This window comes from Mobula hypostoma, chromosome 11 (genome assembly GCF_963921235.1).
Source record: "Mobula hypostoma chromosome 11, sMobHyp1.1, whole genome shotgun sequence".
NCBI classification, from domain to species: Eukaryota; Metazoa; Chordata; class Chondrichthyes; order Myliobatiformes; family Myliobatidae; genus Mobula; species Mobula hypostoma.
Window position 1 is genome coordinate 54,824,706 of NC_086107.1, and position 72,089 is coordinate 54,896,794.

Here is a 72,089-nt window from a genome sequence, read left to right on the forward strand (position 1 = left end):
TTGGACAGGTTGGGTGAGTGGGCAGATGCATGGCAGATGCAGTTCAATGTGGATAAATGTGAAGTTATCCACTTTAGTGGCAAGAACAGGAAGGCAGATTACTATTTGAATGGTGTCAAGTTAGGAAAAGGGGAAGTACAATGAGATCTTGGTGTCCTTGTTCATCAGTCACTGAAAGTAAGCATGCAGGTACAGCAGGCAGTGAAGAAAGCTAATGTCATGTTGGCCTTCATAACAAGGGGAGTTGAGTATAGGAGCAAAGAGGTCCTTCTGCAGTTGTACAGGGCCCTGGTGAGACCACACCTGGAAAATTGTGTACAGTTTTGGTCTCCAAATTTGAGGAAGGACATTATTGCTATTGAGGGAGTGTAGCGGAGGTTCACGAGGTTAATTCTTGGGATGACGGGTCTGTCATATGTTGAAAGACTGGAGCAACTGGGCTTGTATACACTGGAATTTAGAAGGATGAGAGGGGATCTGATTGAAACATATAAGATTATTAAGGGATTGGACACGCTAGAGGCAGGAAACATGTTCCCGATGTTGGGGTAGTCCAGAACCAGAGGCCACAATTTGAGAATAAGGGGTAGGCCATTTAGAATGGAGTTGAGGAAAAACTTTTTCACCCAGAGAGTTGTGGATCTGTGGAATGCTCTGCCTCAGAAGACAGTGGAGGCCAGTTCTCTGGATTCTTTCAAGAAAGAGTTAGATAGAGCTCTTAATGATAGCGGAGTGAAGGGATATGGGGAGAAGGCAGGAACGGGGTACTGATTGTGGATGATCAGCCATGATCACAGTGAATGGTGGTGCTGGCTCGAAGGGCCAAATGGCCCACTCCGGCACCTATTGTCTATTGTCTATTGAATGGAGACAGGCAAGCCCTATTGACATCAATGGATCTGGGGTTGAGAGGGTGAACAGCTTTAAGTTACTCAGCATAAACATCACCGAGGATCTCACGTGGCCTGTAATGGCTCCGTAGTGAAAAAAGCACAACTGCACCTCTTTCACCCAGCCGGTTGAAGGAGTTTGGTGTGGGGCCCCCAAATCCTAAGAACTTTCTACAGGGGTACAATTGAGAGCATCCTGACTAGCTGCATGATTGCCTGGTATGGGAATTGTACTTCCCTCATCGCAGGACTCTGCAGAGAGTGGTGCCATCAGCCCAGCGCGTCTGTAGATGTGAACTTCCCACTATTCAGGGCGTTTGCACGGACAGGTGTGTAAAAAGGGCCTGAAGGATCATTGGGGACCTGAGTCACCCCAACCACAAACTGTTTCAGTTGCTACCAACTGGGAAACGGTACTGCAGCATAAAAGCCAGGACCAACAGGCTCCGGGACAGCTTCTTCCACTAGTCCATCAGACTACGTAACTCATGATGACACAACTGTATTTCTAGGTTATGCTGACTATCCTGTTGTGCGTACTATTTATTATAAGTTACTATAAATTGTACATTTAGATAGAGACGTAATGTAAAGATTTTTACTCCTTCTATATGAAGGATGTAAGTCATAAAGTCAATTCAATTCAATTGTCCTTCACCCAGTTTAATTTCTCCTACACCCGTTTCTATTTCAGTTAATCAGTTTAGTTCATTCAACTCATTATGTCATTGATCCTTAGCACCTGTTTGTTATCTTTGTTTAATCATGCACTGGGCTATGTATATACCTATAAAGTAATCAAGATTTTATTTGGAAAGTGGTCTATTACTTAATATGATACTTTATTTAAATAAATACAAAAAAGCATTTAATTTTTTGGGAAATGAATGTTTGGAAATCCAGAATTTGCTCTTTTCTACTGACACATTAATGCAGAAGACAAAAAATAAACATCTTAAACAAAATTTATATTTAAAAAAAATCGAGGGTGCCTAAGATTTTTGCACAATACTGTATTTAAAGTGGAGGTTGACAGGTTCTTGATTTGTCAGTGCATCAAAGGTTATGGGATGAAGGCAGGAAAATGGGGTTGAGAGGAATAATAAATTAGGCACGATGAAAAAGTGGAACAGACATGATGGGACTTGAATGGCCTAATTCTGCTCCTATGTCTTTTGGTCTGAATTTGTTTCTTTCTCCCTGAGCTGATGGCGTGTGACAAGGTAAATTGTCATTAGTTAGCAAGCGATGCTGAGAGTTGAATGTAAATTGGTGCCAGGATCTTGGCCTGACTGTTTACTTTATACTTTATACTTTATAGTCGCCAAACAATTGGTACTAGAACATACAATCATCACAGCGATATTTGATTCTGCGCTTCACACTCCCTGAATTACAAATATTAAATGTTAAAAATAATTATAATTAGTAAATATTAAAAATTTAAATTATAAATCATAAATAGGAAATAGAAAATTGGGAAGTAAGGTAGTGCAAAAAAACCGAGAGGCAGGTCCGGATATTTGGAGGGTACGGCCCAGATCCCGGTCAGGATCTGTTCAGCAGTTTTATCACAGCTGGAAAGAAGCTGTTCCCAAATCTGGCCGTACGAGTCTTCAAGCTCCTGAACCTTCTCCCAGAGGGAAGAGGGACGAAAAGTCCGTTGGCTGGGTGGGTCGTGTCCTTGATTATCCTGGCAGCACTGCTCCGACAGCGTGTGGTGTAAAGTGAGTCCACGGACGCATGGTTTATTCCCCATCATAGATGTTGTCTGACTTGCTGGGTTCCAGCAGTATTTTAAGTGGGTTGCTCAAGACTTCCAGTATCTGTAGAACCTCTTGGGTTTGTGAACATAGTGTAAACTTTTTACCAGCTTGGTCATATTGCTAACATTGTAAATTTAACTAAATTAGACTGATTTTGTTGACCATTCCCTTAGTGGTGAGTTCTGGGACACATCAGCCAACTTTCACCTCTGCCAGTTGGTGGGTGATAATGCGGCAGGTGGTGTTGAGGATGTCACATTTTTCATCTCTCATGTTGCTTAAATCTATCATCCCTTTCAAGGACTGTCTTGTGCTATCTGCAGTCTCCACAGAATCAGAATTGGGTTTATTGTCACTGACATGAGTACGTCATGAAATTTGTTGTTTTGTTACAGCAATACAGAGCAAGACATAAAAACTTCCATCAATAAATAAGTATTTTTAAAAGAGGAAGAATGAGATGTCAACATCTGAGGCTCTATCCTGGGCCCAATATACTGATGCAATTATAAAGAATGCACGGAAGTGTCTATATTACATTAGGACTTTGAGGAGACCTTGTACGTTACCAAAGGCTCTTAGTAATTTTCTACAGATGCACCATGGAGAGTATTTAACTGGTTGCATCACTGGCTGGTTCGGAGAAGACACTGCACAGGAGACTGGGAGAAGAAGCTGCAGAGAGTTACACCCTCAGCCAGGTCCATCATGGACACGAGCCTCCCCTGCACTGAGAACATCTTTAAAAGATGATACCTCAAAAAGACTGCAGCCATCATTAAGGACCTCCATCACCCAGAGCGTGCCCTCTTCTCATTGCTACCATGGTGGAAGAGATACAGGAGCCTGCAGACATAAATTGCTTTCTTTTTGCACTAATTTATTTTAATTTGTAGTTTATTATTATGATGTATTGCACTGTACTGCTACCACAAAACCATTCTCATCCTCAACAATTTTAATTTTTCCTCCATACTTTAATTAGCTTGGAGTAATGGAGCCAACTACAGGTTCATGCCTTACCGTCAGGCATCAATGCGGTATCCATCCCCAGCGATGGACGGCATGTCCATACCTGCACTCTCGAGAGTCCAGTTCGCCGAATCCCCAGGGGATTGCAAAAGTGCCACATCATTTGGTCAGCTCAAGAGTACATTCTTAAAAAGGGAAATTACTGACACCAGATTGCAGCGATCACAGCTCACAGGTATATCTAGAAGACAAAGCATATCTAGTAGTTTTGTGAGCTAGCTGCAATGTGTTGCTGTTGGTCGCTGGCACCATATGTACAACATATGCTCGTGATATTAAACCTGATTCTGATAGCGTTCATTTTGCATCGATTGACCGTTCAGAAATATTGCATTAATTATTGATGTAGAAAGTACCAGAAGCAGTGTAGCCTCATATAGTAATTTGTTTAGTCACAAAATGCCACAGGTAATTTAATGACCAAATAAGTCCTTTTTGTTGGTGGTGTGGGGAGGGAGGCAAACAAGGAGACACAACATGGTCTTTTTTTCCTCAGCGAGGGGTTACTAAAAACAGGAGGACATCGGTTTAAGATCATAAGTAAATGATTTAAAAGGGACATCAGGGGCAGCTTCTTTGCCTATTAAATGTGGTGTATTTGGGATGAACCGCCAGAAATAGTGGATGAGGCAGGCACATTATACCGTTTAATAAGCGCATGGACAGGAGAGACGTGGAGTGCTATGGGCTGATGGGCCTCGCTCACTGGGCAACACAGTCTATGGAAAGGCCCGTAACTGGAGGGAGGGTGCGGACTCCACGGCGATACCGAGGGGCGTCAATCAGGCGGAAAGCGCGGGAGGGGGAGGGTGCGGAGCGACGCCGATCCGGCAGGCGGCGCCGTGAGGGAAGGGTGCGGAGCGACGCCGGTCAGGCCAGGCGAGAGGGGCGTCCGGAGCGACGCCGATCCGGCAGGCGGCGCCGTGAGGGAAGGGTACGGAGCGACGCCGGTCAGGCCAGGCGGGAGGAGCGTGCGGAGCGACGCCGATCCGGCAGGCGGCGCCGTGAGGGAAGGGTACGGAGCGACGCCGGTCAGGCCAGGCGGGAGGAGCGTGCGGAGCGACGCCGATCCGGCAGGCGGCGCCGTGAGGGAAGGGTACGGAGCGACGCCGGTCAGGCCAGGCGGGAGGAGCGTGCGGAGCGACGCCGATCCGGCAGGCGGCGCCGCGGGGGGAGGGTGAGACAAATTGCTGCTGGGTATCCACCGGAGAGTGGACTGATTCCTTTTATGTATATATATTGCTTACGGTTAAAACGAAGATGAGAAGGATTTAGGACTCAGCCTGTGGTGAGTTTGATTCCACGCAGTCGGTGTGTGAGCGATCCTGTGCAATTGCCGCTCACCGTTGCCTCGCTCGACGGGAAGCCGACGGTGACAAGCTGGAGGACCAACAGGCGGCCGTCTCCGCAGCCACGGCTCTGAACCCTGTCCCTCTTCAGCCCGGCTGTGTGCAATGGGGCTGAGCCACGTGAAGTGTCAGCCCGCCGTGGCAAATTCGGTTGGTCTTTGAGCTGGACAACTCTGTACTTGGTCAAAGCTCGTCGGATTTGCCCCCGAAACCTGGAGGAGATGTGTAGAAGGACTGCGGTTCTTCCACCTGTCTCCGAATGACTGCATGTCAGGAATAACGTGGGTGCTGGTTGTTAGAAAGATGAGTTTAAATCGCGCAACTTTAAATTGTTGGAACCCAGTTAAGTTTTCACTTCCCACAGGCTATGTTAGAGACCGGTAGATCATAAACACAAGAGATCCCACAGATCCCACAGATGCTGGAAATCCAGAGTAACACTCAAAATGCTGGAGAAATTAGCCATTAAACATGGGGAGGAATAAAAAGTCGACGTTTCTGGGCAAGATTCTTCCTCTGGTTTTGGCCCGAAATATCGACTTTTTATTCCTTCGATGTCTGACGGCCCGAGTTCCTTCAGCATTTTGTGTTAGAAGACCGGTGATGGATTTCTTCACTCTGGAAACCCATGGTAACCGGTTAAAATTTGATTAGATCCTGATGAATTTTAAAAAGGCGGTTAATATTTCCTTCGACAGAGGCTTCTTCTGGTCAGGTGATCTGTATGCTTGCTATGTGGGGCTGTTGTTCTTTATGGCAGCCGAGGTTAGGCATGATGTTCAATATGTGTAGACTCTCTTCCTGCATATAATAACCACCTTATTAATACGCCTTCCCTATGCTTCCTTTGGCAGGATTGTTTGAGCGTTTAAAGTACTGAGATGGATCGCAATCCATCCCCACCACCGAGTGATGAAAGTGACAGTGAGACCACTGGAGCCGATGCAATTGGAAACACAGTTTATAGCAAACACTGGTTGTTTAGCACACTCATGCAACTAATCAAGGTAACATTCGCGTCATGCCCTTGAATGGGGTGCATAATAATGCAACAGATAATATGGCATCAGAATAGATTTCTCTAGTTGGTTCTTGTTTGGAGACTAGGGTGCCAAATTAATATAGTGTTGTTTTCCAAGCCAACCCACAGCCTAAATCCAGAGGACTTGTAATTTTTTTAAATGTATATCACCCCAACTTAAACCATGCATACACAAGTTGGGTCCTATTCTTTTAGTTCTCCAACTCATAATGCATTTAATAAGGCTAAGTATTTTATTAGTGAGGTGTTGGACCAGTCTTTTGGAACTCAATCTGAACCTAGCATGTGTTTTCACATGCTTGGGTCATTGCCATCTTCTAAGTGGGAAATGTTGAAAGTTCTGGGTTTTGAGAAAAAGCAATGTATGTTGTGTGGACACCAGAATAAGGTGATTATAATGTTCAGCATAATAGTGTCCTTTAGGAAGGAAACATATGAACAACTTAGTGAGGGAACAGAAGAGCTTTACAAATTTCTGTCAGGCCAGAGAAACTTCAATTATTTGGAGAGAATAAAGAAATTGGGATTGTTCTAAGGAACAATCAAATAAAACGGGAAGTTCACTCTAAGTAAGTTTGTTATCAAAGTACATCTGTGTCGCCATATACAACCCTGACATTCATTTTCTTGCGGGTGTACTCAATAAATCTAATAATCATAATAGAATCAGTGAAAGACCGCACTAACAGGGCAGACAACCTGTGTGAAATAGACAAAAAACTGCAAATACAAAAAGAAAGGGAAAAAAATATCGAGAGCATGAGATGAAGCGTCCTTGAAAGTGAGTCTACAGGTTGTGGGAACAGGCAGCGATGGGGTAAGTGACGTTATCCCCTTTGGTTCAAGAGCTGATGGTTGAGGAGTAATAACTGTTCCTGAACCTGGTGTAAGCCCTGAAACTTCTGTACCTTCCTCCTGATGGCAGCAGTGAGAAGAGAGCGGTGGTGGGGGTCCCTGATGATGGATGCTGCTTTCCTGTGATAACGCTCTGAGTAGATGCGCTCAATGATGGGGAGGGCTAGACCCATGATAAACTGGGCTAAATCTACTACTTTTTGTAAGATTTTCCGTTCAAGGGCATTGGTGTTCATATCAGGCTGTGATACGGCCAGGCCGTGTACTCTCCACCACACATCTATAGAAGTTTATCTGTGGAAATGCACATTAGTATCAGTAAAGCAGAGGTTAAGTGTGTAATCTGGGAAAAAGTCAACCGAATGTGGCAAGAAAGATGGGACAGGGAGGGGAAAGGGAGGCATTTATATCAAATACAAAAGAGTGTTGCAGTTACTAGGGTAGGTAATGGAAACAAGAAGAGAGGAAATGGTGTGGACTAGGTTAAGGCTGGGGCATTGTGCATTAAACAAAACATTGAAAATGATAGGGAAACACCAGACAGGATTGTGTGAGGAATGTCAGGAAGAGGAGTCAGTAGAACATGTAGTTCTGAGTTGCAGCAAGTATGGGATACAGAGAGAGATGATGAGAAATAAATTAAGGGAGTTGGGGATGCAGGAATTCACATTAAAAGGGTTGCTGGGCATGGGTGAGAGAGCACAAGTCCAGGTATTTTTAGCGTTTTTAAGGGGTACAGGGTTTTTTTTTATAGGATATGACGAATAAGCAGGAATAGGATACTAGGATGGTCAAAGATGGGAGGGTGAAGTGTAGGTTTGTATGTGTGTGTGTGTGTGTGTGTGTGTGTGTGAGATTGGGTGAAGGGATTTAGAATGTATGTCTCCGGAGCAGAGGGTGGCGGTAATGCACCATTAAGCTGGATGCCAACCGCCGTAAAACAAGATACAGACAGACAGAAGTTTATCTAAGTTTTAGTTGTCATGCTGAACTTTCACAAATTCCTAAGGAGGTGGAGGTGCTGCCGTGCTTTCTTCGTAATTGTACTTGTGCACTGGGCCCAGGACAGGTCCACTGAAATGATTACACGAGGGATTTAAAGTTGCTGACCCTCTCCACTTCTGATCCCCCGAAGAGGACTGGCTCATCGATCTCCCGTTTTCTTCTCCTGAAGTCAATAACCAAGCTCTTGGTCTTGCTGACATTGAGTGGGAGGTTCTTGTTGTGGCACCACTCAGCCAGAGTTTCAGTCTTCCTCCTGCATGCCCATTCGTCACCACCTTTGATTCGGCCCTCAAAAATGGTGCTGTCAGCAAACGTAGATAATGTATTGGAGCTGTGCTTAGCCATGTGTAAAGTGAGTAGAGTAGGCAGAACACACGGCTTGGTGGTGTATCTGTGCTGATGGAGATTGTGGAGGAGATGTTATTGCCAACTGACTGGGGTCTGCAAGTGAGGAAATTGAGGAGCCAATTGCACAAAGAGGTAATGAGGCCAAGGTCTTGAAGGTTTTTGATTAGTTATGCGGGATGATGGTATTGAATGCTGAACTGTAGTCGATAAAGAGCATCTTGATGTATACGCACTGGGATCTGTTCCAGGGTGGAGTGAAGAGTCAGTGAAATTGCATTTGCTGTGGACTTGTTGCTTTGATAGGGAAATTAGAACAGATCCAAGTTTCTTCTCAGGCAGGAGTTGATGTGTTTCATTACCGACCTCTCAGAACACTTCATCACTGTGCTACTGGACAGTAGTCATTGAGGAAGGTCACCACGTTCTTCTTGGGCACTGGTATGCTTGAAGCAGGTGGGTACCTTACACTGCGGAAGTGAAAGGTTAAAGATCTCAGTGAACACCCGGGCCAGTAGATCAGCACAGATCTTTAGTACTTGGCCAGGTACCCTGTCTGGGCCAGATGCTTTCTGTGAGTTTACCCTCTTGAAGAATGCTTGCACGTCAGCCTCAGAGACTGAAATCACAGGATCCTTGGGGGCTGTGGGAGTTTGTAATGGTTCCTCCCTGTTTCAGTGGTCAAAGCGAGCATAGAAGGCATTGAGCTCAGCAGGAAGTAAAGCCCCGTTATCACCTATGTTGCTTAAATTCATTTTGTAAGAGCTGATAGCATTGAAGCCCTGCCACAGCTGTCGAGCATCCTTATTGAGCAAGATCTGAATTCTGATCTGAAGTGCTATGAAAAGAGTCATAAATGATAAATGATACAGCACAGAAGTTAATCATTTGGCCCAGTGTGTCTGTGTCAACCCACCTCATTTCCTGCTTTCTTTACCTTGTGCACTACAAATTAGTTTTCCTTTGTGACAATTCATTTCCCCTCTTTAAAGCCCTGATTGATTTACGTACTATCCCGAAAGGGAGAGGTGTTAGATTATTCCACACTCAAAAAAAAAAGTGCCTTTCATTCCCTCTATATATTCATTATCACTTTATATATCCTATGATCAAATTTGTAGTATCTCCTTTTAAAAATAATTGTAAATCTGCATGGGGGATAAAAAAGAAAGGTCAAAGGAACATGCAAGGAAGGGACCTAATCACACTGCTTGTTCTATCAGAGAGATAATGCCAAATTTGCCATTTGGTGTTGTCAGCCGAAATTCATCAAACAAATCATTTTCCGAGCTTGATTGCAGTTTCCTGTGATGATCAAATGTTCATTGAGGCTGATTTGTCATTTTTATTGAGTGAAACTAAGTAAACTATTCTCTTGATTGGCATATGAGTTTGTACAAAAAGGGAACTGACCCACGAAGGTTTGATCTCTTTGTATTGAGATAATAGGTGCCAGTAAGGATAACATTTGAGGGGCAGTGTGTGCGCTGATTACTGAGTTGCCCTAAGTAAGGGGAGGAAAATCAGCCTAGCTTTATTTTCTCATTGACTGTTCACCTAATCTCTCTTTTGTACATCCCCTCTGGTTAAAATGAATTGGTTTAATTCTTACTAGCTTCTGCCTGATCTTGGTGAGCAAGTGCAGAGGATGCAGTTTTGCATAATTTTGCTGTTCTATTTTGATATAAACAGAAACCTAGAAAGTAGTAACAGGAATAGGCCTCTAACTCTGACTCCTCATCTTGTTTTCTCCAGTCCTGCTGAAGGGTCTCGGCCCAAAAAGTCATCTATACTCTTTTCCGTAGATGCTGTCTGGCCTGCTGGGTTCCTCCAGCATTTTCTGTGTGTTGCTTGGGCTTTCAGCGTCTGCAGATTTTCTCTTGTTTGTGGCAGGAATAGGCCATTTAGCATGGTCAGTGCATATTCTCTAATTCAGTACCATATTCCTCAGCTCTTCTCTTGAGCCATCAGTGTTTAAAAATATTTTTACCTCTTCCTTAAACGTATTTAGTGACTTGGCCTTCAGTGGGAGAGAAGCCATAGTTCAGTTCAACTGAACTGATTTCACCACCCATGGACTCGCTTTCAAAGACTCTACAACTCATGTTCTCAGTATTATTTATTATTTGTTGTTTTTCTATTTGCACAGTTTGTCGTCTTTCACATATTGGCTGTCAGTCTTTGTGTATGTGTAGTTTTTCATTGATTCTACTACTTTTTTTTTGTTTCTGTAAATGCCCGCAAGAAAACAAATCCCAGGGTTGTATATGGTGACATATAAGTAGTTTGATAATAAATTTACTTTCAACTTTGTTTTCAAGTAGCCATTCCAGAGGATGGAAATGTTAATGCTTTAATTAGAATCCATTACAAATATTAAATATTAAAGCTATTAAAAATAGTTAAAATCAGAAAATATTAAAAATGTAAATTATAAATCATAAATAGAAAATAGAAAAATGGAAAGTAAGGTAGTGCAAAAAAAACGAGAGGCAGGTCTGGATATTTGGAGGGTACGGCCCAGATCTGGGTCAGGATCCGTTCAGTAGTCTTATCACAGTTGGAAAGAAGCTGTTCCCAAATCTGGCCGTACGAGTCTTCAAGCTCCTGAACCTTCTCCCGGAGGGAAGAGGGACGAAAAGTGTGTTGGCTGGGTGGGTCATGTCCTTGATTATCCTGGCAGCACTGCTCCGATAGCGTGTGGTGTAAAGTGAGTCCACAGACGGAAGATTAATTTGTGTGATGTGCTGCGCCGTGTTCACGATCTTCTGCAGCTTCCTTCGGTCTTGGACAGGACAACTTCCATACCAGGTTGTGATGCACCCTAGAAGAATACTTTCTACGGTGCATCTATAAAAATTAGGGAGGGTTTTAGGGGACAGGACAAATTTCTTTAGTTTTCTCAGGAAGTAAAGGCGCTGGTGGGCCTTCTTGGCAGTGAACTCTGCTTGGTTGGACCAAGTCAGGTCATTTATAATATTGACCTCGAGGAACTTAAAGCTTTTGACCTGTTCCACTTGCGCGCCACCGATGCAAATTGGGTCGTGTGGTCCGCTACTCCTTCTGAGGTCAACAACCAATTCCTTCGTCTTGCTGACGTTGAGGGATAGGTTATTGTCTTTGCACCATGCCACCAGGTTCTTAATTTCCTCTCTGTACTCAAACTCATCATTACCCGAGATATGGCCTACAATTGTTGTGTCATCAGCAAACTTATATATTGAGTTTGATAATTTGGCTACACAATCATGGGTGTACAGTGAGTACAGCAGGGGGCTGAGTACACAGCCTTGTGGGGCACCGATGCTCAGAGTGATTGTGGAGGAGAGCAGGGTAACTTGTAAAAAAAAAAAAAAAAAAAAATGCATATATAAAGCCTAATGTCAAGTGCCACATAAATTAATTATCCCATTTTACTTTCTTAGTTTGTCTCTGCGGAGGATGAAAAGGCAGAACTTTTGAAAGCAGACACACAGCTGGATGAGGATCTGGAGAATGAGATCTGTAAAGTCTGGGACATGTCTATGGATGAGGTAACTAAAGAACAATGTGGAGCTTGAAGGCAATGTTGATTAACATCTGTTTGTTGATGGTTAGTGTTGGAGGCATTGTTCATCTAAAATGCAACCAGACCATCATCTGTGTGTGGTTGTCCACTTAGAATCACAAATGTTTTGCTACAGGTTGCTCCATCTCTACAACTTCCTTTCATGCTCCACATCACATCACTGAGAGAACCAGAATCTCATTTTGTATCAAGCAACACACATCAAAGTTGCTGGTGAACGCAGCAGGCCAGGCAGCATCCCTAGGAAGAGGTACAGTCGACATTTCAGGCCGAGACCCTTCGTCAGGACTAACTGAAGAAAGAGCTAGTAAGAGATTTAAAAGGGGGAGGGGGAGGGGGAGATCCAAAATGATAGGAGAAGACAAGAGGGGGAGGGATAGCGCCAAGAGCTCGACAGGTGATTGGCAAAAGGGGTATGAGAGGATCGTGGGACAGGAGGTCCTGGGAGAAGGAAAAGGGGGAGGGGGGTGAAAAGCCCAGAGGATGGGCAAGAGGAAGAGTCAGAGGGACAGAGGGAGAAAAGAGAGAGAGAGAGAATGTGTGTATATAAATAAATAACGGATGGGGTACGAGGGGGAGGTGGGGCATTAGCGGAAGTTAGAGAAGTCAATGTTCATGCCATCAGGTTGGAGGCTACCCAGACGGAATATAAGATAAAGATGAAGCCGCACTCCAACCTGAGTGTGGCTTCACCTTTACAGTAGAGGAGGCCGTGGATAGACATGTCAGAATGGGATGTGGAATTAAAATGTGTGGCCACTGGGAGATCCTGCTTTCTCTGGCGGACAGAGTGTAGGTGTTCAGCAAAACGATCTCCCAGTCTGCATCGGGTCTCGCCAATATATAGAAGGCCACATCAGATGCACCGGACGCAGTATATCACCCCAGCCGACTCACAGGTGAAGTGTCGCCTCACCTGGAAGGACTGTCTGGGGCCCTGAATGGTGGTAAGGGAGGAAGTGTAAGGGCATGTGTAGCACTTGTTCCACTTGCAAGGATAAGTGCCAGGAGGGAGATCAGTGGGGAGGGATGGGGGGGACGAATGGACAAGGGAGTCGCTAGGGAGCGATCCTTGTGGAAAGCAGAGAGACGGGGGGAGAGAAAGATGTGCTTAGTGGTGGGATCCCGTTGGAGGTGACAGAAGTTACGGAGAATAATATGTTGGACCCAGAGGCTGGTGGGGTGGTAGGTGAGGACCAGGGGAACACTATTCCTAGTGGGGTGGCGGGAGGATGGAGTGGGAGCAGATGTGCGTGAAATGGGGGAGATGCGTTTGAGAGCAGGGTTGATGGTGGAGGAAGGGAAGCCCCTTTCTTTAAAAAAGTAGGACATCTCCCTCGTCCTAGAATGAAAAGCCTCATCCTGAGAGCAGATGCGGCGGAGATGGAGGAATTGCGAGAAGGGGATGGCATTTTTGCAAGAGGCAGGGTGAGAAGAGGAATAGTCCAGATAGCTGTGAGAGTCAGTAGGCTTATAGTAGACATCAGTAGATAAGCTATCTCCCGAGATAGAGACAGAAAGATCTAGGAAGGGGAGAGAGGTGTCGGAAATGGACTAGGTAAACTTGAGGGCAGGGTGAAAGTTGGAGGCAAAGTTAATAAAGTCAACGAGCTCAGCATGCGTGCAGGAAGCAGCGCCAATGCAGTCGTCGATGTAGCGAAGGAAAAGTGGGGGACAGATACCAGAATAGGTACGGAACATAGATTATCTTGCTTCAGAGGTGAATAATAACATTACATACTTAAAACACCTGATTTGCACCTGATTTTTTAATTTTCATGTTTTTTAGATTCCCTGTGGAAAGGGGATCTCAAGAATTTGTATTTTTCTCTCAGTAATGTAGCACAATGAAATGTCAAGGAGTTTTATTCTGAATGCAGCAGTAATGTGGAAAGTTTATTCTGCTATTGCAGCACACTTTTCATTCAAGCAAAGTTTAATGGCCACTAAGTTGAGTTTTCCAATTGTATGTCTTCAGTGCCTCTGACTTTTTATGAAGTGTAATTAATGCTAGCAAAATGTGCTGCAAAATCTGCCTCAGCAAGGACCTGGACCCGCTGCAATTTGCCTGTTGCCACACTAGGTCAAAGGGAGACTTAATCTCAATGGCTCTTCACACGGCCTTAGACCACCTGGACAATACAAACACCTTTGTCAGAATGCTGTTCATCGACTATAGCTCAGTATTTAACACCAGCATTTCCACAATCCTGATTGATAAGTTACAGAACCTAGGCCTCTGTACTTCCCTCTGCAATTGGACTCTCAACTTCCTAACCGGAAGACCACAATCTGTGCGGATTGGTGACAACATCTTCTCCTAGCTGACGATCAACACTGGTGCACCTCGGGTGTGTGCTTAGCCCACTGCTCTACTCTCTTTATACCCGTGACTATGTGGTTAGGCATAGCTCAAATGCCATCTATAATTTACTGATAATACAACCATTGTTGGTGGAATCTCAGATGGTGACGAGAGGGTGTACAGGAGTGAAATATCCCAACTAACAGAATGGTGTCGCAGCATCAACCTTGCACTCAACGTCAGTAAGCCGAAAGAGCTGATTGTGGACTTCAGGAAGGGTAAGACGAAGGAACACATACCAATCCTCATAGAGGGATCAGGATTGGAGAGAGTGAGCAGTTTCAAGTTCCTGGGTGTCAAGATCTCTGAAGACTTAACCTGGTCTCAACTTATCGATGCAACTATAATGGAGGCAAGACAGCGACTGTACTTCATTATGAGTTTGAAGACATCTGGTATGTCAACACAAACACTCAAAAACTTCTATAGGTGTACCGTAGAGAGTGTTCTACAGGCTGCATCACTGTCTGGTATGGGGGTGGGGAAAACACTGCACAGGACCGAAAGAAGCTACAGAGGGTTGTAAATTTAGTCAGCTCCATCTTGGGTACTAGCCTACAAAGTACCCATAACATCTTCAAGGAACGGTGTCTCAGAAAGGCAGCATCCATTATCTAAGGACCCCAGCAACCAGGGCATGCCCTTTTCTTATTGTTACCACCAGGGAGGAGGTACAGAAGCCTGAAGGCACACACTCAGCAATTCAGGAACAGCTTCTTCCCCTCTGCCATCCGATTCCAAAAAAGACATTGAACCCATGAACACTACCTCACTTTTTAAATATATATTGTATCTGTTTTTGTACGATTTTTAATCTGTTCAATATACATATACTGTAATTGATTTACTTTATTTATTTTTCTATATTATGTATTGCATTCAACTGCTGTTGCTAAGTTAACATATTTCACAACACGTGCCTGTGATAATAAACCCAATTCTGATTCTGGCCTTTGTTATATTAGTCTGGCTATTTAGACAGAAAAGCATCAAGCGTAGTTGTCACACAGTTTCACGTTGTATAATTGCTTACTGATTTTTGAGTGTGTGGTCGTCTACATTTCAATGTTGGACACTCGAAGACTACTGACATGGATAGATAGTGGATTCTGGTTAATTGAGACTTTATCGGGACCAGTACATTTTTGCCCAATTAAGTGGCTGTTCAAATTAGCCAAAGTTTCATGCAAATAGTCAAAAACATATAAAAATGACAAGCTACTGTTTAACTGAGTAACTAATTGTGTATTTAAATGAAATGCAGAACAAATTGGAGTACTAACGTTATTACTACAGTACTATAAAACTGTTGTTCCTAATTGACAGAGAAATTCATCCAGTGTATGCTGCCATGTTCTTTTGATTAACTGCAAACGAACAAAATCAATTCAGACACCTAGTGGACTGATTACACAATGTTTTTAGAGTCATAGGGTTATAGAAAAGTACAGCACAGAAGCAGGCCCTTTGGCCTATCTAATCCATGCTGAACCATTTAAACTGCCTAGTTTAACTATACCCGGACCATAGCCGTCCATACCCCCACTATCCATGTACCTATCCAAACTGCTCTTAAACATTGAAATTGAGCTCACCTGCACCACCTACACTGGCAGCTTGTTCCATGCTCTCATAACCCTCTGAGTGAAGAGGTTTCCCCTCATGTTCCCCTTAAACTTTTCAGCTTTCACCCTTAACCCATGACCTCTAGTTGTACTCCCACTCAGCATTAGTGGAAAAAGCCTGCTTGCATTTACTCTATCTATACCCTTCATAATTTTGCATACCTCTGTCAAATTTCTCCTCAGTCTTCTGTGTTCCAAGGAATAAAGTCTTAACCTACTCAATTTTTCCTTATAACTCAGTCCTCCAGACCTGCAACATCATTGTAAATTTTCTCTGTACTTTGTCAACCTTACTTGCATCTTTCCAGTAGGTAGGTGACCAAAATTACACACAATACTTTAGTCGCAATCCACCATTCAGGGCCCCAAACAGTCCTTCCAGGTGAGGCATCACTTCACCTGTGAGTCGACTGGGGTGATATACTGCGTCCGGTGCTCCCGATGTGGCCTTTTATATATTGGTGAGACCCGACGCAGACTGGGAGACCGCTTTGCTGAACATCTACGCTCTGTCCGCCAGAGAAAGCAGGATCTCCCAGTGGCCACACATTTTAATTCCACATCCCATTCCCATTCTGACATGTCTATCCACGGCCTCCTCTACTGTAAAGATGAAGCCACACTCAGGTTGGAGGAACAACACCTTATATTCCGTCTGGGTAGCCTCCAACCTGATGGCATGAACATTGACTTCTCTAACTTCCGCTAGGCCCCACCTCCCCCTCGTACCCCAGCTGTTACTCATTTTTATGCACACATTCTTTCTCTCACTCTCCTTTTTCTCCCTCTGTCCCTCTGAATATACCTCTTGCCCATCCTCTGGGTCACCCCCCCCCCGTCTTTCTCCCTAGGCCTCCTGTCCCATGATCCTCTCGTACCCCCTTTGCCTATCACCTGTCCAGCTCTCGGCTCTATCCCTCCCCCTCCTGTCTTCTCCTATCATTTTGCATCTCCCCCTCCCCCTCCAGCTTTCAAATCCCTTACTCACTCTTCCTTCAGTTAGTCCTGACGAAGGGTCTCGGCCTGAAACGTCAACTGCACCTCTTCCTATAGATGCTGCCTGGCCTGCTGCGTTCACCAGCAACTTTGATGTATGTCACACAATACTTTAGGTTAGGCCTCACCAATGTCTTACACAACTTTAATATAACATCCCGTCTCCTGTTCTCAGTACTTTGAATTATGAAGCCCAATGTGCCAGAAGCATTTTTTATGACCCTATCTACCTGTGCTGCCACTTTCAGTGAATTATGGACCTGTACTCCCTGAACCCTTTGTTCTGCTGCACTCCATAGTACTCTACCTTTCACTGTGTAAGACCTACTTGTTGGTCCTACTGAAGTGCAACACCTTGCATTTGTCTGCATTTAATTTCATCCACTATTTTTCAGCTCACATTTCCGTCTGGTCCAGATCCTGCTGCAAGCTCTGACAGTCTTCCTTGTTGTCCACTGCACTGCCAATCTTGGTATCATTCACAAGTTTGCTGATCCAATTAACCACATTATCATCCAGATCATTGATCTAGATGACAAACAACAATGGACACAGCACCAATCCACATAGCACTCCACTAGTCACAGGCCTCCAGTCAGTGAGGCAACCGTCTATTACCACTTCTCCCACAAAGCCAATATCTAATTCATTTTACTACCTCATCTTGAATGGAAAATGACTGAACTTTCCTGACCAACCTCCCATGTAGGAACTTGTTAAATGCCTTGCTAGTGTCCACGTAGACAACATCCACTGCCTTGTTCCATCACTTTCCTGGTAACTTCCTTGAAAAAATCTACATGATTGGTTAGATATGATCTACCATTGCCAAAGACATGCTGACTATCCCTAATCAGTCCCTGTCTCTCCAAATACTTGTATATCCATTCCCTGAGAGTACCTTTCAGTAACTTTTCCACTACTGATGTCAGGCTTACTAGTTTATAATTTCTTAGCTTATTCTTAGAGCCCTTCTTAAACAGCGGAACAACATTAGCTATCCTCCAGTACTCTGTTGCTAAGGATGATTTAAATATTTCTGCAAGGACCGCTACGTTTCTGCACTTGCCTCCCTCAGGGTCGGAGAGAACACTTTGTCAGGCCTTCTGAATCTAACCACCCTAATTTACCTCAAGACAACAAACACCACCTCTGTAATCTGTATAGGGTCCATGACCTCACTGCTTCTGTACCTCACTTCTAAAGACTCTGTGTCCATCTCCCTAGTAAATAAAGGAGCAAAAAATCCATTTAAGATCTCCCCCGACCCATCTCTTTTCACTCCGTGCATAGGTTACCATTCTGATCTTCCAGAGGACTAATTTTGCTCTTTAATGTAATGGTAGAAGCCCTTCACCTTGTCTGCTAGAGCAACCTCATGGCGCCTTTTACCCCTACTGATTTCATTCTTAAGTGTTCTCTTGCATTTCTCATACTCAAGTACTTCATTTGCTCCTACCTGCCAATACCTGCTATGCACCTCCTTTTATTTCTTAACCAGGACCTCAATATCTCTTGAAAACCAAGGTTCCCTAAACCTCAAAGTTGCTGGTGAAAGCAACAGGCCAGGCAGCATCTCTAGGAAGAGGTACAGTCAACGTTTCAGGCCAAGACCCTTCGTCAGTCCTGACGAAGGGTCTCGGCCTGAAGCGTCGACTGTACCTCTTCCTAGAGATGCTGCCTGGCCTGCTGCGTTCACCAGCAACTTTGATGTGTGTTGCTTGAATTTCCAGCATCTGCAGAATTTCTGTTGTTTGCATTCCCTAAACCTATTATCTTTACCATTTATTCTGAAAGGCACATACAAGCTATGTACTCTGAAAATTTCACTTTTGAAGGCCTCCACTTACTAAGCATATCTGTGCCAGAAAACAGCCTGTCCCAATCCACACTTGCCAGATCCTTTCTGATATCATCAAAATTGCCCTTTCTCCAATTTAGAATCACAACCCGCAGACCAGACCTATCCTTTTCCATATTTACTTTGAAACTAAAGGCATTATGATGCAAAGTATTCCTCGACACAAACTTCTGTCACCTGCCCTTTCTCATTCCCTAATAGCAGATCAAGTATTGAGCACACTCTTGTTGGGATTTCTACGTACTGATTAAGGAGACTTTTCTGAACATATTGGACCAACTGTATCCCATCTAGTCCTTTTACAGTATGGGAGTCCCGGTCAATATGTGGAAAGTTAAATCATCTACTATAACAACCTTCAGTTTCTTGCAACAGTCTACGATCTCTCTACAGATTTGTTCTTCTAAATCCCGAGGGCTGTTAGGTGGTCCATAATATAGGCCCATTTTGATGATTGCACCCTCCAGTTCTTCATTTTCATTATAACATTCAAGATGATTGTCGATACCTTCAAATTCTTCATGGTCCCGAGCTTGTTTAAGTAGTGAAATTGTTTCATTTTCACTCATGGCCATTTCCAGCATCTCCCAAACCTGAATGCTTAAAACCGCAGTTAGCAAAGCAGTTCCAAGTTGACTTACTGCTTATTTCTCGCCAACTGTTGGTGAGAAAAATCACTGCTTTTTGAACACAAACACACACAACTGGTGCTAATTAAAAACTTTGCAGTAAGCACAGTATGGCTTTTAATGGCCACACAAGTGCACACAACTGACGCTAGTTAGAAACTTCTGCAGCAGTCTTCTGTCCCATTTAAATGCCATAGTGTCCCAAAGAAGCAAAAGGAATCTTGACTATTTTTTGATTGGATTTTAATTTCTAAGCGTTGTCCCAAATAAGTGGCTGCCCCGATTAACCGATGGCCCTATTAACCAGAATCCATTGTATTTCACTACAGCCTGCTAATGCAAAATTTGTTGTTGTGTTGCAGGAGGTTGCTCTATTTCTTCAGGAATTCAATGTTACAGGCATCTTATTAGGGATCATTGGTAAATCTAAGTGTCCTCGATTGACGGTAAGTGAATTGTATAGAAGGTTCACGGTTAATCCCAACGTTGTATCTTGCTCTATTACAACCTTACACTGAATTCTGTAGGCAATTGTGCACACTCACATTATTGGGTTTGTTATAGTTTTGTCAGTTTTGCTGTGGCTGAGTAGGTGACTTGGCAATTAAAATACAGTAATGAAGGTAGCTATTATACTATTACTCACAGCATTGCGATGTAGTTTATAATGATACTTACTCCAATCATGTTAGTAATAATTGTCATTTAAGGGTACAGGTTTCTACTTTATAATAAGATGTAATTCCCTTTTCACTGTTCCATGATTAGCTAATTGGCTGATGCAAAATGACAAATTGGTGTTCAGGGTCAGAAAGAAGTCTGGTTTGCCCTTATCATGGAAGCATTCAGAGGGCAATCTTGGCTGATGCATGATGAGCACCTCTTCAAGTTCTTTCAGTAAGCAGATAGTTATGGGCAGAATAATGTCCACTGTAACTATCTTACTGTCAAAGTATCTTCTCTCTGTAACAATCTTGTCCTTTAAAATATTGATAGGATTATATCCATAAGTGACTCATTAAAAGATCTGGATATAAACTGAATGCCTGTCAGTCTCATAGCATTTCAATGGAGTAGGGTCCCAGAAGAAAAAGCTGCTTAAAATGAGTCACACGTTTATCTCATTGGGAAAATAATTAATGACATTGGGCAAATATTGTATGGGTATTCTGTTTTTGGTGATACTGAAGGTAGATGGTATTGCCTGAATTTTGTACTATTGCCTAAATTTGACTTAAGGTGACCTGTGTCTCAGTTATGTCCCCTGTGGTAACACTTATCTTTTATAGTGAAACACCCAGTGTTTTTGGGGCTTTGCTATTAAAGCTGTCCTATGTATCAAAGTAGTTTGTGAGCAGTGTAGTGATGAAACCTGAGGCCTTGCCGTGGGCAGCCCTGAAGGCCCTCTGACAGTTCATGCTGATGAAGAATTTTTCAGTTGCCTCTAAATATGCCTGATATCAAAGGTGTTCTGAAACATTTGAAATACATATAATTGCAAGTAAATACTTTACAAATACATTAAACTGCTTTAAATTAAAATGAAAATAAAAGAAGTCCCAAATCACTTAACTTTTGAATGGGTTTGTGACTAGATAGGAATTCTGACCCTGACCCCTCAGCCCAGGATGATGCAAAATCAATTTTGAACTTGGTGGTGTGCTCAGTGTGTTCCATACCTCTGCAAAGTAATGCGCAACTATTGAAGTTACAAATGTGCTGATTTGCAGAAGGACATAGCTGACCTCTTGAAACAGCTAGCTAAGATAGGTAAGTATGACTTGCCCCATTGTCTTTACTGCATTTATACAGATTTTTTTCTTCAGAGATAAATGGTGGAAAAAGTTGTACGTATTCTGTAGAAAGAACGGCTATCAACTAAATGGCCATGTCATACTTATTTTTTATCAGTAGTACTGTGAAATTTGATAATATGACTTTTCTTTGAGATTAGGAGATCTGTGTTGGTATCCTGGGCAACATGGTTTGTTACAAGGAAACTTGTCAGTCAGTCACCAACAATGATAATCTTGTGTAAGTACTGGTAGGCTTACAGTGCTGCATTTTATTGCAACACATCACTAATATTATTAATCCTTGCTGTCATAATGGGGTTTTGGGGAAACTGGATAAACCCTCATTTTAGTGCATCCAATTCCTTTCCTGTGTTCCTGTCTCCTTGTATACAAAGTAGATCATAGGTATTTCTGATAAATGGAAGCCTTATGGAATGATTGATTGTACACCAAATAAATTGTTCTTTACTTTTCAGCAGTCATATACAAGTCACTTTATGAAGTAACATGAACTGCATGGAGTTGTATTCCACATATCCACCCAAAAAATGCCTTCTACATTATGGATAGATTGTTCATCAATAAATTCTGCTACTGTTGTCCAGTTGAAAAATGTCATTAAATTTGGTTGCGTTGTAAGGATTTTCTTCATAGTTAAGTTATTTAAAACAAAACTACTTTGTGAAAACAACATAACATGTAAATACTTTTTTAAAACTCAACTTGTCCACTTTTGGGACAAAACTTCATTTCCAGCCCAGATAGGATAAATTTTTTGTGGCATTCTTTGCCTTTAGAGATTGAGTTGTCTAAATCCATTTACTAGTAGGTATGTTGTGCAGAATAAAAAATGCACAAGCAATTTAGCATGGGCTTGGGAAGTTGCATAATGCAGTGCTTACCCATATTTGCGTGAATGTTGTGACACAATGTTGGGATGGAATAGGAGGATCTGTAGTCCTAATTTATTTCTTTTGTCACATCTGGGAGTTCCTGGTGGCTAGTGTATAGTGACAATTGCATCTAATTGGTTGATTTTGAAGAGTACAGAAGTATTAATAGTGACTATTTTAGTGTGTGGTATGACACTGAAATAGACTCGATGAGCTTAATGATTGAGCGTGTACTATATTAAATTCAATGAATCTACATAATCTTACCGGATTATGGCATATTAACCTAGTCAGGCTGGCGTTCTATAATAATTGCACTTCCAGTTTGAGAAATGATGCATAGAAGCACTGCATTTTGTATGTAGTTGATAAAACTTTGTGACTTGGCGTTTCAACTTGATGGGATGACTGTTCTGCACAGGCAGGAACTCCCTTTCGGAGAAATGCAAAGGAGATGAAATCTGTGTGTACTGTACATTAACAAAGGTTGATGCACAAACTCTTGAATGCTGGCCACATTATCTGCTCAGGGAGTTTACTGTTGTGTTCATCACCACTGTCTACGTACATACCCACCGAGCTCGAGTCCCAAGGATGCACTGGGAGTGCTTTACATTATCATCATCTTTTTACAAAACAAGCAACTAGACAGTCTCTTCATAATTGCAGGAGATTTCAATCATGTTAACCTGCAGGCCATTTTACCCAAATTCCACCAGTATGTTACCATGGCCACTAGGGGATCAGACTGGACCATGTTTATACAAACACACACGGTACTTACAAAGCCATCCCACACTCTTACCTTGGCCTCTCTGACCACATCTCCATAATGTTAATCCCAGCATACTGACTGCTGCTGAAAATGAAGAAACCAATCAACCAATCATTGTATGGCCTAATGAGGCAATCTCTATGCTTCAGGATCACTTTGAACGGATCATCTGGCAGATGTTTGAGGTATGCAAGACAGCGCCTGCCACGAAAGCTACCTCTCTCCCAGGTGAACAACCTCCATCTGTCACAGCTGCAGATGTGAAAAGGAATCCGCAGAGAGTAAACTCAAATAAGGCAGCTGGGCCAGACAACATCCCAGACAGAGTACTCAGGGAGTGTACACAGCAACTCACTGACACCTTCACAGACATCTTCAACACTTCACTCATTCAGGCTGCTTGAAATCAGCCACTATTATCCCTGTACCAAAGAACCCTACACATTCAGAACTAAATGACTTATGACCAATGACACTGATGTCAATCATCCTGAAGTACTTAAGATGGTTGATAATGGCACTTACCAAAACATCCGTTCCTGCCTCATTGGACACTCACCAATATGCTTATTGACAAGACCACTGTACTACAGATGGCATAGCATCGGTCATTCATCTGGTCCTGACACATCTAGGAAACAAGAAAACTTGTGTCAGAATGTTGTTTCTGGATTTTAATTTGGCATTCAACACTATTTTCCCACAGTCCCAGGTGAACAAACTCCTACTTGTCTGTCTATGTACACAAGTGGGTGTTGGGCTTCCTAACCAACAGATCTCAGATAGTCAGGATGTAGAACTGCTCCTCTCTCCCCATGATCCTCAACATGGGTGGCCCCCCCCCAGGACTGTGTACTGAGCCCATTGCTGTACACTTTCTTCACACTTGACTGCATGGCCAAACACCCAAGCAGTCACATCGTCATTGAGCATATCTATATGAAACATTGCTGTAGAAAAGCAGCATCCATTGTCGAAGGTTGTCACCACCCAGCCATGCTTGTTTCTCGTTGCTGCCATCAGATAGAAGGTATAAGTGCTTCAGGACTTGCACCACCAAGTTCAAGAACCATCAGGCTCTTGAACAAAATAGGATAACTACACTCATTCTACTTCTGGCGTTCCCACAACCAGTGATCACACTTTAAGGAGTCTTTATCTTGTTACTTCATGCTCGTTATATATTTATATTAGCATTTACCCAGTTTGATGGCCATTGATCCTGTTGACAGTTACTGTTCTATAGATTTGCTAAGAAAAAGAATCTCAGTGTTGTATGTGGTGACATGTATGGACTCTGATAATAAATTTTACTTTGAACTTTGAGCTTTGAAATTTACTGATGACATGACAGTAGCTCTTCACCAACAATGAGGAAGGAGCCTACAGAGAGGAGGTGGAAGAACTTGAGGCCTGGGGCCAGGCAAATAATCACTTCCTTATTGTCAACAAGACAAAGGAGATGGTTATTGACTTCAGGAGGACTGGCACCCCTCTTTACCTTGGAGACGTAGCAATAGAAACTGCAAGCACTTTCAAACTCCTGGGAATTAACACCACATTCAACCTTGCATGGTCCCAGAACACATCCTATGCAGTCAGGACAGCTCACCAACACCTCTACTTTCTGAGGGGGCTGAGAGAGCTGGACTTTGCACATCCATACTTGTGTCATTTACAGATGCACAGTGGAGAGCATCCTAACAAGCTGCGTCACTGTTTGGTAATGGAAACTGAACTGTGGAGGACAGGAAGGCTCTGCAGTGGTTAGTCAAACCTGCACAATACATCACTGGCACCAGCCTACCTGCCATCAAAGATGCTGGGAAAGGGCCAGTAACATTATGAAGGATCCGGCACACCCTGCTCATGACTGTTTGTCCCACTCTCATCTGGGGGGAGGCTATGTAGCATCCATGCCAGGACCACCAGACTTAAAAACAGTTATTTTCCCCAAGCCATAAGACATCAACACCTCCACTCAATAACTCGACCACTACTTTATTATTTCCTATCAGTCACCTTATGTACAGTCTAGTGTCACTTTATAGACATAGAACTGTATATAATCTATCTTATGTATTTATATTTATTGTGTTTTTTTTAATATTATTGTGTTCTTTATCTTTTTTTTTGTGCTGCATTGGATCAGGAGTAATAATTATTTCGTTCTCCTTACACTTGTGGACAGGAAATTACATTAAACAATCTTGAATCTTGTTTATTTTGAAGCTGCCTCTTTGCTGCTTTGGATCTGAATTGGTTTTTGCAATCATGAAGCCAAGGTAGCAAAATAAGCCTAGCATTGCCTTTGATGTTAAATTCATTTATGGAAAATTATATGCTCCTTTGATTTGAGGTTAAGGGGTCTGAACTGGTGGTCTGTTTCTTACATGTTCCACAGAGAGGTACTACTGTTGCTACTGGGAGATTCTGACCCACCAACTCTCTTGGAAACCAGCAGGTAAATAGCTGTATGTTGCTGTATTATTCTGAGTATTAGAGTTGCAGAAATTGTATGTTGCTTAATTACTTCATAGCTGAATAATTTTTTACAAACAAGAGAAAATCTGCCTCTCCCCCCATCCCCCACTTTCTGCTTTCCACAGGGATCGCTTCCTACATGACTCCCTTGTCCATTCATCCCTCCCCACTGATCTCCCTCCTGGCACTTATCCTGGTAAGTAGAACAAGTACTACACCTGCCCGTACACTACCTCCCTACACACCATGCAGGGCTCCAAACAGTCCTTCCAGGTGAGGCGACACTTCACCTGTGAGTCTGTTGCAGTGGTATACTGTGTCTGGTGCTCCTGGTGTGGCCTCCTGTATATCGGTGAGACTCAAGGTAGATTGGGAGACAGCTTCGCCAAGCATCTATGTTGGACATATTGGTCAATGGCCACCCTTCCCAGCTCTTTACTTCACCCCTTCTCCTTCAGATTTCACCTATCACCTTGTGTTTCTTCTTCCCCTCCCTCCACCTCCTGACTCTGACTCCTCAGCTCTTTTTTTCCAGTCCTAATGAAAGGTCTTGTTCTTTTCCATAGATGCTGCCTAGCGTGCTGCGTTCCTCCAGCATTTTGTGTGTGTGTTACTTGAATCATTTCTTAAGTTACTTTTGCACATTGGATCCAGTGTCTGACTGTTCTGAACCTGTTTGCCAGTTGTTTTATACGTTCAGTTTCAGGATCTGGGTATTGCAGGCAAGACCAGAATTTATTCCCCACCGCTAATTGCTTTTGGTAGTTGGTAGTGAGCGCTGATCTTGAATCACTGCAGTCCTCCTGGCAAAGGTACTTCCACAATGCTGTAGGTAGGGAGTTCCAGGTGACAATGAAGGGCTGGGGGTATTTCCAAATCAGGAGGTGTGTGTCTTAGAGAGAACTTGGAGGAAGTGGTGTTTTCATGTGCCTCCAACCTTTGTCCTTAATCGGATTCAGATTTAATCACCACATGTACATCAAAACAAATGACAGTGAAATGTGTCGCTTGTGTGCTAACAGCACACAGGATGTGCTGGTATGGGTAGCCCGCACATTCTGGCACCAACATAGCATGACGTTGACGTCCAGCAGAACAACGCAACCAACACGTTTGTGGGTTGGGAGGTACTGTTGAAGTACCCCGGGCATTTTGTAAGTGATAAACTCTGCAGCCACTTTTGACCAGAGGTGAAGGGAATAAATGTTTAGAGTTGATGGGATACCATTCACAGGCTGCTTTGCCCTGAATGTCAAATTACTTGAGAGTAGCATACTCATTTTACCAAGTGGAGGATATTCTGTCACACTTCTGAATTGTTCCTTGTTGATCATGGAAAGGCCTTTGGGTGTTAGGAGGTTAGTCACTCAACGCAGGTCTCTGACCTGTTCTTAAGCCTTTGAATTTATGTGACTGGTGCAGCTGAATATCTGATTAATGGGTCCAGCCCCCTCGCCCTCCCCAGGATATTAAAGATAGGGTATTTGGCAATGCCATTGCCATTGCCACTATGCTTTTCAACTTGTGGAAGCAGCCGTGATTTATTCATTGCAAGTGGTTGAAGGTTTTTATTGATAGTGGTTCACACAAAAATTCTATGAAATGTAAAAGTGACTGCACTGTTAATTGTTATACACAAAAACAGTGAAATTAAATTCCTTCCTTTCAATAGATGGTCCGCACCTTTGAGCTTTGCAGAGAGTGGTGATATTTACACATTTACCGTTAATTACAGTAGGCTGAAATAGTAGGGTGCATTGACAGAAAAAGTGGCTTTTCCACGATGGTAAATAGTAAGGTAACCATTTCTCTTTGGCAGGTTAATACTAACCTGTCTTTCTCAGCCAGATGTTGCCACCATCTGGGTTGACCGAATCCGTAAGCAACCTGCTGTTCGGGACAATGTATGCTTCATAATGCAGAGCTCCACAAATGGTAAGTGGTTGTTATTACTTGCACACAAACTAGCAAGAAAGAATGCAAAGGAAGAATTTGTTATCATTAGTCTTGTTTTTAGTTTCTCACAGCTTAAGAAAGAATATACACCCTTGGCTGACATTTTCAGAGTGGGGTGGTAAAATAGTTGTTCAGTAGGAGAATATGATGCATTATTTGGATGCATCTGAAATTGTAAAATGGAGAAGGATGGTCTAATGCAACTTTTGCTTGAGAAATTTCCAGCATCAGTGAGCTGTAGTTCAATGATATTGCCCAATCACTATTATGTTTACATTTTAATCCACAGACCACAAAATCTAAGCTGACATTTTAGTGCAGTGCAATGTTAGAGTGATTTCTTTTGAAAGTTGTATTTAAATCCAAGCTGCCTCCTCACATGAAACACAGCGAGGGAATTCTGCCAGATGTCCCTCAGGCAGTACCTGGAGGTCATCATTGTATGTGAGACTTCTTATGGGCAATCAAATTGATGCAGTTCTTACATTACATCAGTTATGTGATTCTTGCACTTCATCATTGACTGAATTTCAGAAGTACTTCACTGGCAAAGTGTTTGGGATGTCCTATGAAAGATATTGTTTAGGTTCAAGTTTTTCCTGAGTGTTTGGGTAAAAGAATGATGAATGGAGTTTAATGTGGGGAAGCGTGAGGTTCTGCACATTGGTAACAGAATTCAAAAGGTACATTATTACATAGGTGGAGAGAAGCTGCAAGTGAGTGAAGTATAGAGGGTTTTAGTGCTTGAGTCACGAAAAGCTAACAGGCAGGTCCAAGTAGTTCAACCCATCTCAACCCCATTCTCCTGCTTTCTACCCGTAACTTTTGGCACCCTTAACCTTTGAGTTAAGCATTTTGACTTGTTTTATTGCTGATGTAAAGTATTGTTGAAGCATCTCCTGGCATGCTGCTTTCAGTTTGGGTACCCCCTTTTAAAAAAGATACAGTAACATTGGAGGCTGTACAAAATGGTTTCACCAGGCATAACATGGTTTTTTTTCCAAGAGAGACTATGTAGTTTGGACCTGGATTCCTTGGTGTTTAAAAGAATGAGGGACAACCCAGTTCAAACACGGAAGATCTTCAGGGGGCTTGACAAGATCAACGTTATGAATTTTTCAGTATTGGGATAGCTAGAACAAGAGGCCATTACTACTAGATAAGGGCCAGCTATTTAAAACTATGTAGAAATCTCTTCTTGCAGAGGATGGTGGATCTCTAGAATTCTCTGCTCAGCACTGGTGGAAGCTAGTTCTTTGAAAGTGTTTAAAGTGGAGGTGGATAAATACTTCTTGCATCAAAGGATGGAGGAGTGTGGGACAGAAGAGGAGCTGAGACCACTATCTACCAGTCACGATCATAGTAAATAGTGGAGCAGCTTTGAAGAGCCTAATAGTTTATTTCTGCTTCTATTTCTCTGAAGATGTAGAATCCTTATGGGTAGAGTTAAGAAACTGCAAGGGTTTAAAAAAAAACCTTGATGGGAGTTATATACAGGCCTCCTAGCAGTAGCCTAGATGTGGGATACAAATTACAACAGGAGATTGAAAAGACATGTAAAAAGGGCAATGTTACAATAGTCATGGGGGATTTCAATATGCAAGTAGTTGGAGAAGATCGAGAAGATCAAGAAACCTGAATCCCAAGAGAAGGAATTAGAGTTGACTTTTTCAAGCAGCTTGAGGTTGAGCCTACTAGGGGAAAGACAATTCTGGATTGGTTGTTGTATAATGAACCAGATTTGATTAGGGAGGTTAAGGTAAAGGAACCCTTAGAAGGCAGTGATCATAATACAATAGAATTCACCCTGCAGTTTAAGAGGGAGGAGATAAATTAATTTAGTAATACAGTGGAGTAAAGGGAATTACCATGGCGTGAGAAAGAATCTGGCCAAAGTTGATTGGAAGGCTACACTAACAGGGATGATGGCAGAGCTGCAATGCTGAAGTTCTAGAAGCAATTTGGAAGGCACATGATGATATATCCCAAAGACGAAGTATTATCCTAAAGGGAGGATGAGCAACTGGCTGACAAGCAAAGCCAAATGATAGTATAAAAGCAAAATACAGGGCATATCATTTTGCTAAAATTAGTGGGAAGTTGGAGGATTGTAAAGCTTTTCAAAACCAGCAGAAGGCAACCAAAAAAACATTAAGGAGAAAAAAGATGTAATATGAAGGTAAGCAAGCCAGTAATACAAAGGAAGATGCCAAAAGTTTTTTCGGATATATAAAGAGTAAAAGAGAGGCAAGAGTGGGTATTGGACCACTGGAAAAGGACACTGAAGGCAGGGGGAATTTTAGGCCAGTTAGCATGACTTCAATGGTTAAGAAGATGTTGGAGTCCGTTATTAAGGATGAGGTTTCAGGATACTTGAAGAAACATGAAATAGGCTGAAGTCGGAAGGGGAAATTTTGCCTTACGAATCTGTTGGAATTCTTTTGGAACTAACAGTCCGGAAAGACAAGGGAGAGTCAGTGGATGTTGCTTACTTGAATTTTCAGGCGGCCTTTGACAGGGTGGTGCACATGAGACTGCTAAACAAGATAAGAGCCAATGGTATAACAGGAAAGATACTAGTATGGATAGAAGATTGGCTGACTGGTAATGGGCAAAGAGTGTGAATAAGGGAGGCCTTTTCTGTTTGGATACCTGTGACTGGTGATGTTCTACAGAAGTCAGTGCTAGTACTGTTTCTATTCAAGTTATATGTCAGTGATCTGTCTGATGCAATTGATTACTATTGTGGCTAAGTTTGTAGACAATACAATAATCGGTGGAGGGGCAGGTGGTGTTGAAGCAGAGAGTCTGCAGAAGGACTAGGGCAGATTAGGAGAATGGGCAAAGAAGTGGGAGATGGAATAGAGTGCAGGAAGGTGTATGGTGATGCACTTCGTAGACAGAGTAAAGGTGTAGACTATTTTCTAAATGAAGCGAATTCAGAAATCAGGTGTACAAACAGACTTTGGAGTCCTTGTATCAGATTCCCTAAAGGTTAACTTGCAGCTGATTTTGTCATAAGGAAGGCAAAGACAATGTTGGCATTCATTTCAAGAGGACTAGAATATAGAAGCAAGGATGTAGTAATGAAGCTTTATAAGGCATTGGTCAGACTGCACTTGGAATATTGTGAGCATGTTTGGGCTCCTTATCTAAGAAAGAATGTGCTGGCACTGGAAAGAGTCCAGAGGAGGTTCACAAGAATGATCCCTGGCATGAAATGGTTAACGTATGAGGAGTATTTAATGGCTCTGGACCTGTACTTGCTGGAGTTTAGAAGAATGAGGGAGGGATCTCATTGAAACCTACTGAATATCGAAAGGCCTAGGTAAAGTAAATGTGGAGAGGTTATTTCCTATAGTGGGGAAATCTAGGACCTGAGGGCACAGCCTCAGAATTCAAGAACATCCCTTGTTATTGAGTATGTTCAGAGCAGAGATTTAAATGTATCTCTGATTGATAGGTTCTTGATTAGTAAGGATGTCAAAGGTAGAAGGCGAGAGAATGAGGTTGGGAGGAATAGTAAATCAGCTATGATGGAATAGTGGAGTGGGCTTGATGGACCAAATGGCATAATTCTGCTGCCACATTGTATGTTCTTATAGGCTTGTGTTCTTCTCTGTACAGTGGTGGTATCACACACGGTCTAGTGTGTGATACTCAGATCTTAACATTTCTAGGTTATCATTACCATATGTTGACCAAGACTGTGTTGAGTGTAGTTACAATGGAGTAATTTGACTCACAAAGTTTTGTAAAACTCATGTTTTTTGATTTTGTTTTGTGGTCAGCTGACTTATTGGGAAAGATCGGTGAGGTGGTTGATAAACTCTTTGACTTAGACAAGGAGCTCATGCTGAGCTGGATCACAGAGTCAAAGGAGTTGCCTGATGCACAAGCAACAGAGCAGGAAAAAACAGCTGAGATTTCATTGGTCCCTTGTTTACTGGAAGCAGCCAGACAAGTCAGGTAAGTCTTCAGAATATGAATTTATCCCCTATGTCTAGAGCATAGTTGGTTCATTTGCACACTTAGGGTAAGTACCCATTTAATTAAATGGAGAGTCCCAAATTGGAGACTTGCAAGGTGGAGACAAAAATTTGAAAAAGAAACAGACATTGTTGGAAACATTACAGGGTGACAACATTTGTTGACTGTTGCCAGGCATCGTTAGAGGTGAGGAAACAAAGTGAACACTTTGGGTTGATGACCTTTACCAGAACTGAGAAAAGTTTAAAAGAAAACCAAGAGAAATTTCAAGGTGCAAAGAAGGGGAACATGTGGAGAGAACAAAGGGAGTTTTGCAATAGGATGAAGACCAAGAAACATTGGACATTCTGTGTCTTTCAATGAGGGAAGTGTCTCGTAGGACATACCCAAGGCAACAAAATTTATTGACTGTTGCCAAGTCAGATATTGGGGAAGAAGCATTGCAATGCCCTTTGTCTACATTTTTTTTCTCACTTAGAGTGAGAAAATAATGTGCTACAGGCCTGAGAAAGAAGAGCATTGATCTTCTATCTGCATAAATAGTGCATTATCATCAGCATGAAGGATGTCTCTCGACAAGGTTTTCATTCTGAACACATTGATAAACTTTGCTTCATCTTATATGAAGATAGATCTGCCCATATCTGCAGAGAAATTCAGAACCAGAGGAAAAAAAAGCATGAGTCTGGACTGTGTTGTTGTTGTTCGTCCTTCATAGTCGAAGATGACCATGGCTTCAAAGTCAAATGGGAGATTGGTGGCTGTGGGTCCGGAGGTGGCTGATGAGGCCAATCCGGGCCTTGAAGGCTCGCCCACATGTGGGACACAAGTGGGTGGGTGCTGTCGTGGCAGTGGATGCTGCTCGGGCCTTGTGCACAGTACGCTTTCGTTGCGCCTCGATGATGCGCCTGACTTCAGCTGCACGGGCTCCTGTGGTGATCTTGCTGCGCCAAGCTGGACGGTCAAGGGCAAGCGTCTCCCACGTGTTGATGTCGACACTCAGGCCTTTGAGGGACACTTTGAGGCAGTCTTTGTAAGGTTTCTTCTGCCCCCTGACTGAGCGCTTGCCCTGACACAGTTCTCCGTACAGTAGCTGCTTAGGCAATCGGCTGTCTGGCATTCTGACCACATGTCCAGCCCACCTGGCTTGGGCTTTCAGCAGGAGGGTGTAGACCTTGCAGAGCCCAGCTCGTTCCAGGATTTCCGTATCGGGGACTTTGTCCTGCCACCTGATGTGGAGGAGTCTGTGGAGACAGCTCAGATGAAAGTGGTTGAGCTGTTTGGTGTGTCTGCTGTAGACAGTCCAGGTCTCACTGGCGTAAAGGAGGGTGGTAAGGACCACTGCACAGTAGACCTTCAGCTTGGTGGTAAGGCTGAGTCCTCTCCGCTCCCAGACGTTCTCACGGAGTCTCCCAAAGGCGGCGCTGGCTTTAGCAATCCTGTTGTTGACCTCAGTGTCGTATGTTCACTGCGCGAGAGAGTATGCTGCACAGGTAGGTGAAGTCGACTGCCTGGAGGTTCTGGCCCTTCACCGTGATGCGCGGCTCCTGGTATGGCTTTCCTGGGGCAGGCTGGTACATAACTTCGGTCTTTTTGGTGCTGATAGTGAGACCGAAGTTGTCACAGGCTTGTGAGAAGCAGTCCATTTCACGCTGTATCTCCTGCTCTGTGCTGGCGTTGAGTGCGCAGTCATCAGCAAACAAGAAGTCTCTGATGACAGTCTCTTGCACCTTTGTAACTGCCTGAAGGTGCCTAAGGTTGAACAACCTGCCGTCAGTCCTGTACCTGACGTGGATTCCTTCTTCGTAGTTACGGAAGGCATCTGTCAGCATGGCAGAGAATACCATACTGAACAGAGTCGGGGCAAGAACGCAGCCTTGTTTGACGCCATTTGTCACTGGGAAGGCCTCCGACTCGTAGCCATCATCCAGAACTTTCACCATCATACCGTCGTGGAACTGCCAGACGATTGTGATGAACTTGCTGGGGCAGCCAAACTTCTCCATGATCTTCCACAAGCCTTCTCTGCTGACCGTATCGAAAGCCTTGGTTAGATCGACAAAGGTCACGAAGAGGTCGCTGTGTTGCTCCTGGCATTTTTCCTGGAGTTGGTGCGCAGCAAAAATCATGTCCGCGGTCCCACGGTCAGCACGGAAGCCGCACTGGCTTTCTGGGAGCAGACCTTGCTCAAGATGTTGGAGAAGGCGGTTGAGCAGGACGCGGGCCAGAATCTTCCCCGCAATAGACAAGAGGGAGATGCCTCGGTGGTTGTCGCAAGACTGGTGGTTGCCTTTCCTCTTGTAGATGTGGACTATGCTGGCACCTTTCAGCTGTTGCGGGACCTGTCCCTTTTTCCACATGGACTGGAAGAGTACAGTCAGCTTTTGCATCATGACAGGGCCTCCTGCTTTGTATACCTCAGCAGGGATTCCATCGGGTCCTGGCGCTTTGCCACAGGAGAGTTGCTTCACTGCCTTCCTGACTTCATCTACTGTGGGGAGGGTGTCGAGGTTCTTGTTGATCTCTGCCTGGGGCAGGCGGGCAATGGCTTCATCGTTGATGTCGGCAGGGCGGTTAAGGACGTTGTTAAAGTGCTCAGCCCACCAATCCAGAATCTGCTTCTTCTCTGTCAGCAGCTGCGCCTCATCTGCGTTGAGGAGGGGTGAGGAGCCGGAGGACTGGGGTCCGTATACAGCCTTAAGTGCATCATAGAAGCACTTTATGTCGTGGCTGTCTGCATAGCCCTGGATTTCATCGGCCTTTTTGCTGAACCAGCTGTTCTGCATCTCGCGAAGTTTTTTCTGCACCTTTCTTCTTGCGTTGGTAAAGGCATCTTTCTTGGCTAGCAACGTGGGGTCGTTCTGATGCGCTCTGCAATGTTGATGTTTCTCCGTTAGTAGTGCCTGTATTTCTTCATCATTCTCATCGAACCAGTCTTGGTTTCTTCGGGTTGCTGGTCCGAGATGTTCAAGGGCGGTAGTGTAGACAGCGTCTCTGAAGACCGTCCACTGTTCCTCAACGCTGGTCCCGTCATCCTGTGGTGTGTCTGGCAGTCTGCCTTCAAGGTCATCGACGAATTCTTCTGCAACCCTGCTGCTTTTCAGCTTGGAGACATTCAGCCTCTTTGCAGTCTTCTGCCCTTGGGGTCTTCTCATGGGCAGAATGCGAAGCCTGAACTTGGACACAATGAGGCGGTGATCAGTCCAGCAGTCGGCACCATACATGGCTCTGGTCACTCTGACATCCATCTTGTCCCTCTTCCTGGTGATGATGTAGTCAATCAGATGCCAGTGCTTCGAGCGTGGGTGCATCAATGACGTCTTCTTATGGGTGGGTAGGCGGAACAGGGTGTTGGTGGTGACAAGGTCGTGTGTGGCACATGTCTTGAGGAGCAGAAGGCTGTTGTTGTTACACTTGCCAGTGCTGTGTCTTCCAATGATCCCTTCCCAGGTCTGGTAGTCTGTCCCTACTCTGGCATTGAAGTCCCCGAGAACAGTGAGCTTCTCTAACTGTGGGATTGCTGAGATGAGGGCATCGAGTTCTTCATAGAACTTGTCTTTAATGTCATCTGGGTTGGTCATGGTGGGAGCATAGGCACTAATCAGCGTAGCACTCTTGTTTGCGAGAAAAAAACATAGCTCGATTTCACTCCATTCTTTATCGCAAAACTCTATGAAGCTGTGCATTTTGCCATGGGTATACTACATGAGATTTCTGTGGATTTTTGCCATTGTTACCCAATACAATTTAACCCTTAATTCTAAAAGAAATGTAAGATGTAAAGCTGGCAAAGGCAATTGAATGTGATCTAGTAATTCATTAGATTATTCCTGTAACTTCAGATTACTTGTTACAATAGAACAGGGGTCCCCAACCTTTATTGCACCACGGACTGGTTTAATATTGACAATATTCTTGCAGACCAGCTGGTTGGCGGGGGGGGGGGGAGCGGTGTTCAAGTAGGGTTGCCAACTTTCTCACTCCCAAATAAGGGACAAAAGTAGCAGTCAAATACGGGACACTTGTGTTTGCCCCGAGAAAGACTACCATGACCATGAAGCTTTGCGTGGGCACCTGTGTGCGCATGCGTGACGTGTGTATGCGTGTACGTGCAGATTTTTTTTTCTACAAATCGGTTTTGGCTTAATCTTCCCGATTCTGTTAAGTGAAACTACACTGTACGTACATTATTTCTACTTTATATAGGCTGTGTATTTATCATATCATTCCTGCTTTTACTATATGTTAGTGTTATTTTAGGTTTTATGTGTTATTTGGTATGAGTTGGTAGGTTATTTCAAGTTCAACAGTGCGTGACAGGGAATGAGTAAAGGTGCAGCTAACTCATATCGTTTCATATCGCCAAATCATATCGTTTCCTCACGGCCTGGTACCACATGCTTTGCGGCCCGGTGGTTGGGGACCACTGCAATAGTAATCACTGCATGATCCTAAGATAACACTTGGTCCTGCCATTACTAAAATTACACCTCAGCAATCTGCAGATGGTGAAGTACCTACTGGACAGAGCAATCAAATGATTTACTGGTTAAAACACTTTTCTAAGCTATACGTGCATGTGATGTATCTCTCACAGTTTGTGCTTGATGCTTTTCTGCAATTATGTGTCATGGATGAACTTGTCTCACCTTCTGCCCTTGAGCTTGGAACTACTATGGATTTGTTTGCTGATATGAAGGTACTTACCAAAGATAAAATCTTAACTGATGCTTTTTAAGATAGAGAAAATCTTCACTGGAGAGTGTTCCAGAACATCTTCAATCTCTCATTGTTGTAATTACTTCTAAAGAAGAGCAGGGTGAGCTGCCTCATCAACTATCACCTGATAGCATTCACATTTACTGTGATGAAATACTTTGAAAGTTGGTCATAGTTAGAATTAACTCTTCCCTGAGCAAGGACTTGGTCATAGTTAGAATTAACTCTTCCCTGAGCAAGGACTTGGTCATAGTTAGAATTAACTCTTCCCTGAGCAAGGACTTGGACCCACTGCAGTTTGCCTCTACGGTGGACACAATTTCACTGGCTCTCTGTTTGGTTTTGGAGCACCAAGACAACAGAAATACGTATGTCAGATTGTTGTTTATCAATTACAGCTCAGCATTCGACACCCATCATATCATTATTCCCTCAAAGCCTGGGCTTGTGTACCTCTCTCTTAACAGGATCACTGACTTAACCATTGGGAGACTGCAGTCAGTGCGTATTGGTAATAACTTCACCTCCTCACTGACATTCAGCACAGGCACATCTCTAAGGATGCATGCTCAGCCCACTGTTCTATCCTGTCTATGCTCAAAACTTTGTGGCTAGGCACAACTCAAACAGTATCTATAAATTCACTGATGATACGGTTGTTAGCAGAATCTCAGAAGGTGTCAAGGAGGCATATACGAGCAAGATAGATCGGTTGCTTGAGTAGTCTCGCAACAACAATCTCTCACTCAACATCAGATTGACTAATAAAGGCGAAGTCAAGTGAACATCTAGTCTCATGAGGGGTCAGCAGTGGAAAGCATGAGCAGCTTCAACTTCAACAGGTCAGAGTATCACATTAATGTAATTACAAAGAAGGCATGCCAGCGGCTCCACTTCATTAGGAGTTTGAGGAGATTTGGTATGTCTAGACTTGGAATTTTTCACAGATGTACTGTATGGTGGAGAGCATTCTGACTGGTTGCATCACTGTCTGCTTTAAAGGCACCAATTCACAGGATCAGAAGAGGCTGTGGAGGGATGCAGACTCAGCCATTCCATCATGGGCATGAGTTTCCTCAACATCGAGGAACCTTCACTATTCTGATCATGCCCTCTTTGTATTACTACCATCATGGAGGAGGTGCAGAAGCCTGAAGACCTATTATTTTAAGAACAGCTTCTCTCTGCCATCAGATTTCTGAAAGATCCGTGAACCTATGAGCACTACCATCTTTTGAATGATTTTTATTGTAAATTTTATAAATTTTAAGTCCTGCATTGCACTGCTGCTGCAAAACAACACGTTTCACCATATATGTCAGTTATAATAAATTTGATTCGGATTGCTACTTTCCACAGGAAGAAATTGAAGGAAACTCTTTTAAGTTGGGGTCTTTTAAGAGACTTTTGGATAGGTACATGGAACTTAGAAAAATAGAGGGCTATGGGTAACCCTAGTAATTTCTAAGGCAGGGACATGTTTGGCACAACTTCGTGGGCCGAAGAGCTTGTATTGTGCTGTAGGTTTTCTATGTTTCTATGTTTTCAAACATCATGTTGTATAAAACCAAGGTTACTTAGGAAGATTCACATCAATTACTCCTTGATGTCACCGTGAAAAGAATTTAAAAAGTCTCCTAATAGAATACTTAATTGACATTGTTACCATTGAAAATGGTTAAGTATATTTTGTGAAATTGGCCTCAGGTTGGACTGTTGCAATTTTACACTGAATCTATCCTGTGTGAGATCTGGGAGTTTTGTGATAATGCTTGAAATGGAAAGCATTCCATTTCCCAGGACCAACATTATAGATTTTTTTTTCTTGGTATCCATCAAGATGAGTAAAGAGCTGAAAGTTGCAGTTGGTAGGAGAACAAAATTTCACAGGGCTTATGGCAGTCCATTTATCAGTTCTGAGAGATCTTGGAAGATCAGTAGCTGGTAAGTTTGGAAAACTGCAAGTTGGGAAGCTGCATGTTGAATGTGAAATTTGGTTGGGTGTGTAATGAATGTTTTGGGTAATAGAATAATAATGTTTCAATCCATTTACAAACTTTGTAGTTTCTGCAAAATGTATCAGGTACAGGCCAGCATTGTTTGACCTCATTGCATTTTCCTTTTGTTTAGGTCAGACAGTCTTGAGGGGTTTGAGGTTTACATTCATATTTTGCAGCTTCTCACTACAGTGGATGAAGGAATTCAGGCAATAGGTAAATAGCTTATTTTGTACATACTTAACTGTAATTCTTCTGCAGTCCAATATTTAGAATTTTGAAAAAAGCAATGAAATTTCACTTTATATTGAAGGTGCATCATGAACTTCCCTTTGACACTAAATGGATGTGCATACTTCCTATTCAGCCTGTTATGGTATACAAGTTTGTCCAGTCTCTTGTTATAGCTACGCCTTTCACTTGAGATTACAAGAATGAGAAGGAATCTCAGAAACTCATAGAGGTTGCCTTCTACAATTTGAGACCATAAGACATAGGAGCAGAATTAGACCATTTGGTTCTTTGAATCTGCTCCGCCATTCCATCATGGCTGATTTATTATTCCCCTCAGCCCCTTTCACTTGCCTTCTCACTGTAACCACTGACACCCTTATTAATCGAGAAACTATCAACCTGAGTTTAAATATACCCAATGACTTGGCCTCCACAGAAGTCTATGCCAATGAATTCCACAGATTCAACACACTGTGGCTAAAGAAATTCCTCATCTCTGTTCTAAAGAGACATCCTTGTATTCTGAGTTTGTGGCCTCTAGTCCTAAACTCCCCCACTACAAGATATATTCTCTCCATGTTCAGCAGGTCTAGGCCTTTCTCTATTAAATAGGTTTCAGTGGGATCTCCCATTGTTCTTCTAACCTCCAGCATGTATAGGCCCAGAGCAGAGCCATCAGTCTCTTCTCATATGTTAACTTCTATTCCTGGGATTATTCTCATGAACCTCTTCTGGACCATCTCCAATGCCAGCACATCCTTTCTCAGATAAAGAGAACCAGAACTACTCACTATATTCCATGCATTTTGACCAATGCTTTATAAAGGCTCAGAATTTCATCTTGATTTTGATGGAAGATAGAACTTAGTTATTTTTTAAAGAGGACACTTCAAGCAAGATGTTTGTTTAAAAAAAAATGGGTATTTGGAAAAATTACTGGACAGATTTTACTTTCCAAATTATGTCTGAAGCAGAATTTTATTTGCTAATTGCATTATTATGAATCTTTCTTGTAGTTAAACCTCCAGACAAGGGAGAAGCTACCTGGACTCTACTGAATGATATAATTTGCACTGACCTTTGCCAGGATGATGACCCATCGATTTTCATAGAGGAGCAGGCAAGTGTGCTGTCCTCTGCTCTGGCTATCCTATCAGCGTTATTTGCTTCACACGTAGAGAAATACAGCGAGATTGAGCAAAGTGAGTACAACAACTTCTGGGAATGATTGAGGTTGGGATCCAACCCTTGTATCTTGTGAGCATTTATGATATTGTTCATTGAGATTGCCAAGCATTAATTAAAGTGAAAATGTAGGCTTATTATTTCAGAACAAACCAATATTACTTCGTTCACTTAAATACAGTTTCCTCCTGAATCCTTATAAACTCTTGCAGCTACCTGAAATTCTAATTGGTATGGGCTTAACAACCACATGCGGGGCATCCAAAAGTGAGTTAATTGCTCTAATGTAACTATATCATTTTGATAAATTTAGATCGATTGAGACAAGTCCAATTAGTTGTGAATGCTTATTTCAACAGGCTAAAGAGACTTTGCCTGAAGTATGATACCAACGTATGAATAGACAACAGTGAGCAATTTGTCTATAGAATATTGTTATCAAATTACATTTAATATATTACCTGGGTTGGTAGGTGGCTGAGCATAGATTAAAACATTTCATTTTAATTATTTCACTGTCATGCCACCTAATTAAAATCATTCAACGGGTTTGTTCAAATGTTCTCTGATATGAATGTTCTTTAAAAAAAAGCAATAAACATAGGAAATAACTTCACAGAGGGTTGTATATTAAGACCACATGCTTCATTGTGTTGGATTCTGATGTTTTTGATCAAGGTTTCTTTTGGAAGTCAAGAAAAAAAGCATGAAATGTGTTGCTTCACAATCGTTTATTATGTTCTAAGTGAAGAAAGCAATTGGTAATGTAGAATAGCAAGAGTCTAGTATCTAAGAACAAGGAAACGGAAAAACTAAAGATGGTGGGCCAACGTGCTCAGCCCTTCTTATACCATAGATGAGATTGTATACCATGATATCTATACCACAGCTAATTCCATTCAAATTTGTAGATTAAAGTTCATCAATCAAGTAGCCCATACTCATATAATGGGACTCCAAAGAAGCATTCAGGATGCAACAATTAATTGTAACCACTAGGGGGACACACTGAACAATTGCATGTATGTAGGTAATTATACAAGTAGGCATAAAAGTTAAACTGCAAAGAAAATAACATTTATGTGCTCTAATCCAACATCCCCCCTTGGATTCTAAATCAATTTGGAATCATTATTAAAAAATTCAGAGGAATAAAAACTTGTGTTATTGACATTAAGTATAAAATAATCAAACACTACCTAAGTTATGGAAATATCAAAAGGTATTCATGGGATTATATCATTGTTAGTTTGAACTACTCTAATAATGATCACCTTTAAGCAAGTAAAGAAGCTGTAAGTTTTGTTAAAGCGTATCAGGACAAATATTAGTACTCATTGTAAGTAGGGATAATTGGCAAAAATATAATAACAACAACAATAACTAATATTAGAGTAAACTTTATAATGTCCGGTAGCTGTCAACTCTGCTTGAAGTCTTCTGGCTGGTTAGTAATTTGCTCCCTGTAGCCCAGCAGCATAGGCAATGAGTCAGAGGTTACCAGCACAGTAACCACAGTGCTTGTTGTCTTTGTCATATACCGCTTTAGATTTCTTGCAGTGGCTGGAATGTATTCACTTATTTTTATCTTCTACTTTCACTGCCGAGTTAGTAATTAGCAGCCCTTGATAAGGACCTTCCCATCAAGCTGCAGTGCTCCTTTTGCAGATTCTTAATAAGGACCCACTCACCAGGAATCAGGGTGTGTCCTCCCTCCGTTGGATCACTCCAAGCAACAGAAACCTGTTGAGAAGCAGACTGGACAGCTTGGGTTCATTTCACACAATAGTTAACTAAACTGTCTATCATAATGTGTACATCAGTCTCACTGAGATGGAGGGCTCAGAGTGACATCCCTGTATCACCACGAAAGGACTTAATTTAGTTTTCTTGTTTGGGGTTGCTCTGATGCTACACAAAACCATGGTATGCCTTCTTCATGGTACTTCATCAGTCATTGTTCGATATTTCTATTAATCCGTTCAACTTTTCCTGATGACTGGGTGATATAGACAGTGAAAAGACCATTCAACGTTCATCAGTCGACATATTTCCTGATAAACACTCCCACTGAAATGTGTACCTTGATGTGACATGGCAATCCCTATCTGAGATAGTCCTTGATCAGAGTTTTTGCTATGTGTGGCAGTGGCTTTTTTTGCTCGAATAGCTTCCACCCATCCTGAAAACTTGTCCACTATTACCCATACATCTGAGTATCCTTGACACTCTGGAAAAGTAATGTGGTCCACCTGTATGTGCAGAAATTAGACCATATGCGGGAGCACTTAATTATGGTAGCTTTTCCACTGCTCAAGAATTTATTTTCTAGCATGTCATACATCTTTCAAATGTTTGTCAAGCTTGTGTCCTGAACTTTGGATTCCATCACCAATGGGAAAATCTGTTAATTATCTTTTCCACTCCAAGGGAGTGTCCTAGGGAATGTATCTGCTGTGTCAGTTAAGGAAGCAATATAGCTGGAGCTGCTGGGCTATGAATAGTGCCATATTTCCATGCCCCATCGCACCATTCTCCATCGAAAACTACTTTTCCTGGTTAGAGCACTGAGCTTGCATCGCTCAAATATCTTGTATGTTCATCTGTGATACAGAGTACAACTTTGTTTCAATAACTGCATTTGTCGGTTCTCTGCCCATGGTCTTGAAACTTACTTTAATTTCTGACTTTTTTTTTGCTTCTTTCATTTCTTTGACCCCATTCCCCTGCTGCCTTTTCGCAGTTTCATCCCGAATGCATTTCCATGGCTTTCCATTATTGTCATTTTAGAGTGGCTTTTACATTTTAATACAGCACCTTCTGACAGCAATTGTATCTTGTACATGAGTTCCTGTACTAGTTGGCCATTCTTGTTTGGGGTTCCTACAGCCGTAAGAAATCACCTTTGTCTCCATAGGTTTCCAAAATCATGAACAACTCAAATCACATTGAAAATCAATGGAAGTATTAGCTGATCTTCTTTCTGCCAACTTACAGACTTCAATCAGAGCTTTCAGTTCTGGCTGTTGTGCAGAGGGACCAGGGGTCATGCTTCCTGATGCCAGCTCTTTAGTTTCAGAAACAATGGCCCATCCAGTCATCTGAATTCCTCACAAAATGCTGGTGGAACGCAGCAGGCCAGGCAGCATCAATAGGAAGAGGTACAGTTGACGTTTCGGGCCGAGACCCTTAGTCAGGACAAACTGAAAGAAGAGATAGTAAGAGATTTGAAAGTGGGAGGGGGAGGGGGAGATCCAAAATGATAGGAGAAGACAGGAGGGGGAGGGAAGGAGCTAAGAGCTGGAAAGTTGATTGGCAAAAGGGATACAAGGCTGGAGAAGGGAGAGGATCATGGGACAGGAAGCCTAGGGAGAAAGAAAGGGGGAGGGGAGCCCAGAGGGTGGAGAGCAGGCAAGGAGTTATAGTGAGAGTGACAGAAGGAGAAAAATGAGAGAGAGAGAAAAAAAAGGGGGGGAATAATAAATAAATAAGGGATGGGGTACAAAGGGGAGGAGGGGTATTAACGGAAGTTAGAGAAGTCAGTGTTCACGCTATCAGGTTGGAGGCTACCCAGATGGAATATAAGGTGTTGTTCCTCCAACCTGAGTGTGGCTTCATCTTTACAGTAGAGGCCGTGGATAGACATGTCAGAATGGGAATGGGATGTGGAATTAAAATGTGTGGCCACTGGGAGATCCTGCCTTCTCTGGCGGACAGAGCGTAGGTGTTCACCTGCGTTGGGTCTCGCCAATATATAGAAGTCCGCACCAGGAGCACCGGACGCAGTATATCACCCCAGCTGACTCACAGGTGAGGTGTCGCCTCACCTGGAAGGACTGTCTGGGGCCCTGAATGGTGGTGAGGGAGGAAGTGTAAGGGCATGTGTAGCACTTGTTCTGCTTACAAGGATAAGGCCAGCAGGGAGATCGGTGGGAAGGGATCGGGGGGACAAATGGACAAGGGAATCGCGTAGGGAGTGATCCCTGCAGAAAGCAGAGGAAGCGGGGGAGGGAAAGATGTGCTTAGTGGTGGGATCCCGCTGAAGGTGACGAAAGTTATGGAGAATTATATGTTGGACCCGGAGGCTAGTGGGGTGGTAGGTGAGGACAAGGGGAACCTTATTCCTAGTGGGGTGGCGGGAGGATAGCGTGAGAGCAGATGTGTGTGAAATGGGAGAGATGCGTTTGAGAGCAGAGTTGATGGTGGAGGAAGGGAAGCCTTTCTTTAAAAAAGGAAGACATCTCCTTCGTCCTGGAATGGAAAGCCTCATCCTGAGAGCAGATGCGGTGGAGACGGAGGAATTGTGAGAAGGGGATGGCATTTTTGCAAGCGACAGGGTAGGAAATGGAATAGTCCAGGTAGCTGTGAGCGTCCGTAGGCTTATAGTAGACATCAGTAGTTAAACTGTGTCCAGAGATAGAGACAGAAAGGTCAAGAAAGGGGAGGGAGGTGTCAGAAATGGATCAGGTAAAGTTGAGGGCAGGGTGAAAGTTGGAGGCAAAGTTAAAGAAGTCAACGAGCTCAGCATGCGTGCAGGAAGCAGCACTAATGCAGTCTCGTCAATGTTGCGAAGGAAAATTGGGGGACAGATACCAGTATAAGCTTGGAACTTGGATTGTTCCACAAAGCCAACAAAAAGGCAGGCATAGCTGGGACCCATATGGGTGCCCATTCACCTGTGAGTCGGCTGGGGTGATATATTGTGTCCAGTGCTCCCGGTGCGGCCTTCTATATATTGGTGAGACCTGACGCAGGCTGGGAGACAATTTCGCTGAACACCTACGCTCTGTTCACCAGAGAAAGTAGGATCTCCCAGTGGCCACACATTTTAATTCCACGTCCCATTCCCATTCTGATATGTCTATCCATGGCCTCCTCTACTGTCAAGATGAAGCTACAATCAGGTTGGAGGAACAACACCTTATATTCCATCTGGGTAGCCTCCAACCTGATGGCATGAACATTGACTTCTCTAACTTCCATTAATGCCCCTCCTCCTTTTCGTACCCCATCCCTTATTTATTTATTTATTCCCCCCTTTTTTTCTCTCTCTCTCTTTTTTCTCCCTCTGTCCCTCTCACCATAACTCCTTGCCTGTTCTCCATCCTCTGGGCTCTCCTCCCCCTTTCTTTCTCCCTAGGCTTCCCGTCCCATGATCCTCTCCCTTCTCCAGCCTTGTATCCCTTTTGCCAATCAACTTTCCAGCTCTCAGCTCCATCCCTCCCCCTCCAGTCTTCTCCTATCATTTCCCCCTCCCCCTCCAAATCTCTTTCAAATCTCTTACTATCTCTTCTTTCAGTTAGTCCTGACAAAGGGTCTCAGTCTGAAATGTCGACTGTACCTCTTCCTATAGATGTTGCCTGGCCTGCTGCGTTCCACCAGCATTTTGTGTGTGTGTGTATTGCTTGAATTTCCAGCATCTGCAGATTTCGTTGTGCTTGCGTATCTGAATTCCTCCCTCAGTTATTGAGGAGCCATCAGTGTACAGAATCAGATCTGGGTTCAATACAAGCATTTCTTTGTAATAAACTGCTTCTTCATGGCACATTATTATTCTGGCACAGTCATGGTCATCATAGTCTTCCATATCTGACGGTAACAGTTTGCTGAACTCACTCATGGAATGATGATATCAGGGGTCTCAAGAACTGTAGACCACTTGGATCACTGGGCAGTTGTTACTTGAGCATTTCCATTCAGCCAATAAAATGTGTACTGAGTGTAGACATCAAACATTTAAAACTTGATCAAGCAAGATGCTGGAAACAACTGTGACTGCCTGCACTACTCGTAAACACGAACCCCATCCTAATGCTACATTATCCAGTTTAGCAGAGTAATTGACAACAGGGCACTGTCGCTCTCCATGCTCTTGAGTTATCTGTGTCAAGAATTCCTAAGGCAGGTGCAGTGCACAATTTCAACTTTAAAGTTTGAAACACTTTCACTTGTTCGTCTTTAAGAGTCACGCGGTCATCTGAATGCTTACTGTCCTTCAGCAGATTGTTCATTGGCAGTTTCAGCATATGAATGAACTCATGCTCTTTTGTAGTTACACAAACCCAGAAATGATTGGAGTTGCTGGACTGTTGTAGGTGGTTTTGCTGACATAGCGGCCTTTGCACGATCTTCAGTTTACCCTGGGAAATTTCTGTCCCAAGTAAATCACTTCTTTTTGCAATTGTGCCTTGTCTAGATTTACTTTGTGACTGTTGAAGGATAGATAATTGAACAAATAAATCACATCATATTCATGCTAGTCTGCAGCTTCAGATGCTATCAGGATATCACCCACATATGGTATGTTAGTCGAATCAGTGGCTGGTAAGTCCTTCAGATGTCTCAAAGCCATGTGATAGACAGTGGAACTGTTGTGGAGTCCTTGTGATAGCCTTGTCCACTGGTATTGTTGACCATCAACTGAAAGCCAACCATGGCTGACATTCAGGTGCCAGTGGTCATATCAATTGGCAGACATCAATAACTAGAAACCACTTGTGTGATGGTTTCACGGCATTGAAGATAATCGATGGATCTGCCACTAGAGGTGTTAGCTTGTTAATACATTGATTGACAACCCAGTAAATAGCTAGAAAAAGTAATCACATACCTGCTATCTCCAGTTTCTAGCCATACCTTGTCTGCCGGGGAGCTCAGAGGCACCAGGGCTCACCCAGGAATTCCTTAGACTTCTTGTACTTCTTTACACTTTTCTCAGTATGTTTATTTTCAGAGCCTTTGTCAGTGGATTGGCAGGCCTTGAGCTTGTGTTTCTTCTCTTCGGTATGGCGCTGGTAGCCTTTGTACATTTACTTTCATTACTACCCATTTCTTACCTGTTAGTTTCAGGTCAACCTGTAATCATATTTAGTTAGTTTTCAATCACAATACAATTCTCTTACCCTTTTCTGGTCAGAATATATATCCCAGTCTTCAAAGTCCCTTTCTTTAATTTGATTATGCAGACTCCCTGTGGGTTTTGGACCATGTCTTCCATTCACCATCTTGCCCCTCTCCAGGAGCTCACCGTTGGTCACCATCCGGGCGGGCACCTTGTCTGCACTGACCTTGTCCCTCCCAGAGCCTCACAGCGGCTCAGTCAAGCATTCCTCACGATTTCCTTGTCTACTGGTCTTGTTCACTGATCTAGCAGCTCAGGTTCACAGTAACGGTTCATTGGAGCTTGTATATATATATAAAAGTCCCATCTGGGTAGCCAAATTTGTTATGGAAATTAATTTGCTAAGGAAATTCAATTTAAAGTTAGTCACAAGTAAATTGGACACAGACTTTGAAGTGGCTAGAAAATACCTTTATTCCTGAAAATGGGAAGAGTGACTTGCTAACATTGCAGTTGGCAGTTTTCCAAAAAACAATAGTCATAGCTTCTTTATACATGCACACAGAAAGTCAATTACATCAGCCAAAGTTTAAAAAACAAATCAATCCTGTGTAACTTATCACAGTTTACAATTCTCAGAATCGGCCTGTTATTCATCCTTGAAACTTGCTGAGAACCCAAGGCCAAATGGTGAATCTTTCTTTATGATATTATGGAAAGTTCATTAAATCCTTAAAGTAGAAAGGTATAAGTTGTTTTACATGTCAATACCTGACATGTGAAGGGAAATCAGGACACCCCTTAATAGTTGGAGACTTGACAGCCCCCAGAGTCCTCCCCACAATGTATGAACTTCACTGTCTTTGTCTTGTTTTTGCAGCTGTGTTGTGCACTAACACAACTTAGAGGCTTCTATGTAGATAGTTTGTTAATTGAAGTAAGGTGCAGGGTGTTAGCAGCTCAGATATTTTAACCCTTTATTCAGAATTTTCTTCCACATGTGGTCATTTCATAGTCAGTCTAGAGATAACAACATTTTATTGATAACAATTAACCTAATTAATGGCCAGATTCAAGTGGCATGAGACCTGCTGCAGAAAAAACAGAATCTTTTAGAGGCTATAATACAATTTTAGAAAATTTACTGAACAATTACATGTATATAGGTGATTATATAAAAATTATAAGCATAGGAAAGTTAAAGCTACTAGGAAAATACAGGAAAAATAACAATTTTACACTCTAATCCAACACTGTGCAGTGTGACTTCCCAGTAGTGCGCATTGTAAGCACAGCCTTTCTTAAATCATACAAATTATTTCACACTGTCAGAAGGAATGTGAGGAACATAATGATGAATATTTTATAAAACTGAAGTATTACATCAAGTTCTGGGTGCTGCACTTCAGGGAAACCCTAAGCTTTTAAATAAGGTGCATATGAGATTTCGTACCGGCAGTACCAAAGATCAGGATTGAGACTGAACAACCATACCTGCTGCACTACTGTTCCACACAGCATGTAAATTAATTAAAATTTTCAAAGGATTTTGATAGAACACAAAATGACAAGCGACTACAATTGGTGGTGAAGTTGGTAACCTATTTAGTGTTAATAAGGGAAGAGCCAGAATTGGAATTTTATCATTTTAGCATAATGATGAAAGGTGATTCAGTAGGTAATATAGATTGTATTAAAAGACAGAAATGCAAAGCAATGGAAAAAGAACAGATGATCTGGACTACTGTCGTTTCAATTTCCTTGCATTACGCCGTTAAGAATTTCCTGAACATCTATGTACTTTTTGGGCCAGATCTTTGAGAGTCTTGCTCAGTGTCTCCCTTTGCTCGGTTTGCTTTTTCTTTTGGTCTCTTTCTCTTGCATGCTGTAAGCTTTTTCTCCCCATCATGCTAATGACCTTTAATTAATTAGACAGTATTATGTATGACTGAGAACTGCAATTTCAGCTTACTGTTGATTTCCAGGTTGACAAGTGTTAGACATCCAAACTGATTGTTGTATCTGTGGTGGTAGGTCACTATCCTCTCCGACAGATATATATAGTACTGTTCAAAAGTCTTAGGCACATATATGTAGCTTGGGTGCCTAAGATTTTTGCACAGTACTGTATTTGTCAATGTGGAGCTGAGAGCGAGTTTGTAGATCTGTCAGGAGCAAAGGATGTTGGGAATTCAGGGTGGACCGCACGGGAGGGATGTGGGAGGGATGTGGGATGGGTGGCAGAGAAGGAGTGCTGGGTACATGGGTGGCACAGGTGCAGATACACCCAGCCCTGAGTCACCAGGCAACGTCACTTGATTCCAAATAATTGGTTTATTGATCATTACAGAATGTAGTCTCTGGTGTTTCCTGCTCCTTCCCCTCTCTCTTACCCTTTTCTCAACCATGATTCCCCCCTCCCTGCCCCTTCCACTTAGTCCACACTAGAGACCGTATCAGAATCAGGTTTGTATATATAATGCTTAAGACTTCTGCACAGTACTGTATATTCAGCTCAATTCATTTAGCCGTTGCATTCTTTGCTCTATTTTCTTTTGGGTGCAGATCTTCCTTTGCTTGGTATGTTGCTACGAGTTCTGTTCTATGCAGAAGGTGGTGAGAAGAAACCAGCAGAAGGAACAAGAAGACCCAGTGCAGACAAATGGTCTGCCCCATCTCCAGCAGGTGCTCAGAAAGGGAAAAGACAGGAGCGAGACTTCCCATTGAAAATCCTACTGAATATCTGTTGTGAATTCCTCTCTGAAATTTTTATGGACATTTCTGAGGTATAACTATAAATGGGGAACATCCTAATGATGAAGGATAAGTGATCATTTTATTTTGATTGGAGAGAGGGGGAATCAAAGTCATTAAGATTCCTAATGGGGAATGAAAATTTATTTGGGGTTCAATAAGTTAATGGAGGCAGTGAGGTGTTGATATGCAAGAAAATGGTAGTAGAAGTTGCTGCTGAAATAGGTTTGTTGGGTAGGCAAGAACCATACGGAAGCTAATGAAGGAGCACATGTTTAGAGTATCTTTTCTAAGAATTGCTCATTAACCAATGACTAACCTTAGTATAGCTGATATTAACTTGTTTAGGCTTGATTCGGATTTAATCATGGTGCACTTTGTTAACTATCATTCTCTCTGCTTAGGAGCTTGTGTCAAAAAGCTTTAAAGAAGGTTATTTAAATCAGGAGATGTTAATTTGTGCTGTTCATCACCTTTTCCCTCTGTATACCTCTACGGTGAGTATTTTTGTTCTCTCCCCTGAGATTCCTGTGAACTTTTAGCTTCAGGCTGGGAACTTAGGCATAATAAACCTTAATTCACACTCACAAGTTCACCAGACAGAAAAAGAAGAATTAAAATTTCAATCTTGAATCTTTATCTGGAGGGGTCTTGCTACCTCAGCTAGATTTTAGGCTTCATAGAATCTCAAACATGGTTTAGCATGTCAGATGACAATCCTTCATCAGATTGACATTTGAGCATGTCTGCCCTCTTTCAGAAGTTGTCATAGTTGTATTTTCCAACATTAAGAGGTTTTTCTTATGACTGATCAGTAATATGTGAGTTAGTACATTTACTGGTTAGGTCAAGATTTTTTCACCTCACTGAAAATAGCTGTTCTTAAAGAGATTGAAATTAGTAAAATGAGATGAATGTGATGGGTGGAGGAGAGATACCATCCTAAATCTGGCACTGATGAGCAATGTTACTCTAATAAATCTATCTGACTTTATAATAGAGGGGTTAATAGAGCATTTTCGAACAAACTTCAATCAGCTTTCAACTGTATTGCATCAAGCTTGGGAATTTGCTTATGTCTATGAAGGAAGATGTTCCGATTCCCAGGAACAATATTCCTCAACATAAATTGTACATTTTCATCCAATTCTATGTTGTCACAACTGATGAATTAATTTTACTTTCTTTCAGGTTAAAAGGTTCCATGATATCTTAAAAGAAGTGCAACCAGAGACTGCAGAACAATTACAACTGAAGTTCCCTAGTCTCAGTTCCTGACTGAGAATTGTTACCAATACTGAGAGGAAAACTATTGTTCTGGAGCTTTGCTGATGGGGAGCAGATGTTCAAGGGTTACTAAAACTCTGGCTCCATAAGTGCTTCTTTCTTTTGATGGAGCATAAGCTGGTGACTGACAGAAGGCTTGTCAGTTTAAGACGTACAAAATGTACAGAATTGCATTTACATATAATATTAACCTCAGTTGTTGAGGACCACTGATGCCCATAGTTGAAGTAAGACTTTTCTATTGAAATATATCTGAATTTTTTTCTGTTAGTGTCAAACATGTGGGAGACTGAAGTTTCATGACAGGATATCTCTTTAGCCTTTGGAGATGTGATGGTGGAACAGAAACTTCATCTTGTACTTTTGATGGGCATGGCATGGTAACTAAAATAGGAAGCTTGTAGCTTCCATCTGTCCCCAACATTTCTGAAGAAGGGGCACATTATTGAGCTAGGTAGTTGCACTAGTAGCAGCAGTTTGTGAATGATTGTACCTATGGTATACTGATAGACATTACATAAAGCACAGAGCAGTGTTGCACCCCCACCTCTGCCTAATAAATATTTTCAGTCCTGTTTGATTAGTGTTTCCTATATATAAGTTATAAGAATATTTTTATCTCGTTGATGTATCTCAATGAGCATAAGTAGTTGAGAATAGTTTAAGAAAACAACTGGCTTCCATCTACATCAAGGTTGTTTTTCTATGGGTAAGGATATGAAGGCAAAGAGATCAGAAGCTTCCAATATCCAACCCTTGTCACTTATTAGACACCTGATCTCAGGCAGACAAGTATATGAATTACTACATTTGGCTTAGCACTTTGGGTTAAATGGGCCAAAAACCTGCTTAATTTTTCCCCCTCGGGACTCTTCAATTATTTGGTTTAAGGAACTTTTGTTTAAATAACAGTTAAGAATGTGGTTGTACTTAGCAATGATGCACGCAATAATAAATAATTTGGTGGTAATTTGACTTTTTAAAGATTTATCTCTTTTTAATATTTATGGAACACACCTTAAGACGTGCTTCTAAATTTTTGTTTTCCTCATTGATAGATCTTGATGCTGCTAGTATGTAGAATTTAAATTTAATTAATTAGTTTTAATGACGCTGTATGCTAGATTACCATACATGTCAATTTTGTAATTTCAGTTCAGTTGTATTTTACAAAGGCCGAATTTATTGCATGTTTTTATAACTAAAGCGTTCAGAAAGAAAAATCCTTTAATCATACCAAAACTAAAAATGGAAAAATGCAAGTCCAACTTGTGAAAATGATTCAGAAAGGGAAAGAAGTATATTCCTAGCTTATGCTGATTATAGTGTGTACCTAAAGACAGTAAGGCGTGGTAATGTGGACAAGTATACAAGATATGTCAGAGCCTGCTCTCTCCAATGGGGTACATCAAAAGTGAGATCTCCAGTTCCATTTACAATTTTTGTTGGTGTGCTTCATTTCAGACTTAAAAGGAACAAATTCTGAGGCATTCGCATGATAAATCATTTTTTATTTTTGGATGTATTTTTAGAATGTACAGTATCTGCCAGTTCTTTGCTGGTTCTTCCTTCTGCAGACTCCTGGTTTCCTCAGCACTACCTGCGCCTTCACTTACCTTCGTATTGTCCATAAACTTTGCCACAGAGTCACCAATTCTGTCATCCAAATCATTGACGTGACATGAAAAGAAGCAGTCCCAACACTGACCCCTATGGAACACCACTGGTCACTGGCAGCCAACCAGAAAAGGCCTCCTTTATTCCCACTCTTTGTGCCCTGCCAGTCAGCCAATCTTCTATTCATGCTTTTATCTTTCCTGCAATACCATGGGCTCTTATTTTGTTCAACAGCCTCATGTGCAGCACCATGTTGATCCAAGTAAACAACATCCACTGACTCTCCTTCGTCTATCCTGCTTGATATTTCCTCAAAGAATTCCAACAGATTTGTCAGGAAAGATTTCCTCTTAGGCCATGCTTACTTTGGCCTATTTTATCATGTGCCTCCAAGTATCCTGAAACCTCATCCTTAATAATGGACCCCAACATCTTCCCAATCACTGAAGTTAGGCCAACTGGTCTATAATTTCCTTTCTTCTGCTGTCTGCCTTCTTAAAGAGTGGAATAACATTTGCAGTTTTCCAATCCTCTGGAACCATTCCAGAATCTAGTGATTCATGAAAGATCATTACTAATGCCTCCACATCTCTTCAGCTCCCTCTTTCAGAACCCTGGGGTGTAGTCCATCTGCTTCAGGTGACTTATTTGTCTTAAGACCTTTCAGCTCTCAGAGCACATTCTCCTTAGAAATAGCAACTACACTCCATTCTGCCCCTGACACTCAAATTTCTGGCATTGTGTTTTTCACAGTGAAGACTGATGCAAAATACTTAATAAGTTCATCCACCATTTCTTTGTTCCCCATTGCTACCTCTCCAGCATAACTTTCCAGCGGTCTGATATCAAAGGTTCAAAGGTACAATTTAATGTGAGAAATGTGTACAACATACATCCTGAAATGCTTTTTCTTCACAACCATCCACGAAAGCAGGAGTGCCCCAAGAATGAACGACAGTTAAATGTTAGAACTCCAAAGTCCCCCCCCCGCTCCCCTCCCTCCTGCGCGTAAGCGGCAGCGAGCAACATTTCCCCTCCCCCTGTCCACTTTCGTCTTCCTTTTACTCTTTATATATCTGAAAGACATCTTTTTTCTATCCTCTGATATTAATGGCCAACTTACCTTATACTGTATTTCATCTTTTCTCTATATATGGCTTCTTTATAGAAGGTCCAAATTCACTCTTGCCTCTCTTTTATTCTATATATCTGAGAAAAAACTATTGATATTCTCTTTGATATTGTTGGCTAGCTTACCTTCATATTTCATCTTTTCACTCCTTATGGCTTTTTTGGTTTTTAAAAGTTCCACAGTCTTCTAATTCCCCACTAATTTTTGCTATATGTTCTCTTTTCCTTCTATGCTGTCTTTGACTTCCCTTGACAGCCATGGTTGTCTCATTTCCTTTTAAAATACTTCTCCATCTTTAGAATGTATCTATCCTACGCCTTCTGTATTACACACTGTATCTAGTTGTATACTAACTGCCCCATCTTCAGTCCTATCACTATGCTTTCCACCTTCCTACCAAATTAAATTAAACCCTTCCCAGCAGCTCTAGCAAACCTGCCTACAAAGATACGGGTTCCTCTTGGTTTTGGATGTAACCCCTCCTTCCCCAAAGAGATCCCAATGATCTAGAAATCTGGAATCCTACCCTCTGCACTAGTTGCTCAGCCACTCATTCATCTTTACTATCATCCTATTCCTGCCCTGACAAGCATAAGAGATTACTATCTTGGAGATCCTGCTCTTCAGCATCTTCCATAACTCCCTGTATTCACTTAGTAGGACCTCTTTACCTTTTCTACTTAAGTTATGAGTGCCAAAGTGCACCACGACCTCTGAGTGCTCTCTCTCCCTCTTGAGTATATTCTCTAGCTGCTCTGAGACTTCCTTGACCTTAGCACCTGGGAGGCAGCAATCATCCTGGTATCTCTTGCAGTCACAGAATCTCCTGCCTTACCCCCTTACTATTGAGTCTCCTATCACTTATCGCTCTACATGACTTTACCCTTCCTTGTTGAGTCTCAAGAGCCGGCCGTAGTGCCATTGGCTTGGCTACTGCTGCCATGATCTGATGGGTCACCCCTCCCAGCAGTATCCAAAGGGGTATACTTATAGCTGAGGGGAATGGCCACAGGGAGCCCTGCGCCACCTACTTACCCTCCCCCCCCCAACTTAAAATGCTCATATGTAGCCTAGTGAATTTGCACCTGAAGTAACGACATTACTCCCTGGAATTTAGAAGATAAAAAGGTGATGGTATACTGAACTGATAAAAGATGGATTTATTTTTCTAGTAGTTTGAGGATCCAGAACTGGAGATATTGTATAAATATTAGAGCTGAATTCTTCATGAGTGATATTAGCAATTACTTTCACATGTAGACATTGGCAATACTTTTGAACACACATTCACAAATGACAATGCAAAGTCATTTATTTATTTTAAATGCTAATACTGAAATTGATATGGAGAAAAAAGTGGATTTTGCTTACAGATCAGCCATGTAATCGGACTGCTGACAGGGCTTGAGGAAATCATTTACCTAGTCCAGTACCTAGGAACTCAGTTTATACTGGGTCTGCAGATTTCATAGTTATGGTAGTTGGGGTCATCTTGGGCAATCCCGCAGACTCAAGAATAACTTTGCTTCTGCTCCAGTTCATAGGAGTGAAAAATAGCCATGCATGAAGTCTTTCAATAAGGTGTGGCTGTTGCATACCAGCTGCCACATGGCCTTGACAGAGCAAGCCCTAATAGCAGGAAGGTTTAAGAAAACTGGAGGCATGTTGAATATGAACAGAATTGGTGTGTGCGTGCGTGTGCGCGCACACACACACAAAGTAAAGAGATATACTATGGCCATGCACACATGCATGAGGACAGCCACATCATCTACCCCGACCTGTTTCCAATCCTTCTCCTCCATCACATAATCTCGACCATACCATGGAGATGGGATCACAATGTACATTGTACTTTGATAAAGTGGTTTTGAAAGTATTGCAACCCATTGTCAGAGATAAAATTGAATGTAGTTGGGGTAGCTATTCCTCTACATTCTCATACTCACATTATAGCAACTCAATTAATTCAATTATCCTCAATGTGAGCCATATTTTTGGTCATAAAGGTTCTGCCTTAGTATCTTTTCATATTTTATTTCATTTTATAAATTCTGTTGTATTCAGTGTTGTTCTGGCAATGAAATATTATGTAGGATCCTATTTCTTGTTATAACTTAGGGCACTTAAATTCCTCACCAGGGTGACTGGAAAACTAGTATTGCAGCCTTAACCCATTTGTACTGATTTGTCAGCCACAGTCTCAATGTTTTACTGCGCTGGCCACTTTTACCTTGGCATTCATGACCCTTACTACAAAGTTTGAGGCTAACGTGCCACTTGGGGGCAGTATAAGTACAAAACATTTATATGTAACTGGAATACTGTGTGTCACCAGCTAATTTTGTTTGTACATTGATACTGAATTGTGAGTTGCATTTCTGCCACACATTCTTTTTTCTTGTTCAGTTTTTTCCTTGAAGAAATTGTGCTGCAATCAAGAGCTGTTGAAAATAAACAGAGAATTGTCATATTCCTAGTTTGACTTATGAAATTGGTACCAATGCCATATCATGACTTAAACAGATGGCATTCAGTTTATCATCTTTTGAAAAACTGCCCATAAGCCCAACTTCTCTGTTGTTTCAGTAAAAGCCAGCATTTTGCTTATTCCATGTAATGTCCAATTTGGTTTAATACAGAAGTCCAATTCCCATCCAGACCATACACCTCTTATCTATTATGATTCATTACAGCAGGATGGGCTCTTTGCATGGGGACCAGGTAAGTATGTGTTTGGGAGTGCTGCAAGTGGTGATCCCATGTTGGTGGCAGGTAGTGGGGGAGGGGACAAGAACCAAATGAGCAAGAACTGTCCCAATTTGTAGCTCAAGTATTGGGAGCACGTCACTTGATTCTGGTTGAATCTGCTCAGTGCACCTAGTTCTCTCTGGAGGATTGTTGATCATTTTCATGTGCAGCCACTTTTCTGAAAGTTCAGCAGGGGGTAAAGAGTGCTTTAGAACATAGAATATTACAGCACAGGAGCAGGCCTTTTGGCCCACAATGTTTGATGAACGAAATAAATTAGTAATCAGATGGCCAACTAAACTGATATCTCATGCCTACACCATGTCCATATCTCAACATTTTCCTCACGTTCATGTGCCTATCTAAACATCTCTTTAAAAGTCCCTAATATATCTGTCTCTACCACCACCACAGGTGCAGCACATTCTAGGAACCCACTTTTTCGGTGTTTTTAAAAAAAATATTGCCTCATGTCTCCTTTAAAATAACTTCCCTCACCTTAAATGTATGCCCTCTGGTATTAGACATTTCAACTCTGAGAAAAAGATATTGTCTGCTTATGCTTTTCTTAATCTTATAAACTATCAGATCTCCTCTCAGCCTCCGCCACTTCAAAGAAAACAACCAAGTTTGTCCCTCATTATAGCACACGCCCTCTAATTCAGGCTGCATCCTGGTGAACCATTTCTGCAACTTCTCCAAAACACAACAACCTTCCTATAACTGGTTGACCAAAACTGTAGCAATACTCTACATGTGGTCTAACTAGAGTTTTATAAAGCTGCAACAACATAACTTCCTGAATTTTGAACTCAATGCCTCAACTAATAAAGGCAAACATGCCATATGTCATCTCAACCACCCTATCAACTTGTGTAGCCACTTTCAGGAAGCTATGAACTTGAACACTAAAATCTCTCTGCTCATCAACACTGTTTAGAGTCTTGCCCTTAACAATGTACAGTCTTTTTTCATTTGGCCTGAGAAGGTGCCACAGCTAACATTTGGTCAAATTAAACTTCATCTACCATTTCTCCACCCATATCAGTAACTGATCTATATCCCACTGTATTCTTTGCCAGTCATGTATGCTATCCATAGCACCACCAATCTTTAGGTCATCTGCAAACTTACTAACCAACCAATCTGCATTTTCACCTGCCTCATTTACATACATCATAAACAGTAGAGGTCCCAGTTCAAATCCCTGCAGGACATCACTAATCACAGACCTCCAGCTAGAATAAGTCCCTTCGACCACTACCCTCTGTCTTCTATAGGCAAGCCAGTTTTGAATCCAAACGACCAATTCAGTATTGATCCCATGCATCTTAATCTTCTGGATGAGCCTCCCATGAGGGACCTTGTCAAGTGCCTTACTAAAATTCATGTAGACAACATATACAATTCAACCTTTATGAATCACCCTCATCACCTCATCAAAAAAACTCAAGTCAGTAAGACAGGACTTGCCCTGCACAAAGCTATGCTGGCTCTCCCTAATTAGACCATGATTTTCCAAATGCTCAAAAATCCTATCCCTAAAAATTCTCTTCAGTAACTTCCCTACCACTAATGTGAGACTCACTGTTCTATAATTTCCAGGATTATCCCTGATTTCCTTCTTGAATGATGGAACAACATTAGCTACTTGCCAGTCCTGGCTAGAGAAGGCTCAAGTATATTGTCAAAGGCCCAGCAATCACTTCACTTGCTTCTATCAATAACCTGGGTTATATCCCATCAGGCCCTGGGGACTTATCTACCTTAATACTCTTTAAGAGACCCAACACCACCTCCTGTTTTACTTTGAAATGCCCTAGCATACTAATACTCTAGGCACTCATCTCTCTATCCTCCATGTTCTCCTTCTTGGTGATTACTTATGTACTCAATAAGGACCTCATGCACATCCTTTGCATCTATACAAATGTTCGCCATTTGGTCCCATCTTCTCCCTAGTTATCTTCTTGCTCCTGATCTATATATAGAAGGCTTTGGGATTCTCTTTAATCCCACCTGTCAAGGGTGGTGAATTTGTGGAATTTGTTACCACAGGCAGCTGCAGAGGCCAGGTCGTTGGGTGTATTTAAGGTAAAGCTTGATAGGTTTTTGATTGACAGGGCATCAAAGTTTACAAGGAGAATATCGGGGAGTGGGGCTGAGGAGCAGAGAAAAGATCAGCCGTGATTGAATGGCAGAGCAGACTGGATGGGCCAAATAGTCTAATTCTGCTCCTATGTCTTATGGTTTAATGGACTTTTCATGGCTCCTTTTGACTTTCCTAATCTCCTTCAGTTCTTTATATTCTGTGAGTTTTCTGATTCTAGCCTCCTAAGCTTTGCAATCTCCTTGACTAAATTCATCACTTCCCTTGACATCTAAGGTTCTCTTAACTTGCCATCCTTGTCCGTCCTCCTGATTGGAACACACCTGTCCTATTTTCTGTGTAGTTGGACCTTAAACACCCTCCACATGTCTGAAGTGGACATCCAAAAACAGCTGTTCCAAATAACTCGCCCTAGTTCCTGCCTAATGCTCCCGTAATTTCCCCTGCTTGTTTAATACTCTCCTGCAAGGTCCATGCTCATCCATATCTATAGCCATTTTAAAGCTTAATGATTCGTGGTCACTGTTGCCTAACTGCCCGCCCACTGAAAGGTCGGTCACCTGGCCAGCTTATTACCCAATGCCAGATCAAGTACAGCCCCTCATTTTGTTGGACTATATAAATATGGATTTAATAAATCCTCCTGGAAGCACCGAAAAAATACTTCCCCAACAAGACCACTTGCACTAAGAAGGTTCCAGTTTATATTAGGGAAGTCCACCATGACAGCAACCCTATTGTTTTTACACCTTCCTTAGTCTACTTGCACATTTGTTCCTTAACGTCCTGGTGACTATGTGGGCTCTGCAGTGCAATTCCATCAGAGTGATTGCATCCTTCCTATTTTTGAGTTCTACCCATACAGGCTCAGAGGATGAGCCTTCTTCTATGTCTCCTCAGAGTGCAGCTGTGATATTGTCCCTGATTAGTCGTGAAACTTCCCACTTTAACTCCCCCCACTTTCTAAAACATCAAACCCTAGCACACTAAGGACACATTCCTGTCCCTCTCTCAACTAAGTCTCTGTAATGGCCCCAACATTATAGTTCTATACTCTGAGGTAATCAACTTTATCCATAATACTCTAGCATTAGAAAACACACACTTCAAACTATCCATCCTATCATATCTATTCCTTTGCTCCTACCTGTTTTACTGGCCCTGACAACTATCTTCCTCTCCATCCCTACACTTTCAGTCCTGGTCCTCTGGTTCCCATCTCCCTGCCAAATTAGTTTAAACTCTCCCGAGTAGTATTAGTGAACCTCCCGGGCAGGATACTGGTTCTTTTCCAGTTTAGGTGCAGTCTGTCCCTCTTGTACAAGACACCCAGGACAGATTCCAATGATCCAAGAACCTGAAACCCTGCCCCATGCACCAGTTTATCAGCCACTCATTCATTTGTACGATCATCCTATTTCTGCCCTGACTAGTATATGGCACTGGGAGGAATCCAGAGATAACTACCTTGGAGCTCCTGCTCCTCAGCCTCTTTAACTCTCTACACTCTGCACAGGGGCTCTTCCTGCTTTCTACCCATTCATTTGTGCCAAAGTGCACCATGACCTCTAGCTGCTCAACCTCCTTGAGAATATTTGGCAGCTACTGTGAGACATAGCACCTGGAGGCAACACACCATCTTGCTGTGTCTGTCACAGCCACGGAATCTCCTGTCCATCCCCCTAACTATCGACCCTCCTATCACTATCACTCTGCCTGACTTTACCCTTCCCTGCTGAGCCTCAAAGCCAGCCAGAGTGCCACGTCTGACTGCTGGCACTGTGCCCTGTTAGGTCAGCGCTACCATATTACCCAAAGGGATATACTTGTTGCTGAGGGGAATGGCCACAGGGGAACCCTCCACTGACTGCTCACTCCCATTACTTCTCCTAGTGGTCAGCCATCTTCTATGCGAATTCTGCACTCTGGATGTGACCACCTCAGTAAAAGTCTCATCTATGTGGTTTTCAGCCTCCTGGCTGATCCTGAGTATATCCCAACCTTGTCAGGCAGGAGCTGAAGTTGGTTGCACTTCTTGCAGATGTAGTCATCAGGAAGATTGTTGGGTACCCTGAAATATTGCACAAGGTCAGTGAAATATTGCACCTTATGTCCCTACAGTACTGGCAGGTATTACAGTAAATAAGTACTGACCTATCCTCACAGGAGGGGATCCTCACAACCATCCTGCCTACATTGAACTAAAGTTTAAGGATTTGCGGATGGTTGAAAACTTGCCTGTTCTTTCCTGTGCCTTTTCTCTGTAACCTCTGAGTTCTGCACTCACCTAGGTCACTTACTCAGAATCTTCTTGCCAAGCTTGTTATACATTCAGCTCCAAATTCTTAATTTAAAAAAAATGTAACAGATGGCTCAGCAGCCTTAGCCTCCATCTGTTCTTGCTGAAGGTTGTTGAACCCAAATCTGACCAGTCTAACACTGGCACACTCCCTCAATGGCTGCTCCACTTTCATGTACACCACACTTCTTTGTATTGGCTCAAATAAAACTCCTGATGAGATTTGTTCTTTTCAAATGTGTCCCACCCTGCAATGATGTTTTCTTTGGATAGATACTGTATAAATATATGTGATTATGTGCCTATAAAAAGTATTCCCTTCCCTTGGAATTTTTCATGTTTTATTGTTTTACAGCCTTTATTTAATTTGACACTGATCAACAGAAAAAGACCAGCATGCCAAAGTGAAAACAGATCTCTACAAAGTGATCTAAATTAATTACAAATATAAAGCACAAAATCATTGATGCCTAAGGATTCACTCCATTTAAGTCAGTACTTAGTAGTTGCAACTTTGGCAGCAATTACAGTCTTGATACTGTGTGGATAGGTCTCTATCAGCTTTGCACATCTGGACACTACAATTTTCCCCCATTCTTCTTTACAAAACTGCTGAAGCTTATCAGATTGCATGGGAATCACGAGTGAACAGCCCTTTTCAAGTACAGCCATAGTCCTCAATTGGACTGACATATGGACCCTGACTTGGCCACACCAGGACACTAACTTTGTTGTTTTTAGGCCATTCCTGTGTACCTTTGGCTTTATGTTTGGCTTCATTGTCTTGCTGGAAAACCAATGTTCTCCCAAGTCGCAGTTCTCTTGCAGACTACATCAGGTTTTCCTCCAGGATTTCCCTGTATTTTACTGCAGTCATTTTACCCTCAACCTTCACAAGCCTTCCAGAGTCTGCTGCAGTGAAGCATCCTCACAGCATGATGCAGCCACCACCATGCTTTATGGTAGGCATGGTGTGCTTTTAATGAAGTGTGGTGTTTGGCTTATGCCATACATAGCAATTAGTCAAAAAACTCAATTTTGGTTTCTTCTGACCATAGAACCTTCTTCCAGATGACTTTGGAGTCTCCCACATGCGTTCTGGCAAACTCTAGCTGATATTTCATGAGTGGCAAAGAGTGGCTTTCTCTTTGCCACTCACCTATAAAGTTGTGACTGGTGAAGCACCCAGGCAACAGTTATTATATGCATAGTCTCTCCCATCCCAGCCACTGAAGATTGCAACTCCTCCAGAATTGTCATTGGTCTCTTGGTGGCCTCACTAATCCCTTTCTTGCATGGTCACTCAGTTTTTGAGGACGGCCTGCTCTAGGCAGATTTACAGCTGTGCTATATTCTTTCCTTTTCTTGATGATTGACTTAACTGTACTCAAAGGGATATTCAGTGACTTGGAAATTTTCTTGTATCAATCTCCTGACTTGTGCTTTTCAATAACCTTTCCACAGAGTTGTTTGGTGTGTTCTTTTGTCTTCTTCGTGTAGTTTTTGCCAGAATACTGATGCACCAGCAGTATCCTCCCAGATACAGGTGAATTTTTACTACAATCAATTGAAATATCTTGACTGCAGAAAGGTGATCTCCATTTAACAAATTATGTGACTTCTAAAACCAATTGGCTGCACTAGCGATTATTTGGTGTGTCATATTAAAGGGGGTGAATACTTATTCAATCAATTATTTTGTGTTTTGTATTTGTAATTAATTTAGATCACTTTGTAGAGATCTGTTTTCATTTTGACATGAAAGAATCTTTTTATGTTTATCAGTGTCAAAAAAGCCAAATTAAATCCATTGTGATTCAATGTTATAAAACAATAAAACATGAAAACTTCCAAGGGTGTGTAAATACTTTTTATAGGCACTGTATATTATGTCAAGGTTTTATGTGCAGATGCATACAATCAGAAGTGCCATATATTTTATTCAAGCTACAAACTGGTAATATCTCCAATCCCAGTGTTAATGAAAAATTTGCTCTGCTCCAAATTGGAGCTGTGATGATGTCAGAGCAGTTGTTCTTTAGTAAATCACTTTTCTCGTTCTCAATCATGAGAAAACTTTTCTATTACATCGTGATCAAAGGTAGGAATACAAAAACTCAGACATTTTGGCTATGATTACCTTGTGAGATGATGCTAGACCAGTGTGCTGGAATGTTGCTGTGAAGCTTTGGATAGACTGAATATGAAAGAGAAACTGTAAACATAAACTGGGTAGCTATTAGCAGTGCATCTGAACAGTAATTGATTGTTGTTAACTGGTTGAACAGATTCATGAAGTGCAGATTCCCAATGGACCACCTTGTCAGTGAAATACTGCAATCTATGTCCCTACAGTACTAGCAGGTGTTACTGTATATAAGTACTGACCTTCCCTCTGTGTATCTATTGATTATAGATGTATCTTCTTTGGTTGTCCATCGAAATCAGATGATGACGTCCACTCCTTTAACGTGAGATCTTTGATGACTATACAGTCCTATCCTGGACCCACAAGCTCTACTGCAGGTGGCACATGTATATGTGGTAGTGGTGGCAACCATGGCTGCATTTCTCCTGGCTCTCTGCTGTCTTCTGGTTGTTCTTTCCATCTCCAGAATACGAACCCCATCCCTACACAGTACGGTCAGCAGCAACATCCTCCAGGTCCTCTGTTCTGATCTTGCACTTCCTTAAAGCATTCTTCATTTGATCCTTATAGCCTTCTTCGACCCTCCAGCTGTGCGTCGAGCATGATGTAGCTGGCCGTATAACACTCTGCAGGGTAGCCGACATGGGGGCAACCTTATCACGTGCCCCAGCCACTGCAGCTGATGCTGGGTGATCATGGCCTCAATACTCCTGCAGTTGGTCTTTACAAGTATTTCAGTGTGAGGCACCCGCTCACGCCAGGTAATTCCCAGGATGCGCTGGAGGCAGCTTATGTGGAAGCGCTCCAAGGACTTGATGTGATGGCTGTAGGTTACCCAAACTTCACAGCTATAAAGGAGGGTGGTGACACCGACTGCATGATATACGGCGACCTTTGTGGTGGGATGAAGGCTCCTGTTCTGAAAGGCTCTACGCTGAAGTCTCCCAAAGGCAGCTGATGCCTGTTTAATGTGGCTCTGGATGTCGTTGTCAATGCCGCTATCCTCAGAGAGAATGCTCCCCAGATATTTGAAAGATGGCACTACTGACAGCTTTTCATCACCAACAGTGAAGGCAGGTAGAGCGGGTGGGACACTGGTACTCCATTGGCAAACCTCTTCTGTCTATACACGCGCGCGCACGCACACACACACACACACACACACACACACACACACACACACACCCCTTCCTTACAGGCTTTTTCATTGTAGTTTATGAATATTCAGGGTACCACAGAAGATAACACAGGGAATTTGATCATTGCAAATCATTCACTTAAGTACCCTGTTTCTACCTTCTCCCCATATCTCCCCTTTAGCATGAAGTTTTTTTTTTCTAATTACTTGAAGATATTTCATTACTTGGCCTCCACTGTTTTCTCTGGTAAAGTGCACCATTGATTCACCAATATCTGGATGAAGACAATTCTCCTGATTTATGTTCCAAATGGGATACTCCCTATTCTGGATTCCCCAGCCCTAGCAAGTCTTCTATACTGCTAGAGATGTGTATGTTTCTGTGAGATCCCCTCTCATCTAAATTTGAGTGATGAGAGGTCTAATTGATATGATCTCTCTTCACAGATCAGTCTTTCCATTTCAGTAATCCGTTCAGTTGTGCTCCCTCACTCCATGGGAAGGATATCCAACTGTACACAATACTCCAGATGAGGTCTCACCAAGGTTTTGAACACTTGCGGCAAGACATTCTTGCTCTTTTATTCAAAGCCTCTAGTGTTACGAGAATACACATAAAATTAAGATGTTTGCTGGCCTGGGCTAGCATCAGTGGCATCAGCAGTTGGTCTGCCACCTGCCCTCAGGGCAAGGAGAGATAAGGAACAATGGAGCAGCGTCTGGAGATGTGTAATGAAGGGATGTGGGAGAGAGAGCTGTCTGGAGCGGCTCCCCCCTTTGAACCCTGAACTGTTTGAAGTGATGGACAGGCGATACCCCAGCAGGGGGATAAAAAGGGGCAGGTTCGCTAAGACACACACACGCCACCCGAGGTAACGAGACCCTGGAAGCGGTGCGCCTCTCACGAGTGGGTGAGAAGCATCAGACAACGACAAGGGTGGAAAGGTACGATCAGCGGGAACCCGGTGTGTGTCCGCCCTTGCCTGGGTGCCGGGTTCACTGCAGAGGATCGACCGCATCTGGAGGAGGGGTCACAGTCGGTGACCTCAGGTGACATCACCAAGGACCCGCCCAAAAGTTGCTTGTGAGCCATCCCGCTGGTCTGTGAGTGAAGCCGTTCTGAATGATCAGTTGTTCCTGTTCTCTCTGTCTCTCTTCCCCCACCTTGTCCATCGCCATGGCAACGATTACTGCGAACTGAACTACTAACTGGACTGAACTTTGAGTCATTTTGAAATTGGTCATTTACCCCTAGACAATGATAGAGCTTGATTGATGCTGTTATCTTAATTCTGTGCACATGTGCGTTTATCATCGCTGAACTGTTGCATTTATTATCCTTTCGATTAATGTGTTGCTTGTTTCTTCAATAAAACTTTCTTAGTTCTAGTACTCCAGACTCCAACTGAGTGATCCATTTCTGCTGGTTTGGCAACCCAGTTACGGGGTACGTAACATAAGTGGGGGCTCGTCCGGGATTTTGAACGCTAAATTTGGGACGGAGTAAATTGATTGGGTTAAAATTCCCGAAAGAAAGAAAAGACAAACAGCAGAAATGGAGGTTGAGGAATTTATAAAGGCGCCGACCTTGGAGGCATTAGAGGATGCCAGGAAATCGGAATTGATAGCTGTGGCCAAACGGGTGAATCTTGCTAAGGTGAAGTCGACAATGAGGAGAGAGGAGATACACAGAGCTATTGTAGAGCACTATGTATCTAAAGGTGTGTTTCCCCAAGGTGAGCTGGGGGTGGTGTCTATTGAAAACCCTGCTGGAGACGCGGTACAGGTACAGCTTGAAAAACTGAGACTCGAGCACGAGTTCCGGGTACGGCAGTTAGAACACGAAGAGAAGCAGTTAGAAAGGCAGGAGAAAGAGAGAGAGTTAGAAAGGCGGGAGAGAGAGAAAGTTAGAAAGGCGGGAGAAAGAGAGAGAGTTAGAAAGGCGGGAGAGAGAGAAAGAGGTAGAAAGGCAAGAGAGAGAGAAAGAGGTAGAAAGGCAAGAGAGAGAAAGACAGTTGGAGAGAGAAGAGAGAGAGAGGGACAGACAGTTGGAGAGAGAGGAGAAACAGAGGGAAAGGGAATTTGAGCTGGAGAAGTTAAAGATAAGGGCCGAGCAGGGGCTCGTGCCAAACCAAGGTGGAGGGTTCCGGGCGACCCAGGAGGTTAGGCTGGTTCCCCCATTTGACGATACCGATGTGGATCGGTACTTTCTCCACTTCGAAAAGGTGGCTATAAGTCAGGAATGGCCGAGGGATAAGTGGGTTGTTTTACTTCAGAGTGTACTGAAAGGGAAGGCCCAACAAGCTTACTCCGCTTTATCCGCGGAAGATGCCCAGAAGTATGAGGTGGTGAAGGAGGCCATCCTCAGGATTTATGAGTTGGTCCCGGAGGCATACCGGCAGAGGTTCCGGAATGCGAGGAAGCGGTGGGACCGCACGTATTTGGAGTTTGCTCGCGAGATGCAAACATATTGTGAGCGTTGGTGCGCCTCGAAGGGGGTAGAGGGGGATTATGACAGACTGCTGCAACTGATTCTGATTGAGCAGTTTAAAGGTTGTGTCCCTGAGGGTATGAGACCCTACCTCGATGAGAAAGAGGCAGCCACGTTAGCCGCAACTGCTAAGTTAGCGGATGAGTATGCGTTGACGCATAAAATGAAGGTTGCCCCGAGTAAAGGCTACCAGAAGGGTAGTCAGGACGGAGGGGAGAGTCCGCCGGAAAAGTCAGAAAGTAAGCCGGGGACTAGTGAAAAGGATAAGGTAGACCGGGAGCAGCCTGGTAGGAAGTCTCCTGGGGTCGTCTGTTATAATTGTGGGAAAGTCGGACACTTTGCGTCCAGGTGCTTTGCCCCAAGGAAGGAGACGGGGAAAGGAAAAGCGGAAATTTTGAATGGCTGTATCGAGCTGTTAAGCGAACCGCTAGGGAAGGACAGGTCTGAAAAAGTCCAGGAAGGGCGCGAGAGGTTTATCTCGGCCGGACTGGTGTCAGTGAAGGAGAGGTTAAAACCAGTTCCAGTGCGGATCTGGAGAGACACGGGAGCGTGTCAGTCACTAATACTGAAGAGTGTATTAGAGTTTAGCTCAGAGACCCAGACTGGGGAGGTAGAGGTCAAAGGTGTTGGGGAAGGGACAGAGTCAGTCCCTTTGCACCAGATACATTTACAGAGCAACCTGGTCTCTGGACTAGTCACGATCGGGGTGAGGTCCGAATTACCGATGAAAGACGTGGAAGTCTTGCTCGGTAATGACATCGCCGGAGGAATCGTGTTCCCAGTCGTGAGATTGACGGGTCAGCCTGCCAGCATGGAGGCCCCGCCCGCGATGGTGAATTTGGCTGAAACATTTCTGCCAACCTTGTATGAGACAGGGTGTAGAGAGATAAGAGGTAGTGAGGGAGCTGGGACGGACGTAGCAGTAGCCAGGAAAGAATTTGTGCAGACGCAGGAGCGAGACGAGGGGCTGATGGTTTTTGCCGAGACCGCTCTCTCTGACACAGCCTTGACAAGCTATTGTGCGGATGAGGAGGTGCTAAGGAAGAAAGGGAAATCAAGTACAGCATCCGCAGATGAGGAGTGGGGGGTGGTGCAAAAGAGTTATGGGGATGAGGTTTTTAACATGGCCCACGAGGTACCCCCCGGTGGACATTTTGCGGTGCTGGAGGAAACAGTTGGTGGAATCATGAAAGAGAGTTACCGGCTGCCCAGGGGGAAGAATGTTATTGATCATGACCGACGCGAACTGAGACGGTCACCGGCTTTTGATATGCTAACAAACCTAGTCGGTGTTAGCGTGGAAATCAATGAAGCTAGGGGCCCCCTGCTAAGAGAAAAAAACCATTTTGAAAAGATTAGGATGGGATCGGTCAGATGGGAGAAGGCTATTGTTTTGGCCAGGTCTACTGATAAGGTCTCTCCCTTAATCCCCGAAGGAGTAATTAAACGACTCGCACCCATGTGTTTGATTGTCCCGAGGAAATGCAAAGAACTGGGACGTTGGGTGATTGTGGTTACAATAGGGCAGCCAAGTAAACAACATCCATATTTTTCGAGTAATTCAGTGACTAAAGGGCTGATGAACACAGAGGTGTGTATTGGCAATTTAATACGGCTGTCTGAAGCCAGTTTGATAGTGAACCTTGAAAAAAATGAATTCGGCCACACGAGGGTCACTTACCTGGGAATTGTGGTGACACAGGGGCAGCTGGCAGTGATGCAAGCTACAGTGCAGGCTATCGCTGACCTCCCAACCCCGACAGACAAGAGGGCCCTCAGAAGGCTTTTGGAGATGGTGGGGTACTGCAGGAAGTTTTGCAATAACTCTGCGGTCAATACCCGTCCCCCTCCTACTAAGCCCTTGCGAGAGAAAACTGAGCCGGAATGGGACGACCCTTGTTGTTGTGGTCCGGGACAAAACCAAATGAGAGGTTACATTGGTCGCAATTCATCAGTGTTTTTGGCCACTCTGAAGTTTGCTGAGTTGGAGCCTGGTCTAAGGGATTATTAATAACACGTGTAAAAGGAACAGAAAATGTGATGACTGTCTGTCAAGGTGTTGACAGCTTCAAATTCTCTGTATTAGCTAAATAACTGTTAAAGATGTATATTGTGTATGTATCAGATAATGTAGTCATGTTTGTAATTTTTACCTCCCGGTAAAAATCCTTAAAGGGGGGAAGTGTTACGAGAATACACATAAAATTAAGATGTTTGCTGGCCTGGGCTAGCATCAGTGGCATCAGCAGTTGGTCTGCCACCTGCCCTCAGGGCAAGGAGAGATAAGGAACAATGGAGCAGCGTCTGGAGATGTGTAATGAAGGGATGTGGGAGAGAGAGCTGTCTGGAGCGGCTCCCCCCTTTGAACCCTGAACTGTTTGAAGTGATGGACAGGCGATACCCCAGCAGGGGGATAAAAAGGGACAGGTTCGCTAAGACACACACACGCCACCCGAGGTAACGAGACCCTGGAAGCGGTGCGCCTCTCACGAGTGGGTGAGAAGCATCAGACAACGACAAGGGTGGAAAGGTACGATCAGCGGGAACCCGGTGTGTGTCCGCCCTTGCCTGGGTGCCGGGTTCACTGCAGAGGATCGACCGCATCTGGAGGAGGGGTCACAGTCGGTGACCTCAGGTGACATCACCAAGGACCCGCCCAAAAGTTGCTTGTGAGCCATCCCGCTGGTCTGTGAGTGAAGCCGTTCTGAATGATCAGTTGTTCCTGTTCTCTCTGTCTCTCTTCCCCCACCTTGTCCATCGCCATGGCAACGATTACTGCGAACTGAACTACTAACTGGACTGAACTTTGAGTCATTTTGAAATTGGTCATTTACCCCTAGACAACGATAGAGCTTGATTGATGCTGTTATCTTAATTCTGTGCACATGTGCGTTTATCATCGCTGAACTGTTGCATTTATTATCCTTTCGATTAATGTGTTGCTTGTTTCTTTAATAAAACTTTCTTAGTTCTAGTACTCCAGACTCCAACTGAGTGATCCATTTCTGCTGGTTTGGCAACCCAGTTACGGGGTACGTAACACTAGCAATGAAAACCAACTACTATTTGCCATCTTACCCGCTCACTGCACTTGAACACTTCCTTTCTGCAACTTGGGTACACGGTCACTTCGCACCTTTTTCCTTCCAAACTGTCACCACTCAGATAATAATATCTTGATATTTTCAGACCAAAGCGGATGACCACACATCCACATTTTATTGCATCTACCCACTCGCCAATTTGTCTAAGCCACCTTGGAGCATCTTTGCATTCTTCCCACACCGTGCTAAAAGCCACCTTCTCCTCCCCTCCCCTGCACCCTTATGTCAATTTTGAAACACTGTATTCATTTCCCTCCCCCAAATGATTGATGTATGGCATCCATCACTGGGGTGCAAGTTCTGATTACTGTGGACCCTACCCAGAGAAAGACGAGCGGGATCGTAAGAGATGAAGCTGAGGATTTTGCTGAGGGCTAATAGTTCAGGATCAGTAGGGCATAATGGGCGAGACAGGAAGAATGAGGAAAACATGGTAGGGGGTTAGAACTGGTAGAGAGATGGGATGGAAGGAAAGATGAGAAGGGCACTGGATCCAAGAGTTGTTGAAATTTGTGATCTTTGTTGTATGAAAGGAAGAATAAAGTTTTCCATTTATTCCTGTTCTATTTTTTTCTCTGTCAACCAATGCTCAATCCTTGCCCATTATAATACTCCCAATCAAACATGCCTAAATTTCGCGCTCTTGCCTAAATACTTGAACATAAACAGAAGGAAAAGGAGTAGACCATTTGGCCTCTTGAGTCCTTTTTGTTATGCCTGTCTTCTATCACAAGCACCATTTTCTTAGCCTATCGCTTAATTCCATTAATATCCAGAAATTACCATTCTGCTTTAAATACAATCAACAGCCAAGCCTCCGGAATTCCATGGGGTTGAGAATTCCAAGGAGTCAGCACCCTCTGAATGAAGGAAATTTTCACCAGTCCTAAATGGCCTAGTGACTCCCTTGTTCTAGTGTCCGTATCCAGGGGTGAATGTTCTCCCTACACGTACACTATCAAGTTTTCTAAGAATTTTGTACATTGCAGTGAAGACAACTCTCATTTTCCAACTAATATCTCTACCTCCTGTTTATATATTCATTTGAGGGATATGGAATTTGCAGGCACCACAGAACTGCTGAGTGCTTCCATCATTGTTTTCATTTTTGCCATCCCAGAAACCACTGTAATGAATCCTCAGTACAAATTGTATCTTTATTCAGCAAAGCAGATGACACTCAGCTTATCCAATATCCTGTATAATTCTAAATGGTGTTTAACTTGCAGTGCTGATAATGGAAGAATTTAACTGGCGGTGCTGGCAGTGTAAACTTGCAAGAATCCGCCTGATAATTAAGTACATTGATGGAAAAATTCATTACTTTGTTAAAGCTATCTCACAAAGTACAGAGCCAGCACTCTAAAGACACCTTCACAGCATAAACTATTTTTGTCAGCTGAGGTTTTAATAGTTTGAACAAGTGAACCTGCCTCACCATCACTAAACGCAGTCTTACAAATATTTTTAAATCCGACCTACTGATCATACTGCCCTGATCCACTGTTAGACTCTGTTCTGAAAACACAATGTCAGTCAGCTTCTTTCAAAATGCCTCCTCTCCTCAGGATAAGCCTCCCAGTCCAGAAAGTCCCTTCCACTCAGTGTTAGCTCTTCTCAGTGTGGAATTGTTAGCTGCTGTCATTTCAGAATAATGTCTCTCCCACCCATCCTGTACATGAATGACAGTCCCAGTGTGGTTATTGCAATTCTTTATCCACCACTGAGTTTTCCATTTCATTAACCTTTTAGCATCCACTTTGTTTATCTGCATCACAAAGCGCACAGTCTATCAATTCATCTTTAATTAAACATTTCATTTTTCCATGACTTCAATTAAGGTTGCACGTTGTTTGAAATGACACAGCCATATAGCTACTTGTGTGAAGCTTAGTCAATCACCTGAAAATATAAAGGAATAACTACGTACAAATCCTTGTGTATCTCATGGTGCTTGGAAACAGCTTCACCTGAAAAGTACATAAGGGTCTGAGTAGCCAAATTAGCTTTACTTAAATATGCCTACTCCGGTCTAGATCTGATTGTATACTATTAGATTTTATTGAGTTGTGCTGGTTCAAATCTGCTGTTTCATTGGCTTGGATGTAGTGAATTTTGGTTTTAAAATGACATCTTCTACATCACAGTAATTGAATTTCAAGTTACAAAAGCTTACATTGGGTGATCATATCTCTCAGAAGTATAACAACAGCACTAGCTGTACAGAAAATAATTTCGAACAGCAGATTAACAAAGACCAGTAGTGCCTGGTGCTGAATTTTCAACCCATTTTCAGAAACAAGAGGACCATGCTTAAAAACTTCAAGAGTATGTTGTGAGGGGAGTTTCAGAAATGGATTTCATTTGACCAAGACAGAGCATAGATTTGGAATGTTGGAATTTTAAATTTCCCTTCTATTGATCTTGAAATAGAAAGGTCATAAATTCTACAAAGAAGATCTAACTTCAGTAAAAAAAATCATGGAGAATATGAAATGAATGTAGAATATTCTGCAAATATATTGCCCTCGAGATTAGTAAATTGGGGACTTCAAAGTTATAAGATTGGAGGAGTAAAAGCAGAAAATATTCAAAACACTCAGCTGATCAGGCAGTAACTGTGGAAAGAGAAGCAGTGAAGGTTTAAGCTCAAAGACCCTCTATCAGAACTTGGAACGGTCATTGAGAAGGAATTTGATTCTGAGTGTTCCATCTTCCAAACTATTGAAACTCCCCAAGCTGCCATATCTCTTGTAAATACAAAGTATTAAGACATAAGATATAGGAGCAGAACTAGACTATTCAGCCCACTGAGTCTGCTGTACTATCCAGTCTTCAACCCCATTCTCGTGCCTCTCCCAGTAACATTTGACACCCTTACTAATCAAGAACCTATCAAAGTCTGCTTCCTCCTTAATAAAGTGAAGGTGCTTGGGACACATGAATGGTCTGAAAGTAGAAACGTTATCTGGACCAGGTGGACTGCATCCTAGGGTTCTGAAAGTGGTAGCTGAAGAGATTGAAGATGTATTAGTAATGATCTTTTAAGAATCACTAGA

General features: G+C 42.8%; 1 protein-coding gene across 3 annotated transcripts; it reads left to right on the forward strand.

The window, feature by feature from the left end:
• Positions 1–4,646: 4,646 nt before the first annotated feature.
• saal1 (serum amyloid A-like 1) lies at positions 4,647–55,576 on the forward strand. Of its 3 annotated transcripts, none has more exons than XM_063062106.1 (13): positions 4,647–4,784; positions 5,892–6,044; positions 11,710–11,817; positions 19,691–19,774; positions 21,283–21,362; positions 25,197–25,256; positions 27,096–27,211; positions 31,024–31,201; positions 38,072–38,154; positions 39,189–39,374; positions 48,764–48,984; positions 49,357–49,449; positions 50,144–55,576. In XM_063062106.1, the coding sequence occupies exons 2-13, from the start codon at positions 5,919–5,921 to the stop codon at positions 50,228–50,230; spliced, it is 1,422 nt and encodes a 473-aa protein (XP_062918176.1). In that variant the 5' UTR covers positions 4,647–4,784; positions 5,892–5,918; the 3' UTR covers positions 50,231–55,576. The 3 variants fall into 3 exon arrangements, with proteins under 3 accessions (XP_062918176.1, XP_062918174.1, XP_062918173.1); XM_063062104.1 differs by having other exon boundaries at positions 4,711–4,865; XM_063062103.1 differs by lacking the exon at positions 4,647–4,784 and adding an exon at positions 4,849–4,976.
• The last annotated feature ends 16,513 nt before the right edge of the window (positions 55,577–72,089 follow it).

Excerpts from the sequence above, each read along its gene's own strand:
- saal1 (XM_063062106.1), top strand. The coding sequence starts at position 5,919 with ATGGATCGCAATCCATCCCCACCACCGAGTGATGAAAGTGACAGTGAG. Across the intron at positions 25,257-27,095 it reads ACTCTCTTGGAAACCAGCAG|GTTAATACTAACCTGTCTTT; the intron begins GTAAATAGCTGT and ends TCTCTTTGGCAG. Across the intron at positions 31,202-38,071 it reads GAAGCAGCCAGACAAGTCAG|GTCAGACAGTCTTGAGGGGT; the intron begins GTAAGTCTTCAG and ends CCTTTTGTTTAG.